The sequence below is a fragment of the Rutidosis leptorrhynchoides genome, chromosome 2 (genome assembly GCF_046630445.1).
Source record: "Rutidosis leptorrhynchoides isolate AG116_Rl617_1_P2 chromosome 2, CSIRO_AGI_Rlap_v1, whole genome shotgun sequence".
Classification (NCBI taxonomy): Eukaryota; Viridiplantae; Streptophyta; class Magnoliopsida; order Asterales; family Asteraceae; genus Rutidosis; species Rutidosis leptorrhynchoides.
Genome location: NC_092334.1, coordinates 156,382,333 through 156,454,421, shown reverse-complemented (window position 1 = coordinate 156,454,421; position 72,089 = coordinate 156,382,333). Strand labels below are relative to the sequence as shown.

Sequence of the window (72,089 nt, the reverse complement as noted above, 5' to 3'; positions counted from 1 at the left end):
GACACTCTATATGCAGTAATGTTGGAGTTAGCTATACAGGGTTGAGGTGATTCCAAAAATATATATACTTTGAGTTGTGATCTAGCCTGAGACGTGTATACACTGGGTCGTGGATTAATTCAAGATAATAAATATCAATTTATTTCTGTACATCTAACTGTGGACAACTAGTTGTAGGTTACTAACGAGGACAGCTGACTTAATACACTCAAATCTTTAAAACATAATAAAAATGGTTGTAATTATATTTTGATCATACTTTGATATATATGTACATATTTGTATAGGTTCGTGAATCGATACGTGGCCAAGTCTTATTTCCAAGGAAGGAAATATCTGTGAAAGTGGGTTATAGTCCCACTTTTAAAATCTAATATTTTTGGGATGAGAATACATACAGGTTTTATAAATGATTTACAAAATAGACACAAGTACGTGAAACTACATTCTATGGTTGAATTATCGAAATTGAATATGCCCCTTTTTATTAAGTCTGGTAATCTAAGAATTAGGGAACAGACACCCTAATTGACGCGAATCCTAAAGATAGATCTATTGAGCCTAACAAACCCCATCCAAAGTACCGGATGCTTTAATACTTCGAAATTTATATCATATCCGAAGGGTGTCCCGGAATGATGGAGATATTCTTATATATGCATCTTGTTAATGTCGGTTACCAGGTGTTCACCATATGAATGATTTTTATCTCTATGTATGAGATGTGTATTGAAATATGAAATCTTGTGGTCTATTGTTACGATTTGATATATATAGGTTAAACCTATAACTCACCAACATTTTTGTTGACGTTTAAAGCATGTTTATTCTCAGGTGAATACTAAGAGCTTCCGCTGTTGCATACTAAAATAAGGACAAGATTTGGAGTCCATGTTTGTATGATATTGTGTAAAAACTGCATTCAAGAAACATATGTCTATGTAATATATTTCTATTGTAAACCATTATGTAATGGTCGTGTGTAAACAGTATATTTTAGATTATCATTATTTGATAATCTATGTAATGTTTTTAAAACCTTTATTGATAAAATAAAGGTTATGGTTGTTTTAAAAATGAATACAGTCTTTGAAAAACGTCTCATATAGAGGTCAAAACTGTAGTGACCCGAACTTTTCCATGTTTATATATATTAATTGAGATTGATATTTACATGATTAAATGTTTCCAACATGTTAAGCAATCAAACTTGTTAAGACTTGATTAATTGAAATATGTTTCATATAGACAATTGACCACCCAAGTTGACCGGCGATTCACGAACGTTAAAACTTGTAAAAACGACTTGACGATATATATATGGATATACATATGGTTAACATGAGATTATGATAAGTAAGTATCTCCATAAGTATATTAACAATGAGTTATATACATATAAACAAGACTACTAACTTAAGGATTTCGAAACGAGACATATATGTAACGATTATCGTTGTAACGACATTTAAATGTATATATATCATATTAAGATATATTAATATATCATAATATCATGATAATATAATAATTTAACATCTCATTAGATATAATAAACAATGGGTTAACAACATTAATTGAGATCGTTAACTTAAAGGTTTCAAAACAACACTTACATGTAACGACTAACGATGACCTAACGACTCCGTTAAAATGTATATACATGTAGTGTATTTATATGTATTAAAATACTTTTGGAAGACTTCAAGACATATATCAAAACACTCATACTTAACGAAAATGGTTACAGTTACTTTCCCATTCTTTTCTTTCATCAAGAATTCTAGTCGTATTCTTACCCGTATTATACACAGCTTCAAAACGTACTTACTATGGGTATATACCAATAGGAACTAGCATGGGATTCCACTCTTGATTATGTCATGTATGACTAATCAATTTTAACTTCTACCATGAGCTAGTCAACTAACTAGAACTCCTTTTAACCCCACTCACCACTCACCAATTAACACTCATCATTCACTCCATTTCACTTCCAAATCTCTTTCTAATTCTCTCTCAACACACCCACACTATTATGAACGTATTTTTCCAGTAGTTAATCATCATCTTCATCAAAAATCACTTCAAGAATCAAGCTATAATCATCATAGGAAGAACACTTCAAGAATACTTCAAAAATCCCTTCAAGTTTACTAATTTACTTCCAAGCTTCCTAATCCATTCCAAGTAATCATCTAAGATCAAGAAACCTTTGTTATATACAGTAGGTTATCTTTCTTATTCAAGGTAATATTCATATTCAAACTTTGATTCAATTTCTATAACTATAAACTATCTTATTTCGAGCAAAAATCTTACTTGAACTTGTTTTTGTGTCATGATCCTACTTCAAGAACTTTCAAGCCATCCAAGATCCTTTGAAGCTAGATCATTTCTTGTCACTTCCAGTAGGTTTACCTACTAAACTTGAGGTAGTAATGATGTTCATAACATTATTCGATTCATATATATAAAACTATCTTATTCGAAGGTTTAAACTCGTAATCACTAGAACATAGTTTAGTTAATTCTAAACTTGTTCGCAAACAAAAGTTAATCCTTCTAACTTGACTTTTAAAATTAACTAAACACATGTTCTATATCTATATGATATGCTAACTTAATGATTTAAAACCTGGAAACACGAAAAACACCGTAAAACCGGATTTACGCCGTCGTAGTAACACCGCGGGCTGTTTTGGGTTAGTTAATTAAAAACTATGATAAACTTTGATTTAAAAGTTGTTATTCTGAGAAAATGATTTTTATTATGAACATGAAACTATATCCAAAAATTATGGTTAAACTCAAAGTGGAAGTATGTTTTCTAAAATGGTCATCTATACGTCGTTCTTTCGACTGAAATGACTACCTTTACAAAAACGACTTGTAACTTATTTTTCCGACTATAAACCTATACTTTTTCTGTTTAGATTCATAAAATACAGTTCAATATGAAACCATAGCAATTTGATTCATTCAAAACGGATTTAAAATGAAGAAGTTATGGGTAAAACAAGATTGGATAATTTTTCTCATTTTAGCTACGTGAAAATTGGTAACAAATCTATTCCAACCATAACTTAATCAACTTGTATTGTATATTATGTAATCTTGAGATACCATAGACACGTATACAATGTTTCGACCTATCATGTCGACACATCTATATATATTTCGGAACAACCATAGACACTCTATATGTGAATGTTGGAGTTAGCTATACAGGGTTGAGGTTGATTCCAAAATATATATAGTTTGAGTTGTGATCAATACTGAGATACGTATACACTGGGTCGTGGATTGATTCAAGATAATATTTATTGATTTATTTCTGTACATCTAACTGTGGACAACTAGTTGTAGGTTACTAACGAGGACAGCTGACTTAATAAACTTAAAACATCAAAATATATTAAAAGTGTTGTAAATATATTTTGAACATACTTTAATATATATGTATATATTGTTATAGGTTCGTGAATCAACAGTGGCCAAGTCTTACTTCTCGACGAAGTAAAAATCTGTGAAAGTGAGTTATAGTCCCACTTTTAAAATCTAATATTTTTGGGATGAGAATACATGCAGGTTTTATAAATGATTTACAAAATAGACACAAGTACGTGAAACTACATTCTATGGTTGAATTATCGAAATCGAATATGCCCCTTGTTATTAAGTCTGGTAATCTAAGAATTAGGGAACAGACACCCTAATTGACGCGAATCCTAAAGATAGATCTATTGGGCTTAACAAACCCCATCCAAAGTACCGGATGCTTTAGTACTTCGAAATTTATATCATATCCGAAGGGTGTCCCGGAATGATGGGGATATTCTTATATATGCATCTTGTTAATGTCGGTTACCAGGTGTTCACCATATGAATGATTTTTATCTCTATGTATGGGATGTGTATTGAAATATGAAATCTTGTGGTCTATTATTATGATTTGATATATATAGGTTAAACCTATAACTCACCAACATTTTTGTTGACGTTTTAAGCATGTTTATTCTCAGGTGATTATTAAGAGCTTCCGCTGTTGCATACTTAAATAAGGACAAGATTTGGAGTCCATGCTTGTATGATATTGTGTAAAAACTGCATTCAAGAAACTTATTTTTTTGTAACATATTTGTATTGTAAACCATTATGTAATGGTCGTGTGTAAACAGGATATTTTAGATTATCATTATTTGATAATCTACGTAAAGCTTTTTAAACCTTTATTGATGAAATAAAGGTTATGGTTTGTTTAAAAATGAATGCAGTCTTTGAAAAATGTCTCATATAGAGGTCAAAACCTCGCAACGAAATCAATTAATATGGAACGTTTTTAATCAATAAGAACGGGACATTTCAGTTGGTATCAGAGCGATGGTCTTAGAGAACCAGAATTTTGCATTAGTGTGTCTTATCTAGTTTGTTAGGATGCATTAGTGAGTCTGGACTTCGACCGTGTTTACTTGAAAAATGATTGCTTAACAAATTTTGTTGGAAACTATATATTTTTAACATGTGAATATTATGTGATATATTAATCTCTTAACGCGTTTGATATTATGTGATAGATGTCTACCTCTAGAACAAGTCTCATTGACTCACCTAATAATAATGAAGAGTCAAATGTAAATTGGAATGATTCGTGGACTGATTCACAAGTTCCCGAAGAGGAACCGGAAGAAGAGTCGGAACCAGAAGAAGAATCGGAATCGGAAGAAGAATCGGAACCGGATGAAGAAATAGAACCGGTGGGGGAAATAATAAAACGGTTAAGTAAAAGAAAATCCTCAACCAACCGACCAAGGTTAATTATGGTCAATGGTGTTTCCGCTAAGGAAGCAAAATATTGGGCTGATTACCAATTCTCCGATGAATCGGATTCCGACGAGAATTCCGATGATGTTATAGAAATTACCCCAACTGAATTTAAAAAGGCAAAAGAAAATAATAAGGGAAAGGGCATAAAAATAGAGAAATCTAATTCCAACCCCGATGAACTTTATATGTATCGTCAACCCCCGAAGTCCTTAAGTTGTAACAATGACCCGGGAACCTCTAAACCACCAGGTTTTTCTAAACCAATGTGGAAAATAACGGCTCGTATTAGGGGAACATCATATATCCCTAGAAACTTGGGAAAACGAACCAAAACCAAAGAAGAAGAAACAAGCGAGTCGGAATAAGATAGTTGTATTCGTGTGGTGTAATATATGTAATATAGTGTGCTTATGCTTTATGATATATGTAAAAATTGCTTGTATTAATAAGTATTTTTTTTTATGAATCTAACTCTTGTCTATTTTACAGTATAAAAACACAAAATGGATAGACAACCCAATATTTTAAGAGACCTACCCGGAGACATGATTGATGAAATCTTGTCTAGAGTCGGTCAGAACTCCTCGGCACAACTATTTAAGGCGAGATCAGTTTGTAAGACATTCGAAGAACGTTCCAAGAATGATTTGGTTTATAAAAGGCTTTCGTTCGGAAGATGGGGGATATCACATTGGGAAATCCATAAGTTACGATGTGTTTACTTTGACGCATATATTGCGGGGAACCCAAATGCTATTTTACGCAACAGGTTAAGAAATTATTTTGACTCAGTATATCCAAATATAGGACTTCGTGATTTAGAAAAAGCGGCTAACATGCAACATAAAGAAGCATGTTATGCTTACGGGTTAGTAATGTTCGCTTCTCACCAAAGTGAGAACAAGAACATCGGGCTACAACTATTAAACAAAACGTTCCCTCAAGTGACGGAGTCGGTAATTGGGGTAAGAAATGAGGTTTTTAGGTTATTACGAGACTGTTGGTCATTACGTAACCCTCGTCCCTTTGACGACGTTACAACACGCTGTCTTATCAACGGCCATAACGGTTATGTTCCACAAGACCAAGGATGGGAAGTAATCCTAGTAAAACCAGAATGCATGACTTGTTTCTGGACGTATGAATTACGTGTCTTTATTGCCTTTGCTGAACGACTTGTGTACTAGCTAGAATTATCTTCACAACCATCTTGTATCAAATTTATTGTGTGCTATATTTCATGCTACATGTAAAATAAGCGGTATTGTAAGTTTGTAAAATATTGTGTAAAAGTTTGAACGCGAAATATTATTACAATCAGTTTTTCATATAGAATTGTAGTAGTTGAATTGTATATTAGCTACTAAGTATGAACTTAACGGGTAGGTACTACCCAAATTTAAACTTATAAAACGCTAATATGAAGAAAAAGCTTTTATAAATGAGTTCATATTATGCTACGAAATACTATTAACTACTCTTAATATTCTGTATGATTAACTTGTTCCATTTAACTATTTTGAAGGAAATGGCACCGACTACTCGACACACCGTGAATATGAATGAAGAGGAATTCCGTACTTTTCTAGCTTCAAACATAGCCGCAGTACAGGCTGCGCTATATACCAACAATAACCTTGGATCTGGCAGTACAGGAAATCGTGTAGGATGCACCTACAAAGAATTCACTGCCTGCAAACCTTTGGAATTTGATGGAACCGAAGGACCGATCGGATTGAAACGGTGGACCGAGAAGGTCGAATCGGTGTTTGCCATAAGTAAGTGTACTGAAGAGGACAAAGTGAAGTACGCTACGCATACCTTTACAGGTTCTGCGTTAACATGGTGGAATACCTATCTAGAGCAAGTGGGACAAGATGATGCGTACGCACTACCGTGGTCAGCATTCAAGCACTTGATGAACGAGAAGTACCGTCCCAGAACCGAGGTCAATAAGCTCAAGACAGAACTTAGAGGGTTACGAACCCAAGGATTTGATATTACCACGTATGAAAGACGATTCACAGAATTGTGCCTATTGTGTCCGGGAGCATTCGAAGATGAGGAAGAGAAGATCGACGCGTTTGTGAAAGGATTACCAGAAAGAATCCAAGAAGATATAAGTTCACACGAGCCCGCCTCCATACAACAGGCATGTAGAATGGTTCACAAACTAGTGAACCAGATTGAAGAAAGAATTAAAGAACAGACTGCTGAAGAGGCCAATGTGAAGCAAGTCAAAAGAAAGTGGGAGGAAAATGGTGATAAGAATCACCAATACAACAACAACAACAATCGCAACATCAATCGCAACTACAACAAACGGCTCAACAACAACAATAACAACAACAACAACAACAACAGCAACAGCAACTACAACAATCATCCCAACAACAATAATAACCGCAACAACAACAACAATCAGAAACAGCTATGCCAAAGGTGTGAAAAGTATCACTCGGGGTTCTGCACCAAATTTTGCAACAAGTGTAAAAGAAATGGTCATAGCGCGGCGAAGTGTGAGGTCTACGGACCAGGGGTTAATAGAACAAAAGGAACAAATGGTGTCGGAACGAGTAATGGCGGAGCAAGTAGTGTCGGAGCAAGCTATGCCAATGTAGTTTGTTATAAATGTGGAAAACCGGGCCACATTATTAGAAATTGCCCGAACCAGGAGAACACGAATGGACAAGGCCGCGGAAGAGTTTTCAATATTAATGCGGCAGAGGCACAGGAAGACCCGGAGCTTGTTACGGGTACGTTTCTTATTGACAATAAATCTGCTTACGTTTTATTTGATTCGGGTGCGGATAGAAGCTATATGAGTAGAGATTTTTGTGCTAAATTAAGTTGTCCATTGACGCCTTTGGATAGTAAATTTTTACTCGAATTAGCAAATGGTAAATTAATTTCAGCAGATAATATATGTCGGAATCGAGAAATTAAACTGGTTAGCGAAACATTTAAGATTGATTTGATACCAGTAGAGTTAGGGAGTTTTGATGTGATAATCGGTATGGACTGGTTGAAAGAAGTGAAAGCAGAGATCGTTTGTTACAAAAATGCAATTCGCATTATACGAGAAAAAGGAAAACCCTTAATGGTGTACGGAGAAAAGGGCAACACGAAGCTACATCTTATTAGTAATTTGAAGGCACAAAAACTAATAAGAAAAGGTTGCTATGCTGTTCTAGCACACGTCGAGAAAGTACAAACTGAAGAAAAGAGCATCAATGATGTTCCCATTGCAAAAGAATTTCCCGATGTATTTCCGAAAGAATTACCGGGATTACCCCCACAGCGATCCGTTGAATTTCAAATAGATCTTGTACCAGGAGCTGCACCAATAGCTCGTGCTCCTTACAGACTCGCACCCAGCGAGATGAAAGAACTGCAAAGCCAATTACAAGAACTTTTAGAGCGTGGTTTCATTCGACCAAGCACATCACCGTGGGGAGCTCCTGTTTTGTTTGTTAAGAAGAAAGATGGTACATTCAGGTTGTGTATCGACTACCGAGAGTTGAACAAACTTACCATCAAGAACCGCTACCCACTACCGAGAATCGATGACTTATTTGATCAACTACAAGGCTCGTCTGTTTATTCAAAGATTGACTTACGTTCCGGGTATCATCAAATGCGGGTGAAAGAAGATGATATTCCAAAGACTGCTTTCAGAACACGTTACGGTCATTACGAGTTTATGGTCATGCCGTTTGGTTTAACTAATGCACCAGCTGTGTTCATGGACCTTATGAACCGAGTGTGTGGACCATACCTTGACAAGTTTGTCATTGTTTTCATTGATGACATACTTATTTACTCAAAGAATGACCAAGAACACGGTGAACATTTGAGAAAGGTGTTAGAAGTATTGAGGAAGGAAGAATTGTACGCTAAGTTTTCAAAGTGTGCATTTTGGTTGGAAGAAGTTCAATTCCTCGGTCACATAGTGAACAAAGAAGGTATTAAGGTGGATCCGGCAAAGATAGAAACTGTTGAAAAGTGGGAAACCCCGAAAACTCCGAAACACATACGCCAGTTTTTAGGACTAGCTGGTTACTACAGAAGGTTCATCCAAGACTTTTCCAGAATAGCAAAACCCTTGACTGCATTAACGCATAAAGGGAAGAAATTTGAATGGAATGATGAACAAGAGAAAGCGTTTCAGTTATTGAAGAAAAAGCTAACTACGGCACCTATATTGTCATTGCCTGAAGGGAATGATGATTTTGTGATTTATTGTGACGCATCAAAGCAAGGTCTCGGTTGTGTATTAATGCAACGAACGAAGGTGATTGCTTATGCGTCTAGACAATTGAAGATTCACGAACAAAATTATACGACGCATGATTTGGAATTAGGCGCGGTTGTTTTTGCATTAAAGACTTGGAGGCACTACTTATATGGGGTCAAAAGTATTATATATACCGACCACAAAAGTCTTCAACACATATTTAATCAGAAACAACTGAATATGAGGCAGCGTAGGTGGATTGAATTGTTGAATGATTACGACTTTGAGATTCGTTACCACCCGGGGAAGGCAAATGTGGTAGCCGATGCCTTGAGCAGGAAGGACAGAGAACCCATTCGAGTAAAATCTATGAATATAATGATTCATAATAACATTACTACTCAAATAAAGGAGGCGCAACAAGGAGTTTTAAAAGAGGGAAATTTAAAGGATGAAATACCCAAAGGATCGGAGAAGCATCTTAATATTCGGGAAGACGGAACCCGGTATAGGGCTGAAAGGATTTGGGTACCAAGATTTGGAGATATGAGAGAAATGGTACTTAGAGAAGCTCATAAAACCAGATACTCAATACATCCTGGAACGGGGAAGATGTACAAGGATCTCAAGAAACATTTTTGGTGGCCGGGTATGAAAGCCGATGTTGCTAAATATGTAGGAGAATGTTTGACGTGTTCTAAGGTCAAAGCTGAGCATCAGAAACCATCAGGTCTACTTCAACAACCCGAAATCCCGGAATGGAAATGGGAAAACATTACCATGGATTTCATCACTAAATTGCCAAGGACTGCAAGTGGTTTTGATACTATTTGGGTAATAGTTGATCGTCTCACCAAATCAGCACACTTCCTACCAATAAGAGAAGATGACAAGATGGAGAAGTTAGCACGACTGTATTTGAAGGAAGTCGTCTCCAGACATGGAATACCAATCTCTATTATCTCTGATAGGGATGGCAGATTTATTTCAAGATTCTGGCAGACATTACAGCAAGCATTAGGAACTCGTCTAGACATGAGTACTGCCTATCATCCACAAACTGATGGGCAGAGCGAAAGGACGATACAAACGCTTGAAGACATGCTACGAGCATGTGTTATTGATTTCGGAAACGGTTGGGATCGACATCTACCGTTAGCAGAATTTTCCTACAACAACAGCTACCATTCAAGCATTGAGATGGCGCCGTTTGAAGCACTTTATGGTAGAAAGTGCAGGTCTCCGATTTGTTGGAGTGAAGTGGGGGATAGACAGATTACGGGTCCGGAGATTATACAAGAAACTACCGAGAAGATCATCCAAATTCAACAACGGTTGAAAACCGCCCAAAGTCGACAAAAGAGCTACGCTGACATTAAAAGAAAAGATATAGAATTTGAAATTGGAGAGATGGTCATGCTTAAAGTTGCACCTTGGAAAGGCGTTGTTCGATTTGGTAAGCGAGGGAAATTAAATCCAAGGTATATTGGACCATTCAAGATTATTGATCGTGTCGGACCAGTAGCTTACCGACTTGAGTTACCTCAACAACTCGCGGCTGTACATAACACTTTCCACGTCTCGAATTTGAAGAAATGTTTTGCTAAAGAAGATCTCACTATTCCGTTAGATGAAATCCAAATCAATGAAAAACTCCAATTCATCGAAGAACCCGTCGAAATAATGGATCGTGAGGTTAAAAGACTTAAGCAAAACAAGATACCAATTGTTAAGGTTCGATGGAATGCTCGTAGAGGACCCGAGTTCACCTGGGAGCGTGAAGATCAGATGAAGAAGAAATACCCGCATCTATTTCCAGAAGATTCATCAACACCTTCAACAGCTTAAAATTTCGGGACGAAATTTATTTAACGGGTAGGTACTGTAGTGACCCGAACTTTTCCATGTTTATATATATTAATTGAGATTGATATTTACATGATTAAATGTTTCCAACATGTTAAGCAATCAAACTTGTTAAGACTTGATTAATTGAAATATGTTTCATATAGACAATTGACCACCCAAGTTGACCGGCGATTCACGAACGTTAAAACTTGTAAAAACGACTTGACGATATATATATGGATATACATATGGTTAACATGAGATTATGATAAGTAAGTATCTCCATAAGTATATTAACAATGAGTTATATACATATAAACAAGACTACTAACTTAAGGATTTCGAAACGAGACATATATGTAACGATTATCGTTGTAACGACATTTAAATGTATATATATCATATTAAGATATATTAATATATCATAATATCATGATAATATAATAATTTAACATCTCATTAGATATAATAAACAATGGGTTAACAACATTAATTGAGATCGTTAACTTAAAGGTTTCAAAACAACACTTACATGTAACGACTAACGATGACCTAACGACTCCGTTAAAATGTATATACATGTAGTGTATTTATATGTATTAAAATACTTTTGGAAGACTTCAAGACATATATCAAAACACTCATACTTAACGAAAATGGTTACAGTTACTTTCCCATTCTTTTCTTTCATCAAGAATTCTAGTCGTATTCTTACCCGTATTATACACAGCTTCAAAACGTACTTACTATGGGTATATACCAATAGGAACTAGCATGGGATTCCACTCTTGATTATGTCATGTATGACTAATCAATTTTAACTTCTACCATGAGCTAGTCAACTAACTAGAACTCCTTTTAACCCCACTCACCACTCACCAATTAACACTCATCATTCACTCCATTTCACTTCCAAATCTCTTTCTAATTCTCTCTCAACACACCCACACTATTATGAACGTATTTTTCCAGTAGTTAATCATCATCTTCATCAAAAATCACTTCAAGAATCAAGCTATAATCATCATAGGAAGAACACTTCAAGAATACTTCAAAAATCCCTTCAAGTTTACTAATTTACTTCCAAGCTTCCTAATCCATTCCAAGTAATCATCTAAGATCAAGAAACCTTTGTTATATACAGTAGGTTATCTTTCTTATTCAAGGTAATATTCATATTCAAACTTTGATTCAATTTCTATAACTATAAACTATCTTAATTCGAGCAAAAATCTTACTTGAACTTGTTTTTGTGTCATGATCCTACTTCAAGAACTTTCAAGCCATCCAAGATCCTTTGAAGCTAGATCATTTCTTGTCACTTCCAGTAGGTTTACCTACTAAACTTGAGGTAGTAATGATGTTCATAACATCATTCGATTCATATATATAAAACTATCTTATTCGAAGGTTTAAACTCGTAATCACTAGAACATAGTTTAGTTAATTCTAAACTTGTTCGCAAACAAAAGTTAATCCTTCTAACTTGACTTTTAAAATTAACTAAACACATGTTCTATATCTATATGATATGCTAACTTAATGATTTAAAACCTGGAAACACGAAAAACACCGTAAAACCGGATTTACGCCGTCGTAGTAACACCGCGGGCTGTTTTGGGTTAGTTAATTAAAAACTATGATAAACTTTGATTTAAAAGTTGTTATTCTGAGAAAATGATTTTTATTATGAACATGAAACTATATCCAAAAATTATGGTTAAACTCAAAGTGGAAGTATGTTTTCTAAAATGGTCATCTATACGTCGTTCTTTCGACTGAAATGACTACCTTTACAAAAACGACTTGTAACTTATTTTTCCGACTATAAACCTATACTTTTTCTGTTTAGATTCATAAAATACAGTTCAATATGAAACCATAGCAATTTGATTCATTCAAAACGGATTTAAAATGAAGAAGTTATGGGTAAAACAAGATTGGATAATTTTTCTCATTTTAGCTACGTGAAAATTGGTAACAAATCTATTCCAACCATAACTTAATCAACTTGTATTGTATATTATGTAATCTTGAGATACCATAGACACGTATACAATGTTTCGACCTATCATGTCGACACATCTATATATATTTCGGAACAACCATAGACACTCTATATGTGAATGTTGGAGTTAGCTATACAGGGTTGAGGTTGATTCCAAAATATATATAGTTTGAGTTGTGATCAATACTGAGATACGTATACACTGGGTCATGGATTGATTCAAGATAATATTTATTGATTTATTTCTGTACATCTAACTGTGGACAACTAGTTGTAGGTTACTAACGAGGACAGCTGACTTAATAAACTTAAAACATCAAAATATATTAAAAGTGTTGTAAATATATTTTGAACATACTTTAATATATATGTATATATTGTTATAGGTTCGTGAATCAACAGTGGCCAAGTCTTACTTCTCGACGAAGTAAAAATCTGTGAAAGTGAGTTATAGTCCCACTTTTAAAATCTAATATTTTTGGGATGAGAATACATGCAGGTTTTATAAATGATTTACAAAATAGACACAAGTACGTGAAACTACATTCTATGGTTGAATTATCGAAATCGAATATGCCCCTTGTTATTAAGTCTGGTAATCTAAGAATTAGGGAACAGACACCCTAATTGACGCGAATCCTAAAGATAGATCTATTGGGCTTAACAAACCCCATCCAAAGTACCGGATGCTTTAGTACTTCGAAATTTATATCATATCCGAAGGGTGTCCCGGAATGATGGGGATATTCTTATATATGCATCTTGTTAATGTCGGTTACCAGGTGTTCACCATATGAATGATTTTTATCTCTATGTATGGGATGTGTATTGAAATATGAAATCTTGTGGTCTATTATTATGATTTGATATATATAGGTTAAACCTATAACTCACCAACATTTTTGTTGACGTTTTAAGCATGTTTATTCTCAGGTGATTATTAAGAGCTTCCGCTGTTGCATACTTAAATAAGGACAAGATTTGGAGTCCATGCTTGTATGATATTGTGTAAAAACTGCATTCAAGAAACTTATTTTTTTGTAACATATTTGTATTGTAAACCATTATGTAATGGTCGTGTGTAAACAGGATATTTTAGATTATCATTATTTGATAATCTACGTAAAGCTTTTTAAACCTTTATTGATGAAATAAAGGTTATGGTTTGTTTAAAAATGAATGCAGTCTTTGAAAAATGTCTCATATAGAGGTCAAAACCTCGCAACGAAATCAATTAATATGGAACGTTTTTAATCAATAAGAACGGGACATTTCAAAAACCTCGCAACGAAATCAATTAATATGGAACATTTATAATCATTATGAATGGGACATTTCAACCGTCCGGTTGTAAAGGAAAGCGTTGAACAAGCAACTGTTAAGGCAATGTCCCCTGACACGCTTTTAATTATGGTCTATATCGTGTCGGATACAATTACTATCCTTTGTAGGAGCAATAGTAAAGCTCACCCTATAGTTTTTTCGGTCTGGCACAAGGTCCTGTCTTTGACCATGCTATGCAACCACCGTTCTTACGGTTGACACCCGATTTGGTTCAGGTGACCTAATAAATTCCAGGTGAATTCTTAGGATTTTACGTTTAATGGTAATGAACGCATTAAAAATGGGTTTTCTGAAAACAACTCGGTTTGTAATTTTGATCAAAATATTTTCTCGTTCAAGCTCGAGTTTAGATATCATCGAATTCCATGAGTTTGTAATTCTCAATCTTTAAATTCAATCTCAAGGATTGAGTAATATCAGTCTTAAAAGCTGATTTTTGATCTTTTAGGGAGATTATCCTTTCTGAGGGATCTGATTCATTAGTCTTATCAAGCTAATTTGCACGGCGCCCTCCCCATTTTACGAGACAGATCCTCTCATGGTTAGGATAAGTCTGACCACTTGGCGACCCTGTTTGATGCTGAGGTCCGTGGATTTCTAGCTGATTTTCGAGAAAACTTTTCAAGGTTTTTCGTAGACTCTACAACTGGTCTGGACGACAACTTCCTGACCTAAATCAAGAAGCGCGTGTCTTTTTTGGAAGACTTTACTTCCTTTTAATGATGGAATTGATTCATCGTGTAGATCCATCTTTCTTTCAAATATATTATAAGAAATTGGGTAGAACTGATAAAATTGTCCAAAACAAAAGTATCTTTAGTTATTTGTACAAAAATATGTGATATATGTTTTAAATAACTTGGTAAAATTTTCCCACACTTGGCTTTTATTTTCCTTTCTTTGCCTTTTTATTGTCCTCTATTCCATTTTAAATGAATTCTAACATTTTGGGTTGTTTCTCAATTTATGTCTTTTCCGAGGTAACAATAATTTCGGTGTTAACACCTAGTTTTATCGTTCATAAATATGTATAAACATGATTTTAAATTCATTTATTTGAAAATTTTGAAAATTTTTACTAGAATTGGGTAGTCAGTATATAAGACTAGGGCAGTTCTTTATTATCAGAGAGCACTAGATTCTAATACAACTACTGCGTTACTAGTATTTTTAATGGTAACCAAGTGTATAAGTTAAAAATTTTTAAAAATCCGAAAGAATTTAACCCCTTCCCACACTTAAGATCTTGCAATGCCCTCATTTGCAAGAAATCAGTAACAATTTAAATTATTGAGGGTGATTAGCGTAGAAGAATGATTAAATTTTACTAAAGTTTTCAAACATATTGGCGTTTGTTTACTGAGTGATAAATGGTGCACATCATTTGTTCATTCCGTCTTGTTGTTACATCACATTTGTTTTTCGTTTTGTCATCAAAATTAGTAGCTTTTCCTGAACTTAATGCCAGTGTTTGAAAATTCGCTGTTTTTACCCTGTTGTGTACATGAAATAAAATACATACAATACAAATATAAACATGCATGGTAATTTAAAATGGGACTTAACATCCCACTTTCAAATCAAATATGAAATATTAGTATAACATAATAAAAATATTAAACATTACAATAAAAGTATCAATATATCATAGGTTTAAACATAAATAAATAGAAATCATAAAAATAAAAATCATAAAAATCACCAACGGAAACTATATCAATCTGAATTGGGGTTCCAGTTCATGTCATCGGTCGGGTTCCATGGTTGGTGATAAGTGTACTGGTAGGCCTGGTTAGGGTCGTAGAGAGTATATGGTGGTCTCATCTCGGGCTGGTGTGGAGGATAGTAAGCGGGTCGGGTCGGTACGTAGTGATCCTGAGGTGATAGCCGGCTTATGATCTGATGCTGATGATAGTGCCATCTATCATGCTGTCATTGCCTGGAATGCTCGTAATCATTCCGGGCTTGCCACTGCTCGTACCGTCTATGTCTCTCCTCGTTTGTCATATCTACCTCATCTACACGCTGGTAGACGTCAGTCATAGCCTCCCTAATGTCATCTGCTTCCTCCATTTCCTCATCTGAACCTCTCTCTACCTGAGGATGATTACCAACATAGGGTATTACCTGATTGTGTCTGCTTTTTAATACCTTAGTACCCTGATAGACCCTCAATCCTAAAGGCTCAACCTGTTCCCTACATTCCAAAATTGGACCCCCTTGATCCCTATCTACACCCAAATACTCTCCAATGAGAGTAACAAAAATACCTCCTCCTATTATTCCCCCTTCCTGTATTCCTTCCACCATCTTAGACAAATAAAAACCAACATAGTAAGGGATATTAACAAAGCCTCTTGGGTCTCGAATACACTTTAGGTAGAATAAATCATGTAAGGTCATTTTCTCCTTGTTGTGACCTCTCTGTGTAATCGAGTTAGCCAGAAATCTATGAATAATACGAAGTTCGGCTTTGTTAATATGTAAGTAGGTATGTGTTCCTGCCCGCCCAAAAACATTAAAATCTGACATACGCCTCCTGACGGCGTTAGCATCAAAATTCCTATCTACCCTTTCACCATGATAAATCAAGTTTGTACAATTGGGTAATAGCAATTCAGTGGGTGTATATATCTGTAAAGCCCTGGCCATGTCCAACATGGACATCCTGTACATCCTACAGCTAAGTATAAATCTAAGAAAACTTCTATCATCTATCATATCTACATCCGCATTTAACGCTATAGTACTCATAAGCTCAACGCACCATTCCTTATATACAGGCCTACGAATGGTGAATAAACGTTCCCAATCGGAAAAAGAAGAGCTGTCATACCTTTGGATCAAATGCTGTCTAACTGAGTTAGCAAGTTGGACCCTTTCCAAAGGCTCCCAATCGATTACCCTTGGCACTTCTACATTTTTCGGTACCAATTTGAATTTGTTACTTTGATATGTTGGGTAATCTTTCCAGCTTCTATCAAATCTTAGATTGGGATGCAACTGTTCTTCATGAATCGTTGGGTGAGCTACTATCGGATGCATCGGAAATACTACGTAAGCATCAACATATTCTTGATGCGGATCATAATAAGGTACGTGTTGATCAGGTTGTTGTTGTGGTTCCTGTTGTTGCTCCGGTTCAGGTTCATATTGCATTTCTGGTTCAGGTTCTGGAGCAGGTTGTCTAGATGATGATGAAACACCATCAGTATCGGTATTTCTCTGCAAAAACACATTAAACACAAAATTTGTGCATCCAAATATGTATTAGTGTTAGCAAAATAACAAATTAACACAATCACAATAACATGTTTAATCAAAATTAAACTTATACACATTTTCACAATTTTTAAAATTCTACACTTTTTCAAATAAGCATATATGAAAATGTTTACAAAGTTCATAAGCATTTAACTCAAATAACATGTTAAAACAACCATTACTAGCAATTAAACAAGTTTCAAATGGCATTTATATCAATTTAATCAAGTTCATGAATTTTATACCTAAAAAGTCCACTTTAATTCTCAAAAATCATGTTTAGGATCAAAGTTTGAATCATTTAGCTTCCTAAACATGTTACACTACTTAATTTAGTAATAATTCATGACAAAAATCGGCCATAACCTGTTTAAATCAAAAAGCCCCAAATTGCTCAAGAACACAAACCCTAGATTCCTAAAAATTTTGAAGTTTTTGGCTTCAAATCATGTTAAATAGCATCAATCTAGGTTATACATGCATAATATACTAACAATTTAACTCTAATTACACTAGAAATTAACAAAATCAAATTAGGTAAAATATTGATAAATATCACAAAAACTAGAAAATTTATGAGTTTAGAGGTGTAATTTTTACCTTCTTGTTGAAAAATCCGAATCTAGGTATGATTTTAGCGAAGTTTTGTGAGAAATTTGGTTGAATTTAGTGAAAAAAATGAGGATTTGAGGAGTGTTTTTGTGTATGAGTTCGTGTATGTGTGTGTTGAGAAGGGAAAGACAGAGAGCAGACGAGCTGGCCTTTTGTTTCTCACCAGTTCAGGGTGCCCATGCGATCGCATGGGTTCCCCTTGCAATCCCCATGCGATCGCATGGGGTTTTTTTTTTATATAAAAACCTTATACTAATAAAATATATAATTAATTAAAAATTAAAATTTTGTTTCTTTTTAGGATGAGGGCGTTTCGGATCATCGTCCTAGTCCGTCCCTCGACAAAATTTTAAAATTTGTCATTTTTAAGCACGGTTTTAAAAGCAAAGATTTTTGGGTTTTTTAAATGTTTTTGGCATACTTTAATTCAATAAGATTAAAAATAATGATAATAAAAGTTCTCGTCCCTCCCTTGGGTAGAGCAATTTCGGTTCAACGACCTAGTTTTCAACTCACGAAGAATTTTAAAAATCATATTTTTAACTTAATGAAATAAAGTACATTTTTGTTTTTAAATTCACACCAAACTTAAATTTAAAATGCATAAAATTAAAAATTCATATTATTAAAATTAAAAATTCACACCAAACTTATATTATATTTTTGTTTTTATACATACAAACTTATATTAAAAATATTAATTTTTCAAATATTTACAAACTTAATAATATTGATTTCAAAAAGTTTATAATAATAATTTAATATTAATTTTAAAAACAAAGTAAAAATAAAACTAAAAATCTTTTTGGTCTTTTATCCCACTTTTGATCAATCAAATATTATCAAAAATATACGCCCCTCTTTTCGGTAAAGTAATTTCGGCTATATTACCTAGTTTTACTCCTGACGAATTTTTGAAATATTTTGAGTTGATTGATTAAAGATATTTATACCTTAAGAATAAATGGTAAATTTCGCAGTGATGTAATAAATTTTTGCATGATATCAATAATTTCGGTTGCAGAGCCTAATTTTATTGAATACCAATTTAATACTTTATAGCGAACGATTTAGCGTTTATTATCAAAAGGTTAAAAATAATAAAAATAAAAATAAACACTGTACATACTTACCTATGAGAAAGAATTCTCAGAGACCTGCTTTAGCCGACTCATAGGAGAGTCGTGTAATTTGGTTCTCCATAGCTACGTAAGCATAACCTCGAATCTTCAATATCTTTTCTTCTAAACATATGAACGGTCCTTCTCTGCATAGAGTAACAAATTCGGTATTTGAATATGTTTGATTATTTGAACATTTACCTTCATGTGACCATTTTCCGCATTTATAAAATCTTTCAAGGTGTCGTGCTCTTCTTTTTGTTGCGGATTTTGATTTTCCTTTACCAAAATGTATCTTATGATGATCTTTTCTGAGTTCTTTTCTTACTCCGTCCATTTTTACTCTTATAAATGATACCAGTTCACTCGGAAGTGTGTCATTATTACGTTTAGTAATCATAGCATGTAGCATTAGACCATGGTTCAGATCAAATGAATTCTTCATCTCGTAAAACCTAAAAAAAAAAAAAAAAAAAATCAGAATGGGGGGAGAAGACTAGTTCTTTAGGGTCTGCTAGGGAAAGACCATTCGGATTCCATTCTCGAAAACTACACGAAAACAGAATATCTAACTCTAACAGGAATACATATTACCCTAAAAAGATTTGAACCTTCCCACACTTAGTTAGCTGTGGTATCGAAATTGTGATTAACTTCATCTTCAACTTCCATTAGACTATCTATGTAATGTTTAACTCTGTGACCATTAATCTTAAATTCAATCCCATTTAAATTTATTAATTCTACCGTTCCGTATGGGAAAACTCTTTTGACTATGAATGGTCCAGACCATCTTGATTTCAATTTTCCAGGAAATAGCTTGAATCGTGAATTGAAAAGAAGAACTATATCTCCTTCCTTAAATTCTTTTGAACTTCTGATTCTTTTATCATGCCATTTCTTCATTTTTTCCTTATAGATTAACGAATTTTTGTATGCTTCGTGTCTTAATTCTTCTAATTCGTTTAGTTGACTTAACCGTAGACGTCCAGCTTCATGTAAATCAAGATTACATGTCTTCAAAGCCCAAAATGCTTTGTGTTCAATTTCTACCGGAAGATGACATGCTTTTCCATAAACGAGTTTAAAAGGTGTGGTGCCAATTGGAGTTTTGTAGGCTGTTCTAAAAGCCCAGAGTGCATCCTCCAATTTCATGGACCATTCCTTTGGATTTGATCCTACGGTTTTCTCTAGAATACGTTTTAATGCTCGGTTGGTATTTTCAACTTGTCCACTTGTTTGTGGATGATAAGCGGTTGAGATTTTATGAGTTACTCCATATCTTTTAAGAACTTTCTCAAATTGATTATTGCAAAAATGAGTACCCCGATCACTTATTAAAGCTTTCGGTGTTCCAAACCTAGCAAAAAGACGTTTTAAAAAGTTGACTACAACTCGTACATCATTAGTTGGGAGAGCTTGTGCTTCCGCCCATTTAGATACATAATCAATGGCAACGAGAATGTAGAGATTATTATGAGATTTTGAAAATGGACCCATAAAGTCAATACCCCAAATGTCAAATACTTCACATACTTGAATGACATTTTGTGGCATTTCATCACATTGACTTATTTTTCCGGCCCTTTGACAAGCATCACAGGATTTGCAAAGAAGGTGTGCATCTTTGAAAATTGTAGGCCAATAGAATCCAGCATCGTAAACTTTTCTTGCTGTAAGTTGAGGCCCATAATGCCCTCCTGTTGGTCCCGTGTGACAATGGTTTAAGATTTGACTAGCTTCATCCCCGAATACACATCGGCGTATTATTCCATCAGGACAACTTTTAAACAAATGTGGATCTTCCCAGAAATAGTGTTTTATATCACTAAAGAATTTCTTTCATTTTTGGTACGACAACCCTTTTTCAAGGAATCCACATACTAAGTAGTTTGCATAGTCTGCAAACCATGGAATTTCACTATAATCTATCTTCAATAGATATTCATCCGAAAAGTTATCTTGTATGGCCGATTCATTTAGAACTTCTATTTCGGGATTTTCAAGACGAGAAAGATGATCAGCGGCGAGATTTTCTGCTCCCTTTTTATCTCGGATTTCAATATCGAACTCATGTAAGAGTAAGATCCAACGGATTAATCTTGGTTTAGCATCTTGTTTTGAAAATAGGTATCTAATAGCAGAATGGTCGGTATAGACCACCGTTTTAGCTAGAACGAGATATGAACGAAATTTGTCAAAGCAAAGATGATGTTTTAGCAGAGGGGTACGAAATAGTATTATTTTTAGTGCGAAAATACTATTAAATACGATACAATTTTACACAAGATATTTATTTATTTATAGAATGGATATACTTAAACCTTGCTACAACACTTATAGGCAGTGTACCTAATCGTACAGTAGTGTAGTTTTTAGTAAGTCCGGTTCGTTCCACAGGGAAATCTTTAAACAAAGCGTAACGCTATATTAGTTTACTTTTATAAAAATACAAACATATATATAAGTAATATTATTATTATAAAGGGGGGTTTTTACCGTTTAATGACCGGTTTGTCGATTTTAAAACTTTAGTCGCAGTTAAAACCTAATGTAAAATATAAAATAAATACAAGACTTAAATTTAAAGCGTAAAGTAAATAACGATAATGAAATTGCGAATAATAAAAGTGCGATAAAAGAAACTTGCGATAATTAAAAAGTACGATAATTAAAAGTGCGATTAAATAACAATAAATAAAAGTGCGATAATTAGAAGTGCAATTAAATATAAAATAAAGGAAATTAAATATAAAATAAAAGAATTATGCTTATTTAAACTTCCGTAATCATGATGTTTGACGTGTTGATTTTAGTTTTATAATCGCAAATTGAAATTACTAATTGGAATGATAATTGGTACATAGTAAAAGTCGTCTAAAAATATCAAAGCTTACAGGAAAAACTAAATCCCAAATGGAAATAACTTAAAAAGAAACTAAAACTTAAAAAGGCGTCGCAAAATTCTAGAGTACCTAAATCTTAGTCTAAAGAAAAAGCACTTAAGGAATTCTACGGCAAAGCCTAAAAATCTAGGAGTAAAAATAACTATAGCAAAAACTAAGTTTAAAATTAAATATGAGCTAAAAATACAAATATTACGCTAAAATGATTAAAAAGGGACAAAATATAAAAATATACAAAAAGTTGTAAAAAGTACAATTTTTATAAAAATATTATTTTTATATTATTTATTTAATAAAACTACTAATTTTACAATTTAATAAAACTAATTTAAACAAAATAAAACAAATTAAATAAAAAGTAAATCTTAAAATAAAACTAATAATAATAATAATAATAATTAGGGTTAAATAATAATAATAATTAATTAAAACCCGTAATTAATGCTGAATTAGGGCTTCTGTCCGTGTGTCAGGTACCCTCCGCGAGTCGCGGTAATTATTGCATCAAACCCCGCGAGTCGCGGGGTTCAAAAATTCAGATGACAGCTTTAAATTCGACGCGTTTTTTCTTTATTTATTTTTTTTTTATTTTCTGTTTTTAATTTTTTTCTATAAATAAAAGATAGTTAATAAAACTTATATTTTTATAAACTAAAATAGAAATAAAGAAACTTATAAAACTTAAATATTTAACAAAATCTTAAAAATACTTATATTTTTGTTTTTCTTTTTATATTTTTGAATAATTAAAACGTATTTTTACAAAAATGAATTTTTAATAAAAGTAAACTAAAAATCTTTTTTTTTTTTTTATATTAGCGTTGCGCTTCCGGCGTTTAAGAGAATCCCCGGCAGCGGCGCCAAAAATACTTGATGTTTTAGCAGAGGGGTACGAAATAGTATTATTTTTAGTGCGAAAATACTATTAAATACGATACAATTTTACACAAGATATTTATTTATTTATAGAATGGATATACTTAAACCTTGCTACAACACTTATAGGCAGTGTACCTAATCGTACAGTAGTGTAGTTTTTAGTAAGTCCGGTTCGTTCCACAGGGAAATCTTTAAACAAAGCGTAACGCTATATTAGTTTACTTTTATAAAAATACAAACATATATATAAGTAATATTATTATTATAAAGGGGGGTTTTTACCGTTTAATGACCGGTTTGTCGATTTTAAAACTTTAGTCGCAGTTAAAACCTAATGTAAAATATAAAATAAATACAAGACTTAAATTTAAAGCGTAAAGTAAATAACGATAATGAAATTGCGAATAATAAAAGTGCGATAAAAGAAACTTGCGATAATTAAAAAGTACGATAATTAAAAGTGCGATTAAATAACAATAAATAAAAGTGCGATAATTAGAAGTGCAATTAAATATAAAATAAAGGAAATTAAATATGAAATAAAAGAATTATGCTTATTTAAACTTCCGTAATCATGATGTTTGACGTGTTGATTTTAGTTTTATGCCCATGGGTTAATTGTCCTTTGTCCTGGATTATTTAATATGTCCGTCTGGTTTTTGTCCATAACAGTCCATCAGTCATAAATATAAAGTGCGAGTGTCCTCGTCAAATTATTATTATACCCGAAGTTAAATATTCCAACTAATTGGGGATTCGAATTGTAACAAGGTTTTAATACTTTGTTTAATGAATACACCAGGTTATCGACTGCGTGTAAACCAAGGTTTTACTACTTTGCTAACAATTACACCAATTACCCTTGAATGTAATTTCACCCCTGTTTTAATTATTCTAGTGGCTATTAATCCATTCCCGTGTCCGGTTAAATGAACGATTATTCGTACATATAAATACCCCGCCCATCGTGTCCGATCGAGTGTATATGGTAATTTATAGGGACGCCCAATTGTAAATCTTTATATTAACATTAACAAACTATCATTTAGTTAAACAAATATAAAGCCCATTAATAGCCCATAGTCTAATTTTCACAAGTGTCGTTCTTTTGTCCAAACCCCAATTATGGTACAAAGCCCAATTACCCAATTTTAGTAATTAGCCCAACATCATGATTACTTCGTTTTAAATAAGCATAATAATAACTTAGCTACGAGACATTAATATAAAAAGGTTGAACATAACTTACAATGATTAAAAATAGCGTAGCGTTACACGGACAGAATTTCGACTTACACCCTTACAACATTCGCTAACATACCCTTATTATTAGAATTATAATTAAAATTAAAATTAAAATATAAATTATATATATATATTTTACGTATATATGAGAGAAGAGAGAAATAGAATATGAATTGTGATCAGAATTCGGTTGGCTTTATAGGGATTTTCGTTTTTTGGGGCTCCGCGACTCGCGGCAAAATCCTCTTCAAACTCCGCGAGTCGCGGAGAATGTATTTACAGCTCACATCCTTGGAGTCTTTCTCTGCCGACGGTTTTATAATATATATATAATATATATATAATTAATATAATTAATTATATATTATATTATATTTATATGCCTAGTTAACTTGTAATTTTTAGTCCGTTGCGTCGAGCGTTAAGAGTTGACTCTGGTCCCGGTTCCGGATTTTCGAACGTCCTTGCGTACAATTTTATATTTTGTACTTTGCGTTTTGAATCTTGTACTCTTGTAATTTCGAGACGTTTCTTATCAATAATTGGAACCTTTTTTATTGTCTTTTGTACTTTTGAGCTTTTTGGTCGTTTGCGTCTTCCATTCGTCGAATCTGTCTTTTGTCTTCACCTTTTATTATTTAAACGAATATCACTTGTAAATAGAACAATTGCAACTAAAAGCTTGTCTTTTTTGAGGAATAATGCTATGAAATATATGTTCGTTTTTAGCATTATCAAATATTCCCACACTTGAGCGTTGCTTGTCCTCAAGCAATATTGTCTTGAAATACTAGAATCACTTCTTTATTCTTCACTCTTTGTACATCAGTGATTTCTATACGGCGGTATAAACAATGGTAGTAACGATATGGTTTACAGTCCCACATGACTATAAAAATTTAGATCCATTAAGGAAATTGGATCTTTATGAAAACATTTGATCTTTTGAAAATTAAATCTAGTTTTTACCCTAGATAAGTTTTCCGGAATAACCCTTTACCGGTGTTTGCAAAATATTTTTGTGGGTTTGGTGGGTTTCAGATTTGAAAATTTTAGCTCAAACTTGCGGTTTTGTGTCACCCACTTGCTAACCTTGTATTAGGAAAGCAACACGTCCAGTTTACTTGTTCCGTATATTACCTTTCGGCAAACTACCGTCCGGTTGTAAAGGAAAGCGTTGAACAAGCAACTGTTAAGGCAATGTCCAGTGACATGCTTTTGATTATGGTCTATAACGTGTCGGACGCAATTACTATCCTTGATAGGAGCAATAGTAAAGCTCACCCTTATAATTTTTCGGTCTGGCACAAGGTCCTGTCTTTGACCACTATGCAACCACCGTTCTTACGGTTGACACCCGATTTAGTTCAGGTAACCTAATGAATTCCAGGTGAATTCCTAGGATTTTACGTTCAATGGTAATGAACGCATTGAAAATAGGGTTTTCAGAAAACAAATCGGTTTGTAATTTTGATCAAAATATTTTCTCGTTTAAGCTCGAGTTTAGATATCATCGAATTCCATGACTTTGTAATTCTCAATCTTTAAGGTCAATCTCTAGGATTGAGTAATATCAGTCTTAAAAGCTGATTTTTAATCTTTAAGGAGATTATCCTTTCTGGGGATCTGATTCATTAGTCTTATCAAGCTAATTTGCACGGTGCCCCCCCATTGTACGAGATAAATCCTTCTCATGGTTAGGATAAATCTGACCACATGGCGACCCTGTTTAATGCTGAGGTCCGTGGATTTCCTGCTGATTTTAGTGATGACTTTTCTAGATTTTTCGTCAACCTACAGCTGGTCTGGACGACAACTTCATGACCTAAATCAAGAAGCGCGTGTCTTTTTCGGAAGACTTTACTTCCTTTTAATGATGGAATTGATTCATCGTGTAGATCCATCTCTTCTTTTCTTTCATCGGGTAAAACAGTTTAGTTTAGTCCAAAGCAAAAGTATTTTCAGTTATTTGTTACAGATATATGTGACATATGTTTAAAATAACTTGGTAAATTTTCTCACACTTGGCTTTTATTTTCCTTTTTATCGTCCTCTATTCCATTTTAAATGAATTTTAACATTTTAGTTTGTTTCTTAATTTATGTCCTTTCCGAGGTAACAATAATTTCGGTGTTAAAACCTAGTTTTATCGTTCATAAATATGTATAAACATGATTTTGAATTCATTTAATTGAAAATTTTTAAAAATTTTACTAGAATTGGGTAGTCAGTATATAAGACTAGGGCTGTTCTTTTTTATCAGAGAGCACTAGATTCTAATACAACTACTGCTTTACTAGTATTTTTAATGGTAACCAAGTGTTTAAATCAAAAAATTTTAAAATCCGAAAGAATTTAACCCCTTCCCACACATAAGATCTTGCAATGCCCTCATTTGCAAGAAATCAGTAACAATTTAAATTATTGAGGGTGATTAGTGTGAAAATGATTAAATTTTACCAAAGTTTCCAAATATATTGGCGTTTGTTTGCTGAATGATAAATGGTGCACATCATTTGTTCATTCCGTCTTGTTGTTATTTCACATATATTTTGCATCTTGTCGTCAAAATTAGTTGCTTTTGCTGAACTTAATGCCAGTCTTTGAAAATGCGTTGTTTTACCCTGTTGTGTACATAAGATAAACTGCAAACATATATACATATTTTTGAAGTTTGGTTTATTACCCCACATTCAAAAATTATTAAAATCTAAGAATAAAAGTTAGATAATTATAAAAATGATTACAATATTAACAAAAGTATTAAACGTATCAATAATTACAAATTACAAAATAAAAAAAATAATAAGTAAACTAAGGATGATATTGGTACCAATAGGGGTTCCAGGCATAACCATAAGTGCTATAGAATGCTTCGGCATGGTCATACGTAGGATATGGTGGCTGCATCTCTATAGACCAAGGAGGGAAGATGGGTTTCGGTGTAGGAATATAGTTTCTACCTATATGTTGTCAATGAGCTATGATCTGGTTCTGATGAACTTGCCAATCTTCAAATGCTCTCTGTCTAGCATTTTCGTATTCCTGAGAAGCTATAAACCTATGCATTTCTTGCATCTCATTCCCCCCTCCTACATTACCTTGTTGCTGGTTTCTCTCCACCTGTGGATGTCTACCATGGTATCGTACTGCGGCGTTATTTCGCCTCTTCAAAACTTTCGCACCATGGTATACATTTAAACCTATAGTATCGCGGGGTTCCGGCTCTTCTAGTAATAATCTCCCCCGACTTATATCCACACCGAGATATTCACCAATCAAAGTAATAAAAATACCACCTCCTATTATGCTATGTGGTCGCATACCCCGAACCATAGCTGATAAATAATAACCCACACAATATGGTATACTTACAGCGCTTTGTGGGTCTCGAATACACATATGGTAAAACAAATCCTGTTCATTTACTTTTTCTTTGTTCTTACCCCTTTGTGTAATCGAATTAGCTAAAAACCTATGTATCACTCTTAATTCGGCTCTATCTATATCCAAATAAGAGTAATTTCCCCCTTTGAAACGGTGATGGCTTGTCATTTGACTCCACACACCGTGTGTATCAAAATTTTCATCTATCTTTCTACCGTTTAGTATCAATCCTCTACAATCGGCAGACGCTAACTCCTCAGGCGTATATATACGTAAAGCCTGAGCCATGTCCAGTAAAGACATGTGGCGCATCGAACCGCCTAACAAAAATCTAATAAAAGAACGATCGGTTAAACTAGCTACCCGATCATTCAACTCTATACTACATAACAATTCTTCACACCATACTTTATATACAGGTCTACGTATGGTGAATAAATGTACCCAGTCATTAAAAGAAGAATTACCATACCTCTGTACAAGTAATTCCCTAATTGGCCCGGCCAATTCTACAGCTTCTAAGGGTCCCCATTCTATGACCCTCGGTACCTCAACAACCTTAGAATGAAGAGTATGCAAACCCCTTTGATATTTTGGATAATCTATCCAAAGTCTGTCAAATCTCAGGTTCGGGTGCAATTCTTCCAAGTGCATATCGGAAAAGGTCATGACTGGATGAGGTATATCCTGCTTGTAGTAGTTATCCACCTCCTGTTGTTCCAAATTCTCAGCAGGAGCATTGCGGGCTTGGGATGAAGATTCACCCCTTTCATTCATTTTTCTTGAGTAATTCTTAGATAGCATCCTTCTCAACATGATTTTAGCAAAAGATTTGGTGATTAACGGTTAAAAATTGGGATTTTTGGGGTGTTTTTGGGTGTATTTTCGGGGTTTTTTCGTGCAGAATTCGCAGTATGTTTTTGGTTTGGGTTGGGGACTGATCTGTTCTGCGGGTATATTTTTTTCTGATTTTTAGACCCTCCGCGAGTCGCGGTGAAATACTCTTCAAACTCCGCGACTCGCGGAGTTTTTTTTTTTTTTTTTTTTTTTTATAATCATTAACTTTTGAAAACAATTAAGAAATTAATTTTAAAATTTTGTTTCCCTTATTATTTAGGACGAGGTCGTTTCGGATCGATGTCCTAGTCCGTCTCTCGACAAAATTTTAAAATTTGTCTTTTTGTAGCGATTGTTTTAAAAGCTAAGATTTTTGGGTTTTTTTTTCAATGTTTTTGGCATACTTTAATTCAATAAGATTAAAAATAATGATAATAAAAGTTCTCGTCCCTCCCTCGGGTAAAGCAATTTCGGTTCAAAGACCTAGTCTTCAACTTACGACGAATTTTAAAAATCATATTCTTAACTTAATGAGATAAAGTAAATTTTTGTTTTTAAATTCACACAACTTATAAAATTCAAAATTAATATTAAAAATTCACACCAAACTTAAAATTTAAAATGCATAAAATTAATAATTTATATTTTAAAAATTAAAAGTTCACACCAAACTTAATTTAAAAATTTATAAATTCATATCAAACTTATATTAATTTTTCAAATATTTACAATTTTAAATATATTGTTTTTACAAAGTTTACAATATTAATTTAAGATTTAAATATTAATTTTAAAAATATGGTAAAAATAAAATTAAAAATCTTTTTGTCTTTTTATCCCACTTTAATCAATCAAATATTATCAAAAATATGCGCCCCTCTTTTCGGTAAAGTAATTTCGGTTCCAAGACCTAATTTAACTCATGACGAATTTTTGAAATATTTTGGGTTGATTGTTTAAAGATATTTATACCTTAAGAATAAACGTTAAATTTCGCAGTGATGTAATAAATTTTTGAATGATATCAATAATTTCGGTCGCCAAACCTAATTTTATTTAATACCAATTTAATACTTTTTAGCGAACAAATTAGCGTTTATTATCAAAAGGTTAAAAATAAAAATAAAAATAAAAACTGTACAGACATACCTGTGAAATAGATTTCTTAGTTATATGATCTATCCCATTCATAAGATAGTCGGTTTAATTGGTTTTCCATGGCTACATAGGCGTAACCTCGAGCATTCAGTGTCTTTTCTTCTAAACATATGAACGGTCCGTCTCTGCATAAAGTAACAAATTCGGTATTTGAATAGGTTTGATTATTTGAACATTTACCTCCATGTGACCATTTTCCGCATTTGTGACATCGTTCTAGGTGTCGTGCTCTTCTTTTCGCTGCGGATTTTGATTTTCCTTTACCAAATTGTAACTTATTATCTTCGCATCTGGATTCTTTTCTAACTCCGTCCATTCTTTCTCTGATTACTGATACTATTTCACTCGGTAGTATGTCATTATTACGTTTAGTGATCAAAGCGTGTAGCATTAGACCATGGTTTAGCTCACAGGCAGTCTTCATTTTGTATAAACCTAAAAAAAAATAAAAATTCAGAATGGGGGGAGAAGACTAGTTCTTTAGGGTCTGCTAGGGAAAGACCATTCGGGTACCATTTTCGAGAACTACACGAAAACAGACAATCTAACTCTAACAGAAATACATATTATCCTTTAAAGACTTGGTTCTCCCCACACTTAGTTAGCTGTGGTGTCGAAATTGTGATTAACTTCGTTGTCGACTTCCATCGGACCATGTATGTAATGTTTAACTCTGTGACCATTAACCTTAAATTCAATCCCATTTGAATTTATTAATTCTATCGTTCCGTATGGGAAAACTCTTTTGACTATGAATGGTCCAGACCATCTTGATTTCAATTTTCCAGGAAATAGCTTGAATCGTGAATTGAAAAGAAGAACTCTGTCTCCTTCTTTAAATTCTTTTGAACTTCTGATTCTTTTATCATGCCATTTCTTCGTTCTTTCCTTATAGATTAACGAATTTTCGTATGCTTCAGGTCTTAATTCTTCTAATTCGTTTAGTTGACTTAATCGTAGACGTCCAGCTTCATGTAAATCAAGATTACATGTTTTCAAAGCCCAAAATGCTTTGTGTTCAATTTCTACTGGAAGATGACATGCTTTTCCATAAACAAGTCTAAAAGGTGTGGTTCCAATTGGAGTTTTGTAGGCTGTTCTTAAAGCCCAGAGTGCATCCTCCAATTTAATGGACCATTCCTTCGGATTTGATCCTACGGTTTTTTCTAGAATACGTTTTAAAGCTCGGTTGGTATTTTCAACTTGTCCACTTGTTTGTGGATGATATGCGGTGGAGATTTTATGAGTTACTCCATATCTTTTAAGAACTTTCTCAAGTTGATTATTACAGAAATGAGTACCCCGATCACTTATTAAAGCTTTCGGTGTTCCAAACCTTGCAAAAAGACGTTTTAAAAAGTTGACTACAACTCGTGCATCGTTAGTTGGGAGAGCTTGTGCTTCCGCCCATTTAGATACATAATCAATGGCTACGAGTATAAATAGATTATTATTAGATTTTGGAAATGGACCCATAAAGTCAATACCCCAAATGTCAAATACTTCACATACTTGGATGACATTTTGTGGCATTTCATCACGTTGACTTATTTTTCCGGCCCTTTGACATGCATCACAGGATTTGCAAAGAAGGTGTGCGTCTTTGTAAATTGTAGGCCAATAGAATCCAGCTTCATAAACTTTTCTTGCTGTTAGTTGAGGCCCATAATGCCCTCCTGTTGGTCCTGTGTGACAATGGTTTAAAATTTTACTAGCTTCATCTCCAAATACACATCGGCGTATTATTTCATCGGGACAACTTTTAAACAGATGTGGATCTTCCCAAAAATAGTGTTTTATATCACTGAAGAATTTCTTTCGTCTTTGGTACGATAATCCTTTTTCAAGGAATCCACAAACTAAGTAGTTTGCATAGTCTGCAAACCATGGGATTTCTTTATAATCTATCTTCAATAGATATTCATCAGGAAAGTTGTCTTGTATGGCTGATTCATTTAGAACTTCTAATTCGGGATTTTCAAGACGAGAAAGATGATCAGCGGCGAGATTTTCTGCTCCTCTTTTATCTCGGATTTCAATATCAAACTCTTGTAAGAGTAAGATCCAACGGATTAATCTTGGTTTAGCATCTTGTTTTGAAAATAGGTATCTAAGAGCAGAATGGTCGGTATAGACCACCGTTTTTGCTGGAACGAGATATGATCGAAATTTGTCAAAAGCAAAGACAATAGCAAGGAGTTCTTTTTCAGTAGTTGTATAGTTCGTTTGTGCTCCTTGTAATGTCTTACTAGCATAATATATAGGTTGAAATCGTTTTTCAATCCTTTGTCCTAAAACGGCTCCCATTGCAAAATCACTTGCATCGCACATTAGTTCAAATGGTAGATTCCAATTTGGCGTTATCATGATCGGCGCATTAGTGAGTTTCTCTTTAAGAATATTAAAATATTTGATACATTCATCTGAAAAGATGAATGGCGCATCCTTTTCTAGGAGTTTATTCATAGGAGTGGCAATTTTTGAAAAATCTTTTATGAAACGTCGGTAAAAACCGGCATGCCCTAGAAAACTCCTAACTCCTCTAACATTGGTGGGATGTGGAAGTTTAGCAATTACATCTACTTTAGCTCTATCCACTTCAATTCCTTCTTTTGAAATTTTATGTCCAAGAACGATGCCTTCTTTAACCATGAAATGGCATTTCTCCCAATTAAGTACTAGATTTGATTTTTCGCATCTAATTAACATTCGTTCCAGATTAACTAGACATGATTTAAATGTATCACCGAAGACTGAAAAGTCATCCATGAATACTTCCATGCATTCTTCTATCATGTCGTGAAAAATCGCCATCATACACCTTTGAAAGGTTGCAGGGGCGTTACAAAGTCCAAATGGCATGCGTTTGTAAGCAAAAGTACCATAAGGGCACGTGAAAGTGGTTTTCTCTTGATCTTCGGGTGCTATTGGAATTTGAAAATATCCGGAAAATCCATCTAGAAAACAATAGTAACTATTTCCGGCTAATCTTTCCAACATTTGATCAATGAAAGGTAAGGGAAAGTGATCTTTTCTGGTGGCGTCATTTAATTTTCTATAATCAATACATACACGCCATCCTGTTACAGTCCTAGTAGGAATAAGCTCATTTTTCTCATTTGTAATGACAGTCATGACACCCTTCTTAGGCACGCATTGAACTGGGCTTACCCATGGACTATCAGAAATTGGATATATCAAACCTGCATCTAGCAGTTTAATAATCTCTTTCTTAACTACATCTTGCATATTAGGATTTAGTCTTCGTTGGCGTTGCACATACGTTTTATGACCTTCTTCCATAAGGATTTTATGTGTGCAATACGAAGGACTTATTCCTTTAATATCATGAATCTTCCATGCAATGGCTGGTTTATGAGCTTTCAACACAGAAATGAGTTGTGATTTCTCATTTTCAGTAAGAGAAGACGATATTATTACAGGTAATTCAGATTCACCATGTAAATAAGCGTATTCCAAATGGTTTGGAAGTGGCTTTAACTCTAATTTCGGAGGTTCTTCTATCGATGATTTATATCGATATCTGTCTTCTTCTTTTAGCATTTGAATTTCTTCTGTTGTTGGTTCATATCCATTAGCTATAAGTGTAGCTAACATTTCAGCTTCATCAATTGGTTCATTACCTTCTCCTAAAGAACATTCTCCTGTTCCTTGTAATTCTGGAAATTCTTCTAATAATTCTGCATGTGCATCTATAGTTTGAATATAATAACATGTATCATCTGCAGATTGTGGTTGTTGCATTGCTCTATGAACTGAAAAGGTAACACTCTCATCCTCTATACTTAGGGTCAATTTCTTACCGAACACGTCTATCATTGCTTTAGCCGTGTTTAAGAATGGTCTTCCTAATATGAGAGGAACTTGAGAATCTTCTTCCATGTCCAAAACAAAAAAATCTACTGGAAATACTAAAGTACCAACTTTAACTAGCATGTTCTCCATTATCCCTCTAGGATATTTTATTGATCTATCGGCTAGTTGTATGCTTATTCTGGTTGGTTTTAATTCTCCAAGGTCTAGTTTAGCGTATAGTGAATACGGCATTAGATTTATACTAGCACTTAAGTCTGCCAATGCTTCTATTGAACTAAGACTACCCAGAAAACATGGAATTGTGAAACTTCCTGGATCAGATAGTTTTTCTGGTATCTTATTCAACAGCACTGCTGAACAATTAGCATTCATAGTAACAGCCGAGAGTTCTTCCATTTTCTTTCTATTTGAGATTAGATCTTTCAAGAATTTAGCATATCTTGGCATTCCTGAAATCACATCAATGAAAGGAAGATTTACATTTATCTGTTTAAACATATCCAAGAATTTGGATTGCTCGGCTTCAAGTTTCTCTTTCTTCATTTTACTCGGGTAAGGAAGTAGTGGTTGGTATGGTTTAACATAAGGTTTATCCTTAACTGTGTTATTTTCATTAACCTTTTCAACTACCGGTTCTTTTTCCTTATCTTGATCAGGTTGTGGTTCTTGTGGAGTAGGAATAGTTTCATCAGAAGTTACAGGTATTTCAGGTGGTTTAAGTGTTGTACCACTTCTTGTGGTAATAGCTTTAGCTGTTTCATTCCTGGGGTTAGCATTTGTATCACTAGGTAGACTTCCCGGTTTTCTTTCACCTATTAACCTTGCTAGGTTACTTACTTCTTGTTCCAAATTTTGAATAGAAGCTTGTTGATTTCTAAATGCTTGAGCATTTTGTTCATTAGTTTGTTTCTGAGATGTGAAAAACTGCGTTTGAGTTTCAACTAGCTTCGTCATCATATCTTCTAAATTCGGCTTTTTATCATCGGTTTGTTGTGGTGGTTTGTTTTGAAAATTCGGTCTTTGCTGATTATAAGTATTATTGGATACTTGTTGATTGCTAGGACCTTGTTGGTTGTTGTATGGAATATTTCGGTTATAATTCTGGTTTTGATTGTAAATTGGTCTTGGCGGTTGATAATTATTCTGATAATTATTTCCAGGTCTTTGGTTTATGTATGAAATATTCTCTCTTTGTTCCATTGTTAATTCAATACTGAGACAATCTTTTGTCAAATGTGGTCCTCCACACTGCTCACAACTAATTCGTATTGAGTGAATATATTTAGTCATCTTTTCCATTCGTCTCTCTACAGCATCTATCTTTGCGGAAATGGAATCTAAGTCATGGCTAGAATCGGCTCTAGCTGCTTTAGATGATCTAATGATATCTTTTTCTTGGTGCCACTCATGTGAGTGGGAAGCAGTGTTATCAATAATTTTGTAAGCATCAGTTTCGGTTTTCTTCATAATAGAACCACCAGCTGCTATATCTATGTCTTTCCTTGTAGTGATGTCGCATCCTTGGTAGAATATTTGTACTATTTGAAAGGTGTCTAAACCATGTTGCGGACATCCTCTTAACAACTTTCCATATCTTGTCCACGCCTCATATAGAGTTTCATTTGGCTTCTGTGTGAACGTAACAATTTCTGCTTGAAGTCTTACGGCTTTAGATGCAGGAAAGAATTGTTTAAGAAATTTGTCAACTAAAACGTCCCATGTATCAATCGCCCCTTCAGGTAACGATTCCAACCAATCTTTGGCTTCTCCCTTTAAAGTCCAGGGAAATAACATGAGATATATCTGTTCATCCTCCACTTCTTGGATTTTAAATAGTGTGCAGATCCTATTAAAGGTACGTAAATGTTCATTTGGATCTTCCTTCGGCGCACCACTAAATTGGCATTGATTAGTCACCATAAGTAGAATTTGTCCTTTGATTTCATAATCTGGCGCATTAATGTCTGGATGAGTAATTGCGTGACCTTGGCCAGTGCGTTTAGCTCTCATTCGGTCTTCCATACTTAAAGGTTCCAGATTCTCCATAATTGAATTTGTTGAATCGGTATCACTAGATGATTCTGATTTAATGGTTCGTTCCTCAACAATCTCTGTTTGAATGATTGGTGGTTCCGGAGGAAAGTTTAATGGTTCAGGATCTACGAACCGTTCCTGAATATTCTCTGGATTCTCAATTGTGAGGTTGGGTTCAAAAAATGGATTATCGGAAATTTGAACTGAAGTACTTGGTCGACTGGATGACGATTCTAAAGAAAAATCAACGGCGGTTATATTTGCTAAATGTCTTGATCTAGTTACAGGTGGTGAACGTACAAAAGGTGATGAACGTCTTGCTCGGTGCATTCACTGAATATCCTATTAGTTTTAAAAAGGAAAGAAAAATTATAATAAGTTATCCAATTAATAGACTTTTCTGATTTTGCCCACGTTTCGAATAGCCAAAAGATGCAGCAGAGGGGCAGGATTCGTTTGGTCTCAATATAATTGAGGACTGTTTGGCTCCAATAACCCGGTCCACGTACAAATCCAACTATTACTACGAACCAGAAAATTTTGATGTCTATTAATTTAACCACTTAAAATAAATTTTCGTAATTTTAAGAAATTTAGATAAGAAGTAGAAAAAATTCTAAGTCCTAAAAACTAGAATGGCGAGAAATAAGAGAGAAAAAGAGTTCGTCGAAAAAGGTCGAAAAAGAAAAATGGTTGAAAAATAAAAGGTGACGGAAAAATAAAAGAAACTTATAAAAACTTAAAAATACTTGACTAACCTAACATTATTACTACAACTAACTTAAAATTATAATCGCAAATTGAAATTACTAATTGGAATGATAATTGGTACATAGTAAAAGTCGTCTAAAAATATCAAAGCTTACAGGAAAAACTAAATCCCAAATGGAAATAACTTAAAAAGAAACTAAAACTTAAAAAGGCGTCGCAAAATTCTAGAGTACCTAAATCTTAGTCTAAAGAAAAAGCACTTAAGGAATTCTACGGCAAAGCCTAAAAATCTAGGAGTAAAAATAACTATAGCAAAAACTAAGTTTAAAATTAAATATGAGCTAAAAATACAAATATTACGCTAAAATGATTAAAAAGGGACAAAATATAAAAATATACAAAAAGTTGTAAAAAGTACAATTTTTATAAAAATATTATTTTTATATTATTTATTTAATAAAACTACTAATTTTACAATTTAATAAAACTAATTTAAACAAAATAAAACAAATTAAATAAAAAGTAAATCTTAAAATAAAACTAATAATAATAATAATAATAATAATTAGGGTTAAATAATAATAATAATTAATTAAAACCCGTAATTAATGCTGAATTAGGGCTTCTGTCCGTGTGTCAGGTACCCTCCGCGAGTCGCGATAATTATTGCATCAAACCCCGCGAGTCGCGGGGTTCAAAAATTCAGATGACAGCTTTAAATTCGACGCGTTTTTTCTTTATTTATTTTTTTTTTATTTTCTGTTTTTAATTTTTTTCTATAAATAAAAGATAGTTAATAAAACTTATATTTTTATAAACTAAAATAGAAATAAAGAAACTTATAAAACTTAAATATTTAACAAAATCTTAAAAATACTTATATTTTTGTTTTTCTTTTTATATTTTTGAATAATTAAAACGTATTTTTACAAAAACGGATTTTTAATAAAAGTAAACTAAAAATCTTTTTTTTTTTTTATATTAGCGTTGCGCTTCCGGCGTTTAAGAGAATCCCCGGCAGCGGCGCCAAAAATACTTGATGTTTTAGCAGAGGGGTACGAAATAGTATTATTTTTAGTGCGAAAATACTATTAAATACGATACAATTTTACACAAGATATTTATTTATTTATAGAATGGATATACTTAAACCTTGCTACAACACTTATAGGCAGTGTACCTAATCGTACAGTAGTGTAGTTTTTAGTAAGTCCGGTTCGTTCCACAGGGAAATCTTTAAACAAAGCGTAACGCTATATTAGTTTACTTTTATAAAAATACAAACATATATATAAGTAATATTATTATTATAAAGGGGGGTTTTTACCGTTTAATGACCGGTTTGTCGATTTTAAAACTTTAGTCGCAGTTAAAACCTAATGTAAAATATAAAATAAATACAAGACTTAAATTTAAAGCGTAAAGTAAATAACGATAATGAAATTGCGAATAATAAAAGTGCGATAAAAGAAACTTGCGATAATTAAAAAGTACGATAATTAAAAGTGCGATTAAATAACAATAAATAAAAGTGCGATAATTAGAAGTGCAATTAAATATAAAATAAAGGAAATTAAATATGAAATAAAAGAATTATGCTTATTTAAACTTCCGTAATCATGATGTTTGACGTGTTGATTTTAGTTTTATGCCCATGGGTTAATTGTCCTTTGTCCTGGATTATTTAATATGTCCGTCTGGTTTTTGTCCATAACAGTCCATCAGTCATAAATATAAAGTGCGAGTGTCCTCGTCAAATTATTATTATACCCGAAGTTAAATATTCCAACTAATTGGGGATTCGAATTGTAACAAGGTTTTAATACTTTGTTTAATGAATACACCAGGTTATCGACTGCGTGTAAACCAAGGTTTTACTACTTTGCTAACAATTACACCAATTACCCTTGAATGTAATTTCACCCCTGTTTTAATTATTCTAGTGGCTATTAATCCATTCCCGTGTCCGGTTAAATGAACGATTATTCGTACATATAAATACCCCGCCCATCGTGTCCGATCGAGTGTATATGGTAATTTATAGGGACGCCCAATTGTAAATCTTTATATTAACATTAACAAACTATCATTTAGTTAAACAAATATAAAGCCCATTAATAGCCCATAGTCTAATTTCCACAAGTGTCGTTCTTTTGTCCAAACCCCAATTATGGTACAAAGCCCAATTACCCAATTTTAGTAATTAGCCCAACATCATGATTACTTCGTTTTAAATAAGCATAATAATAACTTAGCTATGAGACATTAATATAAAAAGGTTGAACATAACTTACAATGATTAAAAATAGCGTAGCGTTACACGGACAGAATTTCGACTTACACCCTTACAATATTCGCTAACATACCCTTATTATTAGAATTATAATTAAAATTAAAATTAAAATATAAATTATATATATATATTTTACGTATATATGAGAGAAGAGAGAAATAGAATATGAATTGTGATCAGAATTCGGTTGGCTTTATAGGGATTTTAGTTTTTTGGGGCTCCGCGACTCGCGGCAAAATCCTCTTCAAACTCCGCGAGTCGCGGAGAATGTATTTACAGCTCACACCCTTGGAGTCTTTCTCTGCCGACGGTTTTATAATATATATATAATATATATATAATTAATATAATTAATTATATATTATATTATATTTATATGCCTAGTTAACTTGTAATTTTTAGTCCGTTGCGTCGAGCGTTAAGAGTTGACTCTGGTCCCGGTTCCGGATTTTCGAACGTCCTTGCGTACAATTTTATATTTTGTACTTTGCGTTTTGAATCTTGTACTCTTGTAATTTCGAGACGTTTCTTATCAATAATTGGAACCTTTTTGATTGTCTTTTGTACTTTTGAGCTTTTTGGTCGTTTGCGTCTTCAATTCGTCGAATCTGTCTTTTGTCTTCACCTTTTATTATTTAAACGAATATCACTTGTAAATAGAACAATTGCAACTAAAAGCTTGTCTTTTTTGAGGAATAATGCTATGAAATATATGTTCGTTTTTAGCATTATCAAAAGACAATAGCAAGGAGTTCTTTTTTAGTAGTTGTGTAATTTGTTTGTGCTCCTTGTAAAGTCTTACTAGCATAATAAATAGGTTGAAATCGTTTTTCAATCCTTTGTCCTAAAACGGCTCCCATTGCAAAATCACTTGCATCGCACATTAGTTCAAACGGTAGATTCCAATTTGGAGTTATCATGATCGGCGCATTAGTGAGTTTTTCTTTAAGAATATTAAAAGATTTGATGCATTCATCCGAAAAGATGAATGGGGCATCCTTTTCTAGGAGTTTATTCATAGGAGTGGCAATTTTAGAAAAATCTTTTATGAAACGTCGGTAAAAACCGGCATGCCCTAGAAAACTCCTAACTCCTCTAACATTGGTGGGATGTGAAAGTTTAGCAATTACATCTACTTTAGCTCTATCCACTTCAATTCCTTCCTTTGAGATTTTATGACCAAGAACGATGCCTTCTTTAACCATGAAATTGCATTTTTCCCAATTAAGTAATAGATTTGATTGTTCGCATCTAATAAGCATTCGTTCAAGATTAACTAGACATGATTCAAATGTATCACCGAAGACTGAAAAGTCATCCATGAAAACTTCCATGCATTCTTCTATCAATAGTAACCGTTAAGAAAATATCTTCGGGTGCTATTGGAATTTGAAAATATCCGGAAAAACCGTCAAGAAAACAATAGTAACTGTTTCTGGCTAATCTTTCCAACATTTGATCAATGAAAGGTAAGGGAAAGTGATCTTTTCTGGTGGCGTCATTTAATTTTCTATAATCAATACAAACACGCCATCCTGTTACAGTCCTAGTAGGAATAAGCTCATTTTTCTCATTTGTGATGACAGTCATACCACCCTTCTTAGGTACGCATTGAACTGGGCTTACCCATGGACTATCAGAAATTGGATAAATTAAACCTGTATCTAGCAGTTTAATAATTTCTTTCTTAACAACATCTTGCATATTAGGATTTAGTCTTCGTTGGCGTTGTACATACGTTTTATGACCTTCTTCCATAAGGATTTTATGTGTGCAATACGAAGGACTTATGCCTTTAATATCATGAATCTTCCATGCAATAGTTGGTTTATGAGCTTTTAGCACAGAAATGAGTTGAGATTTTTCATTTTCAGTAAGAGAAGACGATATTATTACAGGTAATTCAGATTCACCATGTAAATTAGCGTATTCCAAATGGTTTGGAAGTGGCTTTAACTCTAATGTCGGTGGTTCTTCTATCGATGATTTGTATCGATATATGTCTTCTTCTTTTAGCATTTGAATTTCTTCTGTTGTTGGTTCATATCCATTAGCCATAAGTGTAGCTAACATTTCAGTTTTATCAATTGGTTCAGTTCCTTCTCCTAAAGAACATTCTCATGTTCCATGTAATTCTGGAAATTCTTCTAACAATTCTGCATGTGAATCTATAGTTTGAATATAATAACATGTATCGTCTGCAGATTGCGGTTGTTGCATTGCTCTATCAACAGAAAAGGTAACACTCTCGTTCTCTATACTTAGGGTCAGTTTCTTACCGAACACGTCTATTATTGCTTTAGCCGTGTTTAAGAATGGTCTTCCTAATATGAGAGGAACTCGAGAATCTTCTTCCATATCCAGAATAACAAAATCTTCTGGAAATACTAAAGTACCAACTTTAACTAGCATGTTTTCCATTATCCCTCTAGGATATTTTACTGATCGATCGGCTAGTTGTATGCTTATTCGTGTTGGTTTCAATTCTCCAAGGTCTAGTTTAGTGTATAGTGAATACGGCATTAGATTTATACTAGCACCTAAGTCTGCCAATGCTTCTATTGAACTAAGACTACCCAGAAAACATGGAATTGTGAAACGTCCTGGATCTGATAATTTTTCTGGTATCTTATTCAACAGTACTGCAGAACAATTAGCATTCATAGTAACAGCCGAGAGTTCTTCCATTTTCTTTCTATTTGTGATTAGATCTTTCAGAAATTTAACATATCTAGGCATTCCTGAAATCACATCAATGAAAGGAAGATTTACATTTATTTGTTTAAACATATCCAAGAATTTGGATTGCTCGGCTTCAAGTCTTTCTTTTCTCATTTTACTCGGGTAAGGAAGTGGTGGTTGGTATGATTTAACATAAGGTTTAGCCTTAACTGTGTTATCTTCATTAACCTTTTCAATTACCGGTCCTGTTTCCTTATCTTGCTCAGATTGTGGTTCTTGTGGAGTAGGAATAGCTTCATCAGAGATTACAGGCATTTCAGGTGGTTTAAGTGTAATACCACTTCTTGTGGTAATGGCTTTAGCTGTTTCATTCCGGGGGTTAGCATTTGTATCACTAGGTAGAATTCCCGGTTTTCTTTCACCTATTAACCTTGCTAGGTTACTTACTTCTTGTTCCAAATTTTGAATCGAAGCTTGTTGATTTCTAAATGCTTGAGCATTTTGTTCATTGGTTTGTTTCTGAGATGTGAAAAATTGAGTTTGAGATTCAACTAGCTTCGACATCATATCTTCTAAATTTGGCTTTTTATCATCGGTTTGTGGTGGTTTGTTTTGAAAAATAGGTCTTTGCTGATTGTAAGTATTGTTGGATACTTGTTGATTGCTGGGACCTTGTTGGTTGTTGTATGGAACATTTCGGTTATAATTCTGGTTTTGATTGTAGATTGGTCTTGGCGGTTGATAATTATTCTGATAATTATTTCCAGGCCTTTGGTTTATATATGAAACATTCTCTCTTTGTTCCATTGTTTGTTCAATACTGAGACAATCTTTTGTCAAATGTGGTCCTCCACACTGCTCACAACTAATTCGTATTGAGTGAATATCTTTAGTCATCTTTTCCATTCATCTCTCGACAGCATCTATCTTTGTAGAAATGGAATCAAAGTCATGGCTAGAATCAGCTCTAGCCGTTTTAGATGATCTAACGATATCTTTTTCTTGGTGCCACTCATGTGAGTGGGAAGCAGTGTTATCAATAATTTTGTAAGCGTCAGTTGCGGTTTTCTTCATAATGGAACCACCAGCTGCTATATCTATGTCTTTTCTTGTAGTGATGTCGCATCCTTGGTAGAATATTTGTACTATTTGACAGGTGTCTAAACCATGTTGCGGACATCCTCTTAATAACTTTCCAAATCATGTCCACGCTTCATATAGAGTTTCGTTTGGCTTTTGAGTGAACGTAACAATTTCTCCTTGAAGTCTTACGGCTTTAGATGTCGGAAAGAATTGTTTAAGAAATTTTTCAACTAAAACGTCCCATGTATCAATCGCCCCTTCAGGTAATGATTCTAACCAATCTTTGGCTTCTCCCTTTAAAGTCCAGGGAAATAACATGAGATATATCTGTTCATCCTCCACTTCTCTTATTTTAAATAGAGTGCAGATCCTATTAAATATACGAAGATGTTCGTTTGGATCTTCCTTCGGCGCACCACTAAATTGACATTGATTAGTTACCATGTGTAGGATTTGTCCTTTGATTTCATAATCTGGCCCATTAATGTCAGGTTGAGTACTTGCGTGACCTTGGCCAGTGCGTTTAGCTCTCATTCGGTCTTCCATACTTAGAGGTTCCAGATTTTCCATGATTGAATTTGTTGAATCTGAATCACTAGAGTATTCTGATTTAATGGGTTGTTCCTCGACAATCTCCGTTTGAATGATTGGTGGTTCCGGAGGAAAGATTAATAGTTCAGGATCTCTGAATTGTCCCTGAATATCCTCCGGATTCTCAATTGTGTTGTCGGGTTCAAAAAATGGATTATCGGAAATTTGAATTGGAGTACTTGGTCGACTGGATGATGATTCTAAAGAAAAATCAATGGCAACAATATTGGCTAAATGTCTTGATCGAGTTACATGTGGTGAACGTATAAAAGATGGTGAACGTTTTGCTCGGTGCATTCACTGAATATCTTATTAGTTATAAAAGATAAAAATTATTAAAGTTATCAAATTAATAGACTTTTCTGATTTTGCCCACGTTTCGAATAGCCAATAGATGCAGCAGGGAGCCAGAACCCTTTAAATCGGAAGCTCACAACTCTGCCACTAACAAATCCAACTATTACTACGAACCAGAAAATTTTGAATGTCTATCAATTTAACCACTTAAAATAATTTTTCGTTGAAATTTAAAGAAATTTAGAGAAGAAATAGAAAAAATTCTAAGTCCTAAAAAACTAGAGCGGCGAAAAATAAGAAAGAAAAAAAAACGCGTCGAAAAATAAAAGGTCGAAAAATAATAAAAAGAACGTAGCGCGTCGAAACTTAAAAGTCTAAAAACTAAGAATTAAAAGTTGCGTGTAAAGGTATTAAAGCTTAAAAGGAATTCTATATCCAAAACTGCAATAACTTAAAAAGGTACTAAAATTTATAAAACGGCGTCGCAAAATTCTAAAGCACCTAAATCTTAGTCTAAAGAAAAAGCACTTAAGAGATTTTACGGCAAAGCCTAAGAATCTAGAAATAAAAATAACTATGGCAAAAACTATGAATTAAAACTAAATACGAACGAAAAATACAAATATTACGCTAAAACAAATAAAAAGTTATAAAATATAAAAATAAACTTAAAGTTGTAAAAAGTACAATTTTTATAAAAATATTATTTTTATATTATTTATTTTATAAAACTATTAATTTTATATATTAATTAAAACTAGATTAAAACTAAATAATACAAAATAATAATAAAACAAAGACTAAATATTAAAAATTAATTAATTAATAAACCCTAATTAGGGTTAATAATATTAATTAAAATTAAATTAAACCCTAAACTGGTCGGCTGAGGTTACAGACCTGTCAACTCAAGCCATGCGATCGCATGGCTTCGAGGTTATATTTCCATGCGGTCGCATGGAGTAGAGTTTCGGGCCAGGAGTTGGGCTGCTACAGTTCTCTGGCCGAGGATTTTATATATATATATATATATTTTTTCTGTTTTTAAAATTCTGTTTTATAATTATTTAAATTATTTATATAAAATAAATAAAAACTTAAATTTTAAAAACTAAAATAGAAATAAAAATACTTTATAATTTATGTATTTTAAACAACTCTTAGAAATATATACTTTATTTTTCTTTTTATATTTTTGTATTTTTAATAATTAAAAAGTATTTTTACAAAAAAAAAAAAAAAACTTAATAAAAACTTTAGAAAATTTTTTATATAGCGTTGCGCTTTCGGCGTTTAGCTCTCCCCGGCAGCGGCGCCAAAAATACTTGATGTTATGCGAGGGGTATATGAAATAGTATTAATTTTATAAGGAAATACTATTAAATACGATACAATTTTACACAAGAAATTTATTTATTTATAGAATGGATATACCTAAACATTGCTACAACACTTATAGGCAGTGTACCTAATCGTACAGTAGTGTAGTTTTTAGTAAGTCCGGTTCGTTCCACAGGGATCTTAGCCAAGCTTAACGCTATATTTTTAAAAACTATATTTGTATAAATATAAATATATATAAGTAGTATTATTATTATAAAAGGGGGATTTTACCGTTTAATGACCGGTTTGTCGATTTTAAAACTTTAGTCGCAGTTAAAACCTAATGTAAAATATTAAATAAAACTTAATTTAAAGCGTAAATTAAATAACGATAATAAAATTGTGATAAAATAAAATGACGATAAATAAAATTGCGATAATTAAAAGTGCAATTAAATATGAAATATATAAATTATGCTTATTTAAACTTCCGTAATCATGATTGTTTGACATGTTGATTTTAGTTTATTACCATAGGTTAATTGTCCTTTGTCCTGGATTATTCAATATGTCCGTCTGGTTTTTGTCCATAACAGTCCATCAGTCATAAATATAAAGTGCGAGTGTCCTCGTCAAATTATTCTTATATCCGAAGTCAAATATTCCAACTAATTTGGGACTTAAACTATAATTACACCAAGTGTCCTTGTATATAATTCACCCCTGTTTTAATAAGTCCATTAACTATTAATCCATTCCCGTGTCCGGTTAAATGAACGATTATTAGTACTTATAAATAGCCCGCCCATCGTGTCCGATCGAGTGTATATGGTTATTTATAGGTACGTCCAATTGTAAATCTTTATATTAAATTAACAAACTATCATTTAATTAAACAAATATAAAGCCCATTAATAGCCCATAGTCTAATTTTCACAAGTGTCGTTCTTTTGTCCAAACCCCAATTATGGTACAAAGCCCAATTACCCCGTCTTAAATATTTAGCCCAACATCATGATTACTTCGACTTAAATAAGCATAATAATAACTTAGCTACGAGACATTAATTTTAAAAGGTTGAACATAACTTACAATGGTTAATAATAGCGTAGCGTTACACGGACAGAATTTCGACTTACACCCTTACAACATTCGCTAACATACCCTTATTATTAGAATTAAAATTAAAATTATAATATATATATATATATATATATATATATATATATATATATATATATATATATATATATTACGAGTGAGTAAGAAGGAAGAAAAAGATGTGTTTAATTTCGCTCAAAACTGCGCTTTTTATAGGAATGTGGCCTGACACTGTTCACCATGCGATCGCATGGAATTATAGCCTCCAGGCCATGCGATCGCATGGCCTCTTTTTCCAGCTCACATGAGTTTGTTTCCTAGCTTGCCGACGATTTATAAATAATAATATAATATATAAAGAATTTTAAGAATTAATTATATATTATATTATATTCATGTGCATAGTTGACTTGTAATTTTTAGTCCGTTGCGTTGAGCTTTGAGAGTTGACTCTAGTCCCGGTTCTAGATTTTCGAACGTCCTTGCGTACAATTTAATATCTTGTATTTTGCGTTTCGCGTCTTGTACTCTTGTAATTTTGAGACGTTTCTCATCAATAATTTGAACCACTTTGATTGTACTTTGTACTTTTGAGCATTTTGGTCGTTTGCGTCTTCAATTTGTCGAATCTGTCTTTTGTCTTCACCTTTTATTATTTAAACGAATATCACTTGTAAATAGAATAATTGCAACTAAAAGTTTGTCTTTCTTGAGGGATAATGCTATGAAATATATGTTCGTTCTTAGCATTATCACTCAACCATAGGGGTTTTGTGTCAAAGGAAAGGAGAATCTTGTGTGTAATCTAAAGAGAAGCTTGTATGGTTTGAAACAAGCTCCCAGACAGTGGTACTTGAAATTTGATAATTTCATGGAGAAGACAGGATTCGTGAGAAGTTCTACAGATCATTGCTGTTATTTGAAGAAGTTCAAGAGCTCCTATATTATATTGCTTCTTTATGTCGATGATATGTTAATTGCAGGTTATGATATGGTTGAAATACGCAATTTGAAGAAGCAATTATCTAGAGAATTTGAAATGAAGGATCTCGGGCCAGCTAAGAAGATTCTCGGTATGAGTATATGCAGGAATAAAGATGGGTCAGTTTCTTTATCTCAAGAAAAGTATATTCGCAAGGTTCTTGAAAAGTTCAGAATGAATGGTGAGTCTACAAAGCCAAGAACACACCGTTGGGAAGTCATCTAAAGCTTTCTAAACATCAGTCTCCTAAAACTGAAGTAGAAAAAGTAGAAATGGCTAAGGTTCCTTATGCATCCACCGTGGGTAGTCTAATGTATGCTATGGTGTGTACAAGACCTGATATAGCACATGCAGTTGGGATGGTTAGTCGCTTTATGTCAAGTCCGGGGAAAGAACATTGGGAAGCAGTGAAGTGGATACTGCGGTATTTAAAGGGTACTCCCAAAGTTGGGTTATGTTTCAAGGGCAGAGATACTACTCTCAGGGGTTATTCTGATGCAGATCTGGGTAGATGCAATAATACCTTCAAGAGCACCACCGGGTATGTATTCACTATAGGAGGAACAGCAGTGAGTTGGATGTCTAGGCTTCAAAAGAGTGTGGCTCTATCTACTACTGAAGCAGAATACATGGCCTTGACTGAAGCCAGTAAAGAACTAGTGTGGTTGAAGACATTCATGAAAGAACTGGGCAGCAAACAGATAAAATTTGTCTTATATTGTGATAATGAGAGCGCAATCAAGTTAGCAAAGAATCCAGTCTATCATGCTAAGACGAAGCACATTGGCATGAAGTATCACTTTATCAGAGAACGGATAAGCAATGGAACATTTAATCTGGAGAGCATTCCAGGTTTAAAGAATCCAGCAGATATGTTCACCAAACCAGTAACGCTGGATAAGTTGAAGCTGTGCATAGCTTCAACTGGCCTTCAGGAACATTGAAGAGAAGGCAGGAACTAGAGAGAGAAGAGATGAGCTGAGCCTTGCAAAGCAGAAGTACAAGAGTGCAGATCGATGTTGTTCGAAGCCTCCAAGTGGGAGATTGTTAATGTATGTAGGCTTCGGCAGAGGCTTACTTGGTGGTTAAGTTAGGGTTTGGCCAACCCTAATTTAAATGGGTCGGGCTTAGGTTAATTAGACTAGGGTTTGTCTTAATCCTTGTCTATAAATACTCTCTCATATGTACATGCTTTGTATCACCTCCAAATTAATAATAATACTCTCTAGTTCCAAAGTGGATGTAGGTTTCACGTCGAAACTGAACCACTATAATTCTCGTACCGTTTCTTTTAATTCCTGTGTTTATATCTCGGCTATTATTGTGTGTGTTTGTGACTGCTTGATCGATTAGGGTTACTACTCTGATAAAAGGCAGTTCTAGCCTTAACATGGACTCTTGGGCTTATATTGCAGGACATTGTGTTTGGGCTATACGATCCTAACAAGTGGTATCAGAGCCAGGTTATAGCCCCGATATGGTGGACGACGCAGTAGGGCGCACCCCTGAGCGCACGGTGTGACGTGGCGCACCCCTCGGTGTTACCAGCGATGAGTAGACCCAGCTCTCGTTCGAGGGGACCCTGGCACGATGAATTGATCCTAGAAGCCTTGTATCGAAATCTCCCTGCCCTCCCACCAGGTTGAGAGTTCCGAGTTGGTGGCGGTAAAGGTTGGATCCGGACTATCGTTGAAGGGGAGGCCCAGATGGACTTGGGTTTGAGGGGAGGTTTGTAAGGGTGCAAACCAAAGTCCCACATCGGTCATGGGATAAAACAAATGTATGTATATAAGTCTAAGGGGAAGTCCCTCTATCACCAATTGGTTTTAGAAAAGGATGGACTCTTGGGCTTATATTGCAGGACATTGTGTTTGGGCTATACGATCCTAACAATAATCATAAATAATAATTTCCTGAATTGACTTAAATTTCAAATACAAATGGTTAATAACGATTTTTTTAAATTCAAACATCAACCCCTTTTTCTTTGTCAGAGCATCAAAGTGTACCTGAACAACAAGTGCATTACACAATGAACCAAAAACAAATCCATCTATCGTCAATGTTAGTAGAATATTAATTAACAATGAATATCACAAATCTATATCATTCTCAATAACGGAGACTACATTTACCACGGTAAACATCATAGAGACTCTACAAAAATTATTGAACCTTAAAACATACCTGTAATTAGCAGCAATAGTTCCAAAAGAGTTCCATGGTAGTGAAGCGAAATCTTAAATAAGCTATTTATTTTACAATATAATAATACAACACCACAAAAAGTTTAACCCAGTAATCTACCAAATGTGCATGTAAGAAGTTGTTTGAAAGTTTATTAAAAAATTGTGTCATAAAATAGCCAAAGAGTAGCGGATAATGAAAAATTTATCCAACTGGGCAACAGTTTTAACCAACCTTGTCATGGCGGATGACAAAATGAACCAATCCTTACAGTAGCAACTTCAACCCATTACTTATAAGTGGGTTGATTTGGGTCATGGTTATCATAATTAGTAAATGGGTATGGACAGAGAATTAATTTGGACGTGATGAAACCATACTAAGCATACTCAGACTACTAAAGAAATAATTGATGCTTAAAGTAAAAACTAATTGAACAGGCTGACATGATCAATGTTTCTACTGAACATTTCAAAATTACAATCGATTCATAGATTATGATATATTATTGTATGATAAATACAGATTGCATTTATTTTCTTTATTATGATTTAATTGGTTACATAATCTATTTTATGATTTACTGCGTTCATCCAAATCAAGTAGTTAAAGTTATCAAGTAGGCCCCTCAAAACTCATCAGCTTGTTCTCAAGACCTGCAATAAGGGACTCTCTACACCTGTAACTCTAGAGTTGACTGAATATATATTTTTTAATCCTTTTTGGTTTTTGACACAATACATTCATTGACTTAGTCACCTTGGTTCTATCTTTGATTTAAAACAATTCCTTTATAACTTCTCACATGGATTTACAATTGTCAAAAAGTTTGCAAACAATTCATAGAAAATATTAGTACCATATTCAAGCCTTCACTTTGTACAGCAAATTAACTCATGTTATGCTTCTTTCCAAGCAATACTTGATATAGGACTTTTAGCTAGTAAGTCCAAACGCCTAAAGTGTTCCAATCGAAATGTTTAGTAGAAACATTCATCATTTTATGACATCAGACATATGCCTTAAAATTTAGTTGAAATAAAACACATTACTTCAAATACACACAATGAGTAAAAAAGAGATTGATGAAACACAAAAGTCTGATTTTATATAAAGATGGCGCAAAGTTTTATTCATCATACCACATTGTTTGTGTAAATCTTTCAATGATAGGTAATGCAAGTAAATTCAGATAACGGAGCAAATATTAGCAAAGTATGCATTCAATAAACTATTAGTTACCCAACCTCCTAGATGACCCACCTATATTATCATCTCTAAGGTCAGTAACAAATAATCCTTAACATCACACTATCTTTTAAGATTTTGTTGTTTATTAATACTTAGATAGTGCCAAACAGAAAACACTCTGTTCTAACTAAGTTTTCCAAAATCGAAATTTAAAATTCAGATTTCTAAATTTAATAAACAGATACAGTGGTTATAAACAGTATTAAAATCCTATCTATCAAATAGTATTCTAAATTTAACACAAGACTCGTGTATCCATGATCGCATAATTTGGACTTTCAATACAAAATTTTATATACGAACACAAACCTGGTCGAATCTTAGTTGGATGATCCTCATTAACAGCCTCAATTTTGTTATCTAAAGACAAGTTCTCATATGTTGTTTGCTGTCTTCTTCTTTCGTTTTCGCTGTGATGATTCTTCAAGTGTCGGATTGTGCATTTTCAAGGTTTCGTTAGTATCAATTGGATACCTGCACATTTTGAATATTCCAGTATCAAGATAAGTAAGGTAAAATCTTTCTGTAGAAAACTCGAAAGGCTTTATACTCCCACAAAAATCAAGCTGAAAAAATCAAATCCAAACCATACAAAACATCAAAATTCTATTACTTCAGGGGATAAAAATGAACATTGAATACCAAATTAATAATTTATAAATGAATCGTAAGATGTAAGAAATATAAGTAAAGATTCAAATTTCATCTATAAGCAATCAAAATTCTACTAAAGTGAAAAGGAAGAATGAAACTAACCTGTTTTCCATTGATGACATGTGTTTCAGGAATAACAATATCAACAACAGAAAGATCTTCATATGTGATAAACCCTAAACCTCTTGGTCGACCAGTTAATCGATCTTTCATTATCACTTAATCCATTATCTCTCCATACTTTCCAAAATACTTCACAAACGTATCTATACACACTAATATAAATATATAGCAAACACATGTATACAACCTTAATAATTTATAAAAAAACAATATAGGAATAAGAACTAACCTATGATTGTATCTTTTGCTAAACCTGCAATGAAAATTTTCCTATAACATCATAAATAAAGGTTTAGGTTTAAAAAATCATTAAAGAAAAAAGAATTGAAAGATCAAAGATTTTTGATGATGACGAACCCTAGACTGACGCCATCGCCGAAATCAGATCGCTTAGTATGATATTGGCGTTGGAGACTAAAACCATTCGATTAATGTAATAGTCGAGTGCAAGATTTTGATCAGGGAACTTTGGTGGATTGAGATTTGCTTAAACAATCAAATCTTATTTCTCCTAATATTAATTAGGGCTTTGATCAAGGAACTTTGATCAGGGAAAAATTAGGGCTTTTTTCCTTCTACTTGTTTAGTGAATGATTTGAAATGTACGGGACCCCTAATTTTTTATTTAGATGTCGTCCCTTTCTGTGATTAGAAGGCTAATTTAGTCAGATTAGTCTTAGACCTTTTGATTATGAGGTCATAATCATGACATGGAGAATTGTAGAGTTTAGATTAAGGGAATATTTTTGAATGGATGACTATGATTAATGGTTTGAATTTTAGATGATCTATTTTCAGTTTTGTTATTATAATATAAAGAGAAAGAGATTATATTATATTATATTATAAATATAAATATATTAAATAGAGAACATAGTTTTACTATTCACATCATCATTTTGTTGAGAAAGGGTATTTTCGTCAATTTACTTGCCCTGGAACCTTCCCGTCGAATGGTGCTACCTTTCTATTTTCTTTTTTGCTTCATGAAGCTTCTAGCCACTCAAACCCAACAACTGCTGTCTACTTCCAAACCCTGATTTTCACGCCTCAACCCCTTTAATTAATCTACTTCACCAAACCACGCGACCATCTCTTGAATTTTTTCACACGCCTTCTCCACTGTTCCTGATAGAGACGATGAAAGAGGCGTTTTCCCGGCCCATTGAGAAGGCGAAATACGTATTTTTTCCCGGTCGAATCCATTCACTCTTCGTCGACTGTTGTTTTTCAGCTGTAGGTGTGATTCCATCAGCTTTTGCTTGGCACATAAAAGTGTAAATTAGGTATACCTTCTTTGTTATATCTTTATTTTTTATATGTTGTTGTTGCTGTCTTTGAACACCGATAAATCAATTAAAGGGAAATCATTCATCAACTCTTAGTGCATAATATGTGGTGTAAGAATATTATTTTATTTGCTCAATGGTTAAGAGTAGTCAAGTGGTCAGGGAGCATTGGATTACATGGGTGTTGTGACCAGGATATCGGTTAATGTGGCATGAATGATTAAGAATTTTGGTAAGTGTGAAAAGAGTCAGTTAGATGTAGTTGAAATCGATCGTTAGTGGTTAATGTATTTGCAGAAATAGATCATTAGTGTCTTCAATCTAAACAGATATGTGATATTCTTCGTACTTATATGGCGTTTCAGATTGCCACAAAGCGTAGAAGTAGGCCTCCATGTGATATTATTATAAGCAAGTGAGTTGTACTTAATACTTTTCCACAAAAATCTCATAATAACGTCTCTTTGACTGAATGCACGTTGGTTAGTGCATAGCTTTCCTTTTCTATTTTCTTTCTGCTGTTTTTTTTGCAGGCTTCATTATTTTCGAAAATATCATTTGGTTACATAATAATGGAAGCGATTGAAGCAATTTAATCTTTGGTGCAAGTGGATAAATGAGTGACCTAACAAGAAATTCAGAAATACGTCAATGAACTAATGTAAGCATACGTTGTAGCATGTAAATAATCATAAAGAGAAATACTTTGTGGACCCTTAGTTGTTATGTATCTCATTTTTCTATATTATGAGTCAAATATCATTCTATTTTTGCCGGTAGGGCTCCTTTAAAAAGTGGTTGCAAAATGGTTGGGTTGGGTAACAATACATAAATAGGTAATTATTGGTAGCCGTTTGAACGTTTTTTTAACTTGGATGGAGTGCAACAGTTGTTGTATATTTAAGTTTTATTACAAACATCTCAATCTATAAATTTTAAACTATTGTTCCCTTCTTAACGAAAGAATAGATTTTTGTCCAGTCTATCTTTTTTTTTTTTTTTTTTTTCCTAACATTACTTTTGGGCAATATTTGCAGGCACGAGTGTCAATTCAGTTACTTCATTTACGGAGTTTTTAGAAGCATCAGTTCACAAATGAGCGTCTTAGTCATTATGCAAGTTATTTATTCGCCGTGAACCTAAAGGTACGCCACTACAATTACACTCGCTTATTACTTTAGTGTCTGTTGTGTGGTTTGGGCATTATGTTTACTGTGACTGTTATGTACTTCAATATTGTAACGTTCACAAATTCTTAGTGGCTATGAATGTGACGCTTAAATAACCTCAGCTGAGAATGATTGACACCAGATTTTATAAGTAGGCAGAAAGATAGGCCATGTGATTATGTCCACAAAATCCCAGTGTACATCCCTAGATTCTATAACATATATGAGTAAATTATGCAAAAAAAGCTCAAAACAACCTGGACTGAATAAGGCAGAATAGGGAAGAGGTGGCATTGTAGGATGTTTTTGTAGAATAATCAGCTGATTAAAACGCAAAGTTAGTACAACATAATCTAAGTCTTTGAATATTTACTATTTAGAAGGTTGTGCGCATTATGAATAAACTTTGGGTAACTTTCAACCCATTTAAACTTTCAACCTTTGAGCTAAAAATATTATATTGAACAGCTAGCGTTATAAAACAATCCATCTAAAAGTATATTACTTAACTTTATAAGTTCTTGAGTGAAGGAAAAGATACACACCTTAGGCAAATGATGTCAAGTGTAGATGAGGAAAACAAAATTCTCAGTAAATAAAGAGGCTTGCTTCTATTTGGTGTCAAGTGTAGATTATGAAAACAAAACTCTCTTTTTTGCACTTACAGCAATACACACATTTATTTAGCTGCAACCAATTTCTTGATTTGCAAATCATCCATGCAACTCATTATGTGATTTTCACTGAATTATATGTGTTCATTTTCAAACATGTGTTGCTGACTGTGCAGGTCAAAATCGGGTGAAATCATATTCTAAAGAACAATCATATTCTAAAGAACGTTACCTTAAATGGGTGAAATCATATTCTAAAGAACGATCCTTCCCGCCGCAGCGCGCGGGTCACCACCATACTTGTTTTACTAATTTTCATTAAACATATGCCCGTGCACTTCATATTCCTTGTACTACTACTACCTGTATCCGTTGCAGACACAAACACAAAGAAGAAATACATACAATTTCAAGTGAAATCAACACGAAGACTGTCAAATACCAACCACCATAGACATCCTCCCTTCTCCCAGATATGTCAAATTTAAGCGTATCTTCATTCTAATTTCGATTTGATTTTGTTTTATTCGAATTTAGGGTTTTGATTGAAGTTGCTGTTTATCAATTGTCATGTCACTTTGCATGTCCTGTTTAAATCGCATTTATCATCATATTTTTAACATATCTTACTTGCTCTCATAACATTAGCCCTAAAATTTCTGTTTACACTACAAATATATTAAAAAAAAAAAAACCTAAAATTTTTGTTTACTTTTAAATTTTCTGGAAAACATTTGAATTCTGCCTTCTGAAATTTTATTAGTTTTCGAAAGACACAAAACACTTCTGATTCTGAAAAACGAAAAAAAAAAAAATGGAAAATGAGAGAAACTTATCAATAACTAAAGGCTCACTTTTGAAATCAGTTATTGGTGATATTAGTTGATAGAATAGAGGAAGAGAGATATTGAACTTGTATGTTCTGGTACATTTGATATCACTACATAAGCTTCCATTATATACGAAGAACAATTACATAATATATCCCTATACTATAACTAGAGTATAATCTTATACAATTATAGTTGTCTAATATTCCCCCGCAAGCTAAGGACGGGTAACAACCTGTAGCTTGGATCGTAACTGGAGAAATCTTGGTGAGGACAATGGCTTGGTGAAGATATCAGCAATCTGATCATCAGTAGTTATAAACTGAACTGAAAGTTTTTGTTGAGCAACTCTTTCTCGAACAAAGTGAAAATCAACTTCTACATGTTTTGTACGTGCATGAAAGACTGGGTTAGCTGAGAGATACGTAGCGCCAAGGTTATCACACCATAAGGTAGGAACCGATTTAACAGGAACACGAAGTTCACGTAATAGATCTTGAAGCCATGTTAGTTGATAGAATAGAGCAATACATCCATGCAAGACTTATCAGATAATCACATCGTTGAGATTATTGTTAGACTTCCTGTCAAAACAATTGTCCACTGCAAATGCATTTGCCGTGATTGGCTGAATCTTATCACCGACTCACGTTTTATCAATCTTCAACTCGCTAAATCAGATGAAAGTTTCATGCTTTTTGATGGGTATACTATGGACCCTACAGTTAACCCAAAATCTTTGAGGTTGGTAGAGATTCAAGATGAAAATGGGCGCAATCATTACGCCACGACCCAATCACAATTCTTGATCTCAACCTTGCTCCCGTTTTTCGAAACGCTGAACTGTTTGCAGAGGGATCAGTTAATGGTTTGATATGTTTATCTGGTAATGACTACATAAGAGATAAGATTTACATATGTAATCCAATCACTCGAGAATATATGATCCTTCCTAATCAGATACAAAGTACAGAAGGTAATATCGTGAATTCTTATGGTTTTGGAGTCGGTTCGTTGACTGAGGAATACAAAGTTATAAGGGTTTTTCAAGATATTGGATTGTCTAAACGTGTGCTGCATGCCGAGATTTACACCATTGGCACTAGAAAATGGAGAAATCTCTCTCTTGGTCACCTTACTTATTCTCTTGATGGGCTTAACGGAACATTCTTGAATAACCATGTTCATTGGAATATTCGTCACTATGAAGATACTAGTGAAAATATTTGTTCATTTAATATTGATAACGAGACATTTCAGTTATTTCCCTCTCCTCCAGTAAGTTTAGATGAAAATACATACACTAATCGGATACTGGGAGTTGTAAAGGGTTGTTTATGTTATTCTTATTATACTCGTACAACCTGTGAAATTACAATCTGGGTGATGAAGGAATACGGTATTGAAAACTCATGGCAAAAGGAAGTGTTGATCAATCAAAATATTAGCCCGATTGTACGTGGATCAAATGACATTCTCTGTTCACCAATGGGCAGTTTGAAGGATGGAAGTATTTTGATGATGTATGGTGAAGGGAAACTGTTGGTATATCGTCCTGATACACGTACATTTGAGGAGACACAGTTTTCGTATGTGGATGCAATCAGTTACCATCCAAGCTTTGTTAAACTCCAAAACTTTGAGTCGGAGTGTGTTCACAAGTTCCTAAGGTAAGAGTATTTTCTCTTTATGTAGTGAAGTTTATTCCTTGTGGTTTTATGAGTGGCATCGACTGTTGAACCAATTTATGACTGTGGCATAGATAGTACCATTTTTAATGTTTCTCTAGCTTGAATATGCTTTTAACAATGTTGAGGAATGTAACATGTCTTTTTTGTTTCTTGAATAGATGATGATGATGATGCTGGTGTTATTTTGAATCCTATTGGAAAAATGGAAGATATTGTGGAGTCATTTTGTGGGCATCACTTAAAGTGTACATGCAAAGTTATGTTCATTTCTTATTTTACTTTCATACCATTCTATATCTAAAACTAAGCTTTTGTGGTGGTGGTGATGTCTGTTTTCTTCTTAGTAGTTTATTAAATAATCGACAACAATCGTCGATTTATTGGCGACTTGACTGACTCTTAGAGCCTGGATTAAATTTCAGGCACGATTTAAAACCCATGTAAATTTGATTCTACCATTTTCATGGCGTCTATTATTACTTTTATTTTGTATTTTTATTTTATTTTTTCAAAAAAAAAAAATTTTTCTTACTTAAAGGTCGGAGGTCCTCTCGGAAGCAATCTTTTTATCCGTCGAATAAAGAGAAGGATGACTTTCTCTACTTATGAGACTGTTTTTCACTGTGGGTGGAGAAATGACTTGTCTTTATTCTCGGATAGAGGACATCTCACCTCTTCCATACACCACTCATGTGGTATTGGGTTTTGTTGTTGTTGTTGTTGTTGTTTAGTTTATTAAATAGGTTTCCTTTTTGTTATGTATGTAGTACTCATGAAATTATGTTTGCTCAGTATGAGTATTATTTTATTTAGTTTGCTTTGGAAAAGTAGGTCTTACCGTACAAGTGTATTAGAGAGGCCAAGAGTTGAATTAAACATCCATCCATGGCGGAAAAAGTCACGTTTTGATAGTTTGGAAATGTATAAAAAAATTGCTGAAGATTACTTGGAACTTTAGGAAGAGTTTAGGAATGTTGGAAATTTAGTGTAATTGAGGGATTTAATTTACACTTGTAAATGGGTTAGGAGGTACGGAGTGTATACCCATTAAGTGATAGATTATCCGGACCCGAAAGTGGTTTTCCATTATCACAAATTTGAGTGATTACGGAAGTATTATTTCTGCACTAGGTGAAACATCTCCATCGTAGAAATAAAACAAACAACTTTATGAAAAGGATTTAATCGATTTTCTTGATTTGGTTGTTGGAAATAAAACAAACAACTTTATGAAAAGGATTTGTTTTAGATTTGAAAAGGAAATTGAATTTTATGAAAATGATTTAATCGATTTCCTTGATTTGGTTGTTGGAAATAAAACAAACAACTTTATGAAAAAGATTTATTTTAGATTTGAAAAGGAAATTAGATAGTGAAACATCTCCATCGTGGAATAATACTTGTTTTTGGGTGCCTATAAATAAGGACTATCATTCATGAGAAAAAATAGATACAAAAACACCTTAATACTCTTATGCAAAAGAGTTCTTGTTTACTGCCAATAACAAGAACTAATCTCTGTCTTATCCCAAAGTGATATTCGTGTAACCCAGGCAATAAGGGTCGAATAATTACTTTCGGAAAGTGATACCACGATTCAGTGATTTATCCGGCTATCGATTATTTTACCCTACACGAAATTTCAATAAAACCTCCAACAATCGAAAGTAATTATTTGTTATAATCGATGGCGGCTACGATGAAACACATGACGGCGAATTTCTCTAAACTTGATAAGTTTGAGGGAATTGATTTTAGGAGATGGCAAAAGAAGATGCACTTCTTTCTAAGCAGCATGAGTGTGGTGTACGTACTCAGCACACCAATTCCTGAAGATCATGGTGATGATGCCACTGTTGAACAAATTCGGAAAAGGTTCAAGTGGGAGAACGATGACTACATCGCTAGAGGTTTAATCCTCAATGGTATGGCTGATTCCCTTTTTGATATTTACCTAAATGTTGAATCTGCTAAAGAACTATGGGACTGTTTAGAAACCAAGTATATGTCTGAGGATGCTTCTAGTAAAAAGTTCCTTGTGAGTAAATAATTACAAGATGGTCGATTCTAGACCGGTCTTGGAACAATACAATGAGCTCATTCGTATACTTGGTCAATTCACACAACATAAGATGAACATGAATGAGTCTATTCAAGTCTCAAGCATAATTGATAAACTACCTCCATCTTGGAAAGAATTTAAACATTCTTTGAAACATAAGAAGGAGGAGTTAACTCTTGTTGAGTTGGGTAGTCATCTGCGTATTGAGGAATTCCTCAGGTTGCAGGATAATGACAAGCCAAAGAGCAACGAAGTTGCTGGTACGTCTATTGTCAATATGGTGGAACATAAAAAGTTCACTAGTAATAATGACAAAAAGGGAAAACGTAAACATCAAGGTAATAACAAAGTTGATCCTAATAAGAAGTCTAAATTGACTTGTTGGAAGTGTGGTAAATCTGGACACTTGAAGAGGGATTGCAAGGTTATTTTTGGCACTAACAATGCTAAGGGATCTAGCACAAATGGTTCGGGCAATGGTTCGAACAACCAAGTCCCGAAAGGTCAGAATATATTTAATAATTCAATTAAGAATTATTATGTTTCGTATATATCTGAGATTTGTTTTGTGCAGGATGATGATGTTGCGTGGTGGGTTGACTCTGGAGCTACTATTCATGTATTTAAGGATAGATGTTGGTTCAAGACTTACGAGTCGGTGACTGATGGATCAATTCTTCATATGGGAAATGAGTCAACAGCCTCTATTCATGGACGTGGTCGTGTGGATTTAAGTTTTAGTTCTGGAAAGATTGTTTCTTTGTTTAATGTTTTACATGTACCACAAATTAGGAAAAATTTGGTTTCAAGTAGTATGTTGAATAATTGTGGTTACAAGCAAGTTATTGAATCTCACAAGTTTGTTCTATCTAAAAATGGTTTATTTGTTGGATTTGGTTATTTGAGTAATGGAATGTTTAGACTAAACATTGAACATGTAAGTGTTGATATTGCTTGTATGTCTACTACTAGCATAAATAATTCTATTCTTTGGCATGCTAGACTAGGACATGTACACTTTAAAAGAATGCAAGATATGTCTAAAGATGGATTAATACCGGCCTTTGATATGAACAATGAAAAGTGTAAAACGTGTATGTTGACAAAGATCACTAAGAAACCTTTTCAAAATATACATCGTGATACTGAGATTTTGGAATTAATACATAGTGATTTATGTAATTTGCATGCAACTCCTACTTTAGGGAACAAGAAATATTTTGTGACTTTTATTGATGATGCTTCTAGGTTTTGCTATGTTTATTTGTTACATACTAAGAATGAAGCATTAGATAAATTTAAAATATTTAAAACTGAAGTAGAATTACAACAAAAGGCATTGATTAAAAGACTTAGAACGGATAGGGGAGGTGAATACATTGACCAATTGTATTTCCAATCCGTTGGTATTATCCATGAGACCACAGCTCCTTATACTCTGCAACAAAATGGTATATCTGAGAGGAAAAATAGGGTCCTTAAAGAGACGGTTAATTCCATGTTATCCTATTCGGGTTTAAGTAAGGGATTTTGGGGAGAAGCTATATTAACAGCTTGTTATTTGCTTAATAGAGTTCCTAACAAAAGGAACAAGATTACACCTTATGAACTTTGAAATAAAAGAAAACCTAACTTGAACTATCTTCGGGTATGGGGTTGTAGGGCTGTTGTAAGACTGCCTGATCCCAATAAGAAAAGTTTGGGTGAAAGAGGTATAGATTGCATATTTATTGGATATGTTGAACATTCCAAGGCGTATAGGTTCTATGTTATAGAGCCTAATGAGTTTGTCTCAATTAATTCTATGATTGAATCAAGGGATGCAATCTTTGATGAAAATCGATTTTCATCTATACCTAGACCAAAGGATATGATTCCAAGTAACAATGGAATCAATAAGGATTGTAATGATGAAGTCTCTGAAAAGGCTGTTGATCAGTCACTTGAGATTCGAAAAAGCAAAAGAAAAGGGAAACCTAAATCATTTGGACCTGATTTTCAGTTATACTTAATTGAAGGTTCTAGGGATGATGTTTCTACCCAATATTCGTATTGTTTCAATGTTGATGATGATCCTAAAACATATGATAAAGCAATGAGGTCTCAGGATGTTGCATTCTGGAAAGAGGCAATTAATGATGAGATGGATTCTATCATGGGCAATAACACTTGGGTGTTAGCTGATCTACCTCCTGGTTGTAAACCTTTGGGTTGCAAATGGATCTTCAAAAAGAAGATGAAGGTAGATGGAACTATTGAAAAGTTCAAGGCAAGGTTAGTCATTCAAGGCTTTAGACAAAAGTCTGGAATTGACTATTTTAATACTTATGCTCCCGTGGCACGTATCACTACCATTAGACTGTTGATTGCTTTGGCTACAATTCACAATCTGGTTATTCACCAGATGGATGTGAAGACAGCATTCTTGAATGGTGAATTGGATGAGGAGGTTTATATGAACCAACCTCATGGATTTGTCATGCCAGGTAATGAAGGCAAGGTGTGCAAACTTGTGAAGTCCTTATATGGTTTGAAACAAGCACCTAAGCAATGGCATCAGAAATTTGATGAAGTGGTTTTATTTAGTGATTTTAAATTAAACCAAGCAGATAAATGTGTATATAGCAAATTTGATGATTCTGGTAAAGGAGTTATAATTTGTCTATATGTTGATGACATGTTAATCTTTGGGACTGACCAAAGTCAGGTTGATTTAACAAAAGAATTTTTGTCATCAAAATTCTCCATGAAAGATATGGGGGAGGCTGACGTTATCCTTGGCATTAGGATCAAACGTGAAAGCAAAGGAATTTCGATTTGTCAATCTCATTATGTTGAGAAGGTGTTGAAAAAGTTCAATTGCTTTGAATGTACTCCTGTGAGTACCCCTGTTGATCTAAGTGAGAAGCTTATGCCTAATCAAGGTGAAGCTGTATCACAACTTGAGTATTCTCAGGTGATTGGCTGTTTGATGTACGCCATGACTTGTACAAGGCCGGATATTGCTTTTGCTGTGGGAAAACTGAGTAGATATACTAGTAATCCTAGTACTCATCACTGGCAAGCAATTAGGCGGGTACTGAAGTACTTGAAGAAAACTATGGACTATAGTTTATCTTATAATGGGTTTCCTTCGGTAATAGAAGGATATTCTGATGCGAGTTGGATAACCAATATTGAAGATCATTCTTCAACGAGTGGTTGGGTGTTCTTGCTTGGGGGAGGTGATATTTCATGGGCTTCTAAGAAGCAGACATGTATTACCAACTCAACGATGGAATCTGAGTTTGTTGCTTTAGCTGCTGCTGGTAAAGAAGCAGAATGGCTTAGAAACTTGATCCATGAGATACCATTATGGCCTAAACCTATAGCACCCATGTCTATCCATTGTGATAGTGCTGCGACATTGGCAAATGCTTATAGCCAGATGTACAATGAAAAGTCTAGACACTTAGGTGTCAGACATAGCATGATTCGTGAACTCATCATGAATGGGGTGATTTCTATAGTGATCACTTGACGAAGGGATTGGCAAGAGACTTGGTTGACAAGTCTGCTGTGGGGATGGGTTTAAAGTCCACATAAATGTCTAATTATAAGATACCCAATTCCCTTCCAATGAAAATTAGAAGTTGAATTCAATGCGGAAGGCTTATACTTAGAAATTTGGAGTACATAAATTTTATATCATCCCAAGGTAAGGTATGTACTCGGACCTGCTGAAGGTGAGGTTGAAGTCTAGCTTCTTAACAGTTCATTTGAAAAAGTACAAGAGCAGGTGCATGACTGAAGTGAACTACCTATGTGAATGTGAAGTTTTGCCGCTTCAACAAAGCTTGAACTTTTAGCTTTGGATACATTCATGAAAGGATATGGACACATGGCTTGTAAAGTGTCAGGATAGCTTTAGAGTATTTGAAAACTTATGTGTATATTATTTTCAGTTATTCAAATGGGTTGAAGGGTTCAATTCTTAGAACACTCTGATTCTCGAATATTTGGAATGTGTAATGTACTAAGGTGAAAATTCAATCTTCAAGATATTTTCATTTATGCATGAGTTTTTGTTTTAATTTGTTTAATTCTCATGAAACGAATTGCACTAAATTAGGGAGGATTGTTGGAAATTTAGTGTAATTGAGGGATTTAATCTACACTTGTAAATGGATTAGGAGGTACGGAGTGTACACCCATTAAGTGATAGACTACCCGGACCCGAAAGTGGTTTTCCATTATCACAAATTTGAGTGATTACGGAAGTATTATTCTGTGATGACCGGGAAATTTCTGACCAAATTTAAACTTAATCTTTAACGTTTCCGACACGATAAGCAAAGTCTATGAAGTAGAATCTCAAAATTTTGAATTATTCAATTACCCTTCGATTGTTCTCAACGATTTGCGAACAATTATATGTAAATAGGTACATATACTATAACTTGAAAACATAACAAAATGTTAAGTAAATGATACTGTGCATTAAACTTATTGGTTTGATTATCTGATTGATATATTCAACTACGGAATTAAAAGATTATGCTAAACGATTGAATTAAAAGATATTTAATGAGTCCCTTAAGGATTATGATATTATTTCGGGTCTCTGTTGTGAGGTCCACGTTGATTTGGGAAATCATTCATTCTTAACGGTATTCGGAATAAATGGTAAAGTGTTTGTTTAAATAACGTAATTTGGACACATACAATAATAAGGAATATTAACTGTTGGAATTAGATATATGAATAACTTGTGATATGTATTTTAAAACGTGTTTATTAATATTGAAAATATATATTTAACAATACGATAAAATATAATATTAACTTGGTCATAAAAACGAATTGTTATTATATATATATATATTAACAAATAGCGAGACGATGATTTATAGAAGTAAATGACCAAAATACTCGAAAGTTTAAGATATACTTTGTGTGGTATAGTTTAGGGATAATTTAAGGCTATATTTTGACAAAGGTACGTGACACGAAACGTAAAATGCAAGTTTTCTCAGCGTACGAAAGGACATTTGAAAAATCGGAACCGGGACATAAGTCGAGTGATGACGTACGACTTATCAGAACAAAAATTACAAGTCAACTATGCATGTGAATATAATATAAGATATAATTAATTATATAAATTAAATATATTATATATATAATATAAAATTATGTCGACAAACAAGAAGTTAAAAATTTGTGAGCTGTCCCAGGATGCCATGCGATCGCATGGCCTTGAAGCACAAATCCCATGCGATCGCATGGGGTACTTTTTCAGAAAAGGTTCTATAAATTGCTCGACTTTAGGCTCAGTTTTTTCTCTAATCATATATTACTCCGTATTTATTATTATTATTATTATTATTATTATTATTATTATTATTATTATTATTATTATTATTATTATTATTATTATTATTTTTAGTAATATTATACATAAAATATTACGACGAGGTTATCAGCGTGTCACTTTCAAAATGGTTTTCGAGAGGGATAGAGCTAAGGAAATTATGGGTTATTGCCAAGGAGGTTATGGGTAATGTTCGGGGGTATATTTGTGAATCAAACATAGTGTTTATTATTTCCGTTGCGTCTACGTACTTTCCTATAATATTGAATCTCAATATTGATACGTAAGCACTCATATTTTATCTTTTATATATTAATTGTGTATCAATGTCTAGTGCTCGAGTATATATATTTATACATGCTTGTATGCTAAATTTCGTCGTTAAACAGTCTATGATGAATCACGAATTAAATACATATATTATTGGTAAATGTATATGATATGCATGTTTTTGGAAAGCTGGCGAAAAATCAATAACTTTTCATTTAGATATCGAATAGTTTCGATGAACGGATTAAAAGATATGATCAACTGAATTATGATTGACGTTAATTGAAATTGCTTTTGAATATGCAATTAAGATTTAAACAACTTGTTTACGAGACTGATAAAGTGAACTTTTAAATATTACCAACCGAGTAAATGAATCCTTATATAAGGCACGTCTCGTTTTGTTGAACTATTGTCAAAATTGACTTTTTGAAACGACTTTGGATAACTATTATATGTCGATCTCGAGCATTAGGATTGTGATACACTATGACCTGACCTAGCTTAATAGACATTTATTGACCAACATATGTTCTCTAGGTTGAGATCTATGATTAATTGGTAATACGAGTTTCGGTCACATTTTGGTGAACAACTTTATATGCTGCTAAGGTGAGTTTCATTGCTCCCTTTTTAATTGCTTTTGCAATCTATATTTTTGGGCTGAGAATACATGCAATTTATTTTAAACGCAATGGATACAAGTACATACTAAATTCTACACTGAGTTTGAACCGAAAATCCCTTAGCTTTGGTAACTAGTAGCTGCCAGTACATAGGATATGGACTGGTGGGCGCGAATAACAGTATATGGATCCATAGGGCTTGACATCCCCGTCCGAGCTAGAGCGCTAGCCTTTTAACAGACGTGTGTTATTTGAGTTTAGGACACGTTAGTTTGCGTGTATTAAAACGAGTGGGGTATTTATCATTATAACGTTAAAGCTTAGTTACCAGGGTGCTCTGTTACGTAGAATCTATTGACAAACTTTTGATAAACGTTTCTGGATGAAACAACTGAAATCTTGTGATCCACTTTTATATACAGATTATGCGAAACACTAAAACTATGAACTCACCAACCTTTGTGTTGACACTTGTTAGCATGTTTATTCTCAGGTTTCCTAGAAGTCTTCCGCTGTTTGCTTATATGTTAGACAAGCTATGTGCATGGAGTCGTACATGGCATATTTTTCAAGGAAACGTTGCATTCACCAAATCATCACCATGTATCTTATTTTGACTGCATTGTCAACGAAAGTACTATTGCAAACTATTATTTACGGTGATTGTCTATATGTAGAAATCATCAGATGTCGAAAACCTTTGATTTAAATATTCATTTATGGTGTGCCTTTTCAAAAGAATGCAATGTTTACAAAACGTATCATATAGAAGTCAAATACCTCGCAATGAAATCGATGAATGACGTGTTCGTCCATATGAATTTGGAGCGATCGTCACATATTCCTGCACTATGTGAAACATCTCCATCGTGGAAATAAAACAAACAACTTTATGAAAAGGATTTAATCGATTTTCTTGATTTGGTTGTTGGAAATAAAACAAACAACTTTATGAAAAGGATTTAATCGATTTCCTTGATTTGGTTGTTGAAAATAAAACAAACAAATTATGAAAAGGATTTGTTTTAGATTTGAAAAGGAAATTGAATATTATGAAAATGATTTAATCGATTTTCTTGATTTGGTTGTTGGAAATAAAACAAACAACTTTATGAAAAAGATTTGTTTTAGATTTAAAAAGGAAATTAGTTAGTGAAACATCTCCATCGTGGAATAATACTTGTTTTTGGGTGCCTATAAATAAGGACTATCATTCATGAGAAAAAATAGATACAAAAACACCTTAATACTCTTATGCAAAAGAGTTCTTGTTTACTGCCAATAACAAGAACTAATCTCTGTCTTATCTCAAAGTGATATTCGTGTAACCCAGGCAATAAGGGTCGAATAATTACTTTCGGAAAGTGATACCACGATTCAGTGATTTATCCGGCTATCGATTATTTTACCCTACACGAAATTTCAATAAAACCTCCAACAAGGAAAAAGTTACATATCGTGTTCTCCGATATAAATTGTAAGATTTTACCGAATTTAATTAATTTAATGTCTGATTGGGACTGATGTGGTTTTAAACAAGGACTAATAAAAACAACAAATCATGTGAATGCAGTTTATAGGTTTGGTTAGTTTGTAATCTTTGAGACTGGATTCGTTCTAAATTGTAACGATGAAGTATTCTTAAGATACCTACATATTCCAAGAGAGCGCAGTATAACATTAACAGCATATGATAGATGTACGCCGTATAAAAAGTGCATATGAGTACAACAAGTTTTATGTTATGTAACACTTCGCGTATTGATGTTGTTGACTAGCATAATAATACTATGCAATAAAAACGTATTTTGGCGCGCAAACGTAAGACAAAATAAGATATGTAGGCTAAAAAATCAGTGGCGGAACTTGAACCCGACCTGAGATGGGGTGAAACTAGTGAAAGGGGGTAAACACCTTATTTTTTAGTAATTTTATTTTTTTAGTATATAAACTTTTTTTAAACAAGTTGAAACGTTTCAAGGGAATGTATAGTAGTTTATTATAAAAGAATACAAAATGGTAAGGACGTTTCAAGGGAATATATTGCCAGATCCTACCTCAGGATCTTTGCCAAGTTTATTACAAATATGGGTTTACACACTTGGGACGGGCCAATGGCGAAACCTTGGTCAATGCCCTTATTGGCGTAATTGATATGGTGGAACTTATTTGAACGGTGACGCTTATTGGACAGTTATTGACTATATTTTTCCGGATAAGGTTCGTGATTTTGAGTTTGATAATGAGACATTTACATCTCCTCCCATTGAAACTAAAGAAGGAAGTCGAAAATATACACACTTTTGATTTTGATCGCTACTTTAGCGGAATGGTTTATAATCCTAGCTTTCCTAGACTTAAAAATTTCGAATCGGAAACATAACTTGTGGTCTTGGTTTAATTGGGCTGCAGTGTATAAATACACCAACTTAACAAATGGCTATGAATGTTTATATCTTTTTGTCTTTCAAATTCACCTTTTGATCATCCAGGTATATGGGGAAAAATATAATCCAACTTTTTTTTTTTTTTTTTTTTTTTTTTTCATTATTGATATTAATATTAATTTACATAACTACCTCGCATAACCGTCTACACATGTGGTATGATTATATGTATGTCATTCATAATGAATGATACATGAAAACCTTATTTCATTGTGTTTCCAACCTCATTTGAATACGTAACTTTCACCCCTTTTTTTCTGAAATTCTTGCTAGTGAGTTTATACAAAATACTAATACTGATATCTAAACTAGTTTTTTTGGCCCGCGCTTTCGCTGCGGGTTGGTTTCGAAGAAAAAAAAAAGTACTGTAGCTATAGTAGCGGGTATTCGGGTCGGGTTGGTGGAGCGGGTCAGGGGATCCGGATGATATTGGGTTAGTGGTTTGGGGAATCATGTTTTGAAAAAAAATAAAAATAAAAATAAGTGTAACATCCCGCATTTTTCCGTTAAATTATTTTAACGCCCGTCTTTTTCTTTTTAAATAATACCCTTCATATCTAGATTCGTATCCTTTGTTAAGTAACATTTTAAATATTCTCGTTATCGGAATTTAATATCTCCCGTACTCCCGTGAAATTTAAAATAATTCGTTCGGGTAATTCCCGCACCCGATTCATAGTTGAGGGACCAAACTTGCCAAGGGTTCAAACCTTTGACTAGGTCAAAGGGTCAAACCCTTTCCACCCTTTCATTATCACCTCCTCCATTTTTATTACTTCCTCCATTTTCTCTCTAACTCCAAACACAAAGATTCATCATCCATTTATGATCTAGCGGGTATTTTGCAAAACAAATTACTTATTTGAGCTCCTTACAACTTCCTCTTCGTTTTGGTACCAACTTCATCTCATTTGGGTAACATTTCTAAAACACTAGATTTCTTTAAATTCGTGTTCTTGACTTATAAAGTTGTTAATTAGCGTCTATGGCTCATTGTGATGTCGTGTATGTAATTTGTATGCTCGATTCGTTGTTTTTGGTGTAACTAGTTCAATATGAAAATTACTTGCTAAATCCTTGATTTTGGATGATCAAATGTTGTTAGATTATTAAAGTGCATGTTTTAAAAGTGTTACTAGTATCTTTAGCTTCGTTTTGATGTATAGGTTGATTAAGGAAACTCCAAGAACACGATTAATGATTTTGTGAACTTGGATTAGGGTTTGATGAGCTTTACATGAACTTTTGATGCGTCAAATGTTATGAGATATTGTTGTTAAGTGTTTTGTTGCAATGTGTGTTTGATTACCTTCGAAACGGCATAACATACATGTAAATTGGTTGCCCGAATCATAAAATGCGTTTTTGGAACTTGAACTTTGATTATGAATGTTTAATTGTGGTTTTTGGTTGTTATAAGTGGAAGTTTGATTGATGATATGTGTTTAGTTGCATTCCTCGTCAAAATACCTTTCCAACGATGTATGATAGGCGTTATAAGTGTTTGCGGGTCAAGAGTTGTGTTAGAATTGGTTTTGGCTCGTGCATAGTTTGAAAGACAGAAAAATAGCTGAACTACAGGTCGCGCGGCGCGCACCCTACCCCGCGCGGCGCGCCAAATGGCCTGGACAGATTCTGACCTCCATGTCCCTTTTAACGTGAAATGTTTGACTAGCTACCGACCTCCGATTCACATGAAACTTGTTTTAATACACTTGTATATGAATAATTAGCATAGAAAAATAGTCCGGGACCCGACCCGAACATGTTGACTTTTTCGTTGACTTTGACCCGACCAAGTTTGACTTTTTGTCAAACTTAACCAATTAATTATGCAATCTTTCTAACATGATTCTATACTTGTATCTTGCATGAAACTTGACAATTTTCTTCACATGCTACATAATCGAGTCGTGTCGAGCCATAGGACTAATTGAGCAACTTTGACCCTTCGTGACTATCGTTATTGATACAACCTATTTGTTTAGGTCGAGGCTAGCGTTGTCCTTTGCGCACATTACTTGTCGAATTACTTATTTACTCTTGCAATCAAAGGTGAGATCATAGTCCCACTTTTTCAATCACTTTTATTCTTTACATCGTGGGCTGAGAAACACATACATTTCATACTTATATACTTTTCATGCTTTTACATTGTGAACAAATACGAATACAAAGATGCATACGAGTTTGAACAAAAGTCCTCAATCCAATTATCATTAGTTCCACTTGCAGGGTGTAAGTGTAAGCGTGTAATTATGTTGTGTGGCCATACGGGTTTAACAAACCCTCATTCAGACGGTTCGCTACCGTTAGTGAATGAAATATAATTTCAACAATGTATAGTGTAAGTTCTAACACTAAATTCAAAATTCAGAGGGAAGATTCGGTTAAGCCTTGATAATTGGGTGCTCGTGATACAAATACTATTTTGGAATGTGAATGATTCTGGTTGAGCAATTCTTAAAGAACCTTGTGGTTCAATACAATTTACTTACTAAACCTATGATTTCACCAACGTTTTTCGTTGACAGATTTCTATGTTTTTCTCAGGTCTTGCACGATATGTGAAACATGCTTCCGCTTACTATTTGATACTTGCATCCGATGTCGAGTATACATGCATTTCATGGAGCGTCTTTTGACTTTACTTTAAACCGTGTCGCCTAGATTTCAATCGTATCTATAACGTTGTAACTTAACTTTTGGTTGAACAATTCTTGTAAACTTTGAAACAATCTTTATTTTGAAATGAAGGCGACATATTTTGGTCAAACGTTATCTTAAAGACTTATAATCAGGTAATGGGACCCACGTAGCCGACGCCGTCACTTGACGATTTGTCGGGGTCGCTACAGGTGGTATCAGAGCCTTGGTTGTAGGGATTTAGAGTTCATTTGTGTCCACCCCGAGTCATAGGGTACATAGGTGAATCTAGACTACAACCGGCATATAGACTGAAGTAGGAATTACTTGACTATTTGTGCATCTATACTCGAACTCTTCTATCATATCTAACTCGTATTCGATCTTGATCTTACGTTGATAAATTTTGTTGACGCGCCACCTTGACTTTATGAGGTAATGTTAAATGCACATGAGAATCAGGGTAATATAATTTCCGGGATTATATTACGGTGATTCATATGGACATTCCGACATTATGACATAAAGAATTTAAGGCGAGTCAAGGAAAATTTTCTCTACATCATCATTCCCTATCATGATTAGTATTGTTGAGAATACTAATCAACGATATTCTTGTGTCTTGAAGGAACAATGCCTCCCCGTCGCGGACCACGTAATGAAACTTCCGAACAAGCTTTTCAACGCATGATAGCCACCGCCATAGGTGCGGCTATGGCTAGTATCTCCTCCGACATCAATAACAACCACAACCACAACAACCATGGAGCCGGTAATTCAAACGAGGGTTGCTCCTACAAAACTTTCATGGGGTGCAAACCTCACACCTTCGATGGGACCGGAGGACCGGTTGTGCTCACCCGATGGTTTGAGCAAACAGAAGCCGTTTTTAGCATAAGCGGTTGTCGGGACCAAGACAAAGTCAAATATTCCACCCACACTTTTGCCGGTATCGCCCTCACATGGTGGAATACGTATGTGCTGTCGGTGGGTATCGATGAAGCCCACACACTCTCATGGGCCGACTTAAAGAAAAAGATGATCACCGAATACTTCCCGCGCGAAGAGACCCGTAAGCTCGAACACGAACTAAGAACTTTAAAAGCGGTCGGGAATGACCTTAAGGCCTATAATCAACGATTCTCCGAACTTGCTTTGATGTGCCCAAATCTTGTGAACCCCGAATCTTTAAGGGTTGAACTTTACATGGATGGTCTCCCCAAGAGCATCAAACAAGGAGTAATGTCATCCAAACCCGCTAACCACCAAGAGGCTTTGAAAATGGCCCGTCAATTAATTGAAACAGTGGACGAGATTGAAGTGCCGGCACCTAAAGCCGAGGATAAGTCGGGTGACAACAAAAGAAAATGGGAAGCCCCCCAATCAAGCAATTACAACAACCTCGCCCAGAAGCCCTTCATCCCCAACGGCAAGAAAGGTTATACCGGACACCTACCGTATTGTAACGAGTGCTACAAACATCATTTAGGCGAATGTGGCAAACCATTTTGCTTGAAGTGTCAAAGAAGTGGCCATGTAGCCCACGATTGTAGGAATACCGCTCCCGTCGCTCAAAAGGAGCCCAATGCACCCAAGACGGGTGTTTGTTTTGAATGTGGCCAACCGGGTCATTTTAGGAGTGCGTGCCCAAATAAGAAAATTAACCCCAACACCCGCCGTTGAACTTCCAACATCGACACCTGGGATGCCCGAGACGACGATGGACTAGTCACGGGTACGTTTCTTCACAACCAACCGTATTTTTCATACTTATTCAATTCGGTTACAGCTAGACGTTTTATAACCAAGACTTTGACTCGTACCCTTTGCACTCCACCTTTTCCCCTAGACCCTACTTAGGCAATTTAAGTGACCGATGGAAATATTGTGTGCCTATAAATTTTATTGGAGGATATACGTTAAGACTTTTGACTTGACACCTATAGAACTAGGGAGCTAGGAACCTATTCTTAGAAAAAAAAAAAAAAAAAAAATCTTGTATAGATTATTGTGAACTGAGTAATTTTCGGTTGGAAACCGATACCCTCTCCCTCGCATCCATGACCTCATGATTATTTGCACGAATCCCGTATGTTCCAAATCGACCTCCGTTCCGGTTATCATCAATTGGGGGTTAAGTGAGACGATGTCTCCTAAGCCACTTTCCGAACTCGCAACGTTAGTTGTAAAACTCTCTTAGTACCGTTTGATTTATTTAGGGCTCGCCCGTATCCATAAACCTCTTGAACCGCGTATGCAAATTCATATAG

General features: G+C 33.9%; 2 protein-coding genes and 1 long non-coding RNA gene across 6 annotated transcripts; all 3 read left to right on the top strand.

The window, feature by feature from the left end:
• Positions 1–51,910: 51,910 nt before the first annotated feature.
• LOC139891527 (uncharacterized) lies at positions 51,911–54,770 on the top strand. 4 transcript variants are annotated; one of them, XR_011773694.1, is made up of 5 exons: positions 51,911–52,108; positions 52,477–52,526; positions 52,645–52,772; positions 53,149–53,256; positions 54,071–54,770. It is a non-coding gene; the product is annotated as an uncharacterized lncRNA (long non-coding RNA). The 4 variants fall into 4 exon arrangements; XR_011773691.1 differs by having other exon boundaries at positions 52,477–52,772; XR_011773692.1 differs by having other exon boundaries at positions 52,409–52,772.
• Positions 54,771–55,259: 489 nt separating this feature from the next.
• On the top strand, positions 55,260–55,598 carry LOC139888379 (putative F-box protein At3g52320). Its single transcript, XM_071871386.1, has one exon. It carries the CDS (start codon positions 55,260–55,262, stop codon positions 55,596–55,598), a length of 339 nt encoding a protein of 112 aa, XP_071727487.1.
• A 68-nt stretch (positions 55,599–55,666) lies between these two features.
• On the top strand, positions 55,667–57,212 carry LOC139888378 (F-box/kelch-repeat protein At3g06240-like). The gene is made up of 3 exons (XM_071871385.1): positions 55,667–56,330; positions 56,574–56,660; positions 57,208–57,212. Exons 1-3 carry the CDS (start codon positions 55,667–55,669, stop codon positions 57,210–57,212), a joined length of 756 nt encoding a protein of 251 aa, XP_071727486.1.
• Positions 57,213–72,089: the final 14,877 nt, after the last annotated feature.

Coding starts and splice junctions, on each gene's coding strand:
- LOC139888379 (XM_071871386.1), top strand. CDS start 55,260: ATGCAAGACTTATCAGATAATCACATCGTTGAGATTATTGTTAGACTT.
- LOC139888378 (XM_071871385.1), top strand. CDS start 55,667: ATGATCCTTCCTAATCAGATACAAAGTACAGAAGGTAATATCGTGAAT. Junction 56,331..56,573: donor TTCGTATGTGGATGCAATCA/GTTACCATCCAA, acceptor TTTCTTGAATAG/ATGATGATGATGATGCTGGT.